We start from the raw sequence: 72,089 nt of genomic DNA on the forward strand, positions 1-72,089 counted from the left end.
TTTTTTTCTCTCTCTCTCTGTGGAAAAAGGACAGGAAATACCCTGGAGATAGTTCTTTCTGGAATGTTAACGAATGCGCTGGTGTATCGGCAAAGCCTGTCTTCCCGAAAAAAAAATTGGTATGGGTTTTGGGGTGAGAAGCCGAAAGGAGTCGAAGAGATGAAGGAAAATGATGATAGATTGGTGGTTAAAAAATGTTCCCTTTCCCGAGGCTCGAAAGATGGAAAGCGACTCTTATAGATGTCGGGGGAGTATGAATTTAACCTCCATATTGTTCTCGGTGAGAGCCACGAAAATTTTCACTTTTATTAGCCTATCACGGGTTAAAAAAAATTATATGGAAGAACTATCTGTGTTTATTCGTGAGCTATATTTCAGACTACTAAATTTCTGAATAACTCCCATCTACATAGCAGTTTAGAGAGACAATGGAATTTTGTATTTTATTTAAGGATGTTTTCTTTGTTTTATGAATCTATTCGGCAAAATTGTAAATAATTCTCTCAGATTCCATAAATATTAGGTATTCCTAAGATAATTGCGTTACAAAAATGTGACCTCCATGTAGGTATTTATGTGTTTTACCTGTAATACAACTCCCATTTTAATTAGATTGCATTACTCATATAGATCATCTGCCTAAGCATATGGTACTTATTATGAACTCAACTATATACTAGTGTCTCAAGTTTGCAGAGTGATTTTACAGCTTAAGTTTATATGCCTTTACTTCAGTCTCCGTAAGCGAAGTTATGCCATGGATTTTCTGCATATGCGTTAAATTTAGTTCGAGCTCGGTTTACAAAGCGCTGGGTTGAGAAAATTCATTGCTAGTACCATTGGTATTTAATTTTACCGATATTTCAATTTTTTTTACCGATTGTTTTTTTTTAAAATATGATTATTTTTTTGGGAGGCGGATTAATTCATAGATTTTAGATAGGCCGGTTGCAGTGAAAACCAAGTGCATTGTTGTCGTTTTACCCGATTCTTACTTCGCATTCAGTATTAGCAGTTTATAGAAGTCGCTGAGTCAGGAAATCAACTCCTAATATTTTATTTCTGATTTCCGTGGTCAGTAGGCCGGCCCTTATTTTTCAGATTTGCGAAAAGTTATGTTTTCCTGGTCTCAAAATGATCCAAATGATGTTCATATTCACGTGTTAAAATTTGGTTACTTTAAAATAACGGCAACCCGTGCCCCAAGGGCCCTAAGTACTAAGGACCCTCAATTGAGTTTTTTGGGGCCGAAAAAGCACTATTTTTATGTAAAACGTAAAAGTAAAGCCCTTTAGGGCCGATTTTCTGTTTGTTTTAACCTATCTCTAAGCGTTTAGGAGATATCGCCCGTCGTAATGCAATCTCCCCCCTAGGGCGCCACCCCGCACCGCGGCACCGCTGAGGTATGTCCCGCACCACTTACTAGAGACTTCCCCTCAACCCCCTCCCCTCCCTCGGCAAAGACTTTGCTCCTGATGACAAGATTTACATGCTAGTGGTACAGTATTGAATAGGTTGTTCCTCTTGTGTCATGATTAATGTTGTTAAAGCCTATAATGTCAATTTTAACCCTTCAACGCCGTCCTATGTATTGGGTACCGACCTCTTAAACCTTGATTTTTTGCCACCAAACGGCCGCGAACCATTCCAGCAGGCTTTGTTCCAAAGTGCTTTTTATGTACAAAATATTATAAGCATGTGATAGAAATGTGTCTATGAATAATAAAGGAATGAAGGGAATGAGCAGGTCTTCCAGGGCTCCAACAGTAGAAAGAAATATTCAAGGAGAAGAAAGGAGGTAGTAGGTAAGTTCACGGATGTAGATCACTGTGGATAGATAGAGATAGTTCTTGTGTATAGTGTGCAAAGGATAGGAAGAGCTAAGTTTTTTAGGATGTAAGGAGAAAAGTGGTGAAATAAATACTTTATCATGAACGTGACGTTCATTTTAAGAATAGACCAACAAGGAAAGGCATGTAATAAAGACTAAATCCAGGTATTGAACTGGTTGGAACAGAAAGTGAAGAAATACTCGGCTCAAATTTACCGACAGTGAGAGAAGTACTATGTGTTTTCTCTATCTCCTAATGGGTTCGAAATTTGTAAGACCTAGTGCGAGAAAAACCGTGAGAAATGCGTCTCATCCATAGTATAAAACTAGAATTCCTGTTTTTACGGAAAATAAGGCGATTGAAAAGTTAGAAAAATGACGCAAAGAATGGATGAACGTGCAACGGCATAAAGAGAACGCGAACTACGGTGGATATGAAGAGAAGTGAATCTTTCGTAACAAATCTTGATGATTTGCTTGACATTACAAGGAGCGGTACCATTGAATTTTTGACGCGCGAGGAGGAAAGTGCAGTTAATCTCTCGGATAAATGTGCTTGGGCTGAAGAAATAAAGTTCTTACGCAAATAAAGAGGAGAACGAAATGCAGTTATTGGTGGAATAGATTTCAATATATTCAAGAAGAAATGAAAAGATGTGGTTCTCCGCTCCTTTTGTTGCATTAGCTCCCATCAGTGACCCGTAGTTCCTACAAAGACTTGTTAATTACGAAAGTGTTAACCTAGACATAGCGAAAGCAGCACAAAAGAGGTTTTCAAACTACTTGTGGTACATGAGTGAGGAGTTGGTAGGCCTGTCCTTCTTTGACGGATCCATTTCTAGGTGTGAAAAAAAACGTGATACGCCGTATGTGGTCTTGTGTAGGAAAATATGATCCACCGAAGAAGGCATTATATAAACGTAAAGACATGACTAAGGTATCTATACCAAATTTTGTCACCACTAATTCAAGAAAGCTATTTAATGTATTGCAAATATGCATTTCATTCTTTGATGTGAACATACGAGAATGGGATGAACACAGAAGAACGATTTGCAAATTATTCGGGGTCATCAAGTGGGAAATGATTGTGCAGCGAGAGGAGTGAAACTAATTCAAGATTTTTGGGGAGTCACGTTGAAGGAAGAGAGCTTTCAAAATTTATTAGTAAGAGTGACTTTTCATCGCAATACAATCCTTACGTGCGGAAAGGCACTTTCATTGCCAAATGTAGGATGTCAGTGAAAAATTAGAAATACAATGAAAATCTATTTTATTTTGGTTAATGTACCGAAATTCATGGACAGAGTGAAAATAAATTGATCTCTTGGATTGGAAGTATTGTTATGGCAATTAAATTCTTTCCAAGGTAAGCACATTTCTTCAGAGGCTAGATCTTGACATCAGGAGCAAAGTCTTTGCCGAGGGAGGGGAGGGGGTTGAGGGGAAGTCTCTAGTAAGTGGTGCGGGACATACCTCAGCGGTGCCGCGGTGCGGGGTGGCGCCCTAGAGGGGAGATTGCATTACGACGGGCGATATCTCCTAAACGCTTAGAGATAGGTTAAAACAAACAGAAAATCGGCCCTAAAGGGCTTTACTTTTACGTTTTACATAAAAATAGTGCTTTTTCGGCCCCAAAAAACTCAATTGAGGGTCCTTAGTACTTAGGGCCCTTGGGGCACGGGTTGCCGTTATTTTAAAGTAACCAAATTTTAACACGTGAATATGAACATCATTTGGATCATTTTGAGACCAGGAAAACATAACTTTTCGCAAATCTGAAAAATAAGGGCCGGCCTAGTGGTCAGGAATGAACTCATAATAGAAGCCAAAGCTATCGCATTATCAAGGAGCCACTCACTCAGAAATATCATGGAATTAGGATTTCAAAGGTGAGCGCGAACGTGCTTCCCTGGTTCCCATGTGATTTTCCCAAAGCAGTTTGTCACTACACGCCTAACTTTGAGCAAAAATATTTTTTGCTATAATCATTCATAATTTTTTAAAGTGAAATTACTGGAGTAAGTGATTAGAAAAACCTCAGGGAAAATATACATGTTTTAGTTAGGGAAGATTCATTAATATTTTTATGTTCTACATTGCTTTCCAGTCGCGTTCGATATTCGAAGTAATCGTTTTCAGAGGTATGATTTTCAATAAAAAATTTTTCTCTTAAAAGTTTAATGTATTATTGAGTCACAGGTCTCTAGGGGACCTACTAGTGATTAATTATGCATTTAGGTTTCTTCGTCGGTGTGATTTTTTCAGTTTCCCTCTTACAAGGGACACCTATTAAACAACTGGCGAAGTGCCCCAACACAGATTCCCAGACCAAGAACACCTAACTCCAAAACCACTCATTTATTTGTTTAGAATGATTATATTCATAAACTTTAGTATTCTATATGATCATAAATTATGTTGTAAATGATAATTAACTGAAAAGGTACTGAATAATTGACCTGTACTAATCAATGATTTTTGATTAGCACCGAATTCTACTATGGCTGATTGAATAATAACAGTGGTAAGATGCAGTGTAACACATAGCTATGATGAATAAGTTCAGTACAGTTAAGATTTTATCAATTGTTTCGGCTCCAGAAGCATGTCCAAATATTATACTCGTGGGTCAAAGACCCACCACCACGGCCGTATTGAAAATTTTGTGCATTTAAAATTGATAAGTCAAACGTGATTTTGTTTACGAAGTATTTCCGTAACGTGAAAGCAGAAAAAATGATAACTTTTTATCAAACACGATGGAATTATAATCAATCGGCTAATTTATGCTGTAAGGTTAAAAATAATTAATAACTGTACCTATTTTCTTCAACTCATTTGCTTAGTATAGAACGATTATTGGAAGACCAAATATACCAATATCACGATTGTTGTAGGTGATTTAAAAATTGTGCTTACTTAATGCAATCACACTAAAATAGTTTCATGTGCGTGAATACCTCAGATAATTAATTGCAAATTAATATTTAGGAAGTATTCCTTTAAACTACATATTTTTCAGCCTCTAAATCAACTGATCAAAGTACTAATTTTTGCAACTACAGTTCCGCAGAATTAATTATGGCAATGGCTGATATTCCAAGATTTTTCTACTATTTACAGTATGGCAGTACAGAAGAAATGAGACGAAAGACATTAATTCCACATATCTCTAATTAATGCAAAAACCTTGTGACTAGTTCACGTTCGCTCGCCTATCAAAAGCAAGGCCCTACTGTCAGGCAGGTGTGGCTGTGCCAGATGTCTCGCCGTCTCGGTTTTCATTCTGTTTTAAGTATTGCTAAACTTTGCTCCTGCTTATTGGAAGACATGTCCTGCCACTCACTGGGAAAACGGACGTCGGAGGAACAACTTCTAATTAAGGAGAGAACCGCTAATGAGATTTCTTTTCTTCTTAATTTGATATAGATCGTTCGATTTAAATTCGATAAGAGAAGAAAATTCCGCTCCTTTTCTTTGACTTATTCTCTCCCGCTTCTCTTGGACACCTGTCACGACAACATGCCGGCGTGAGAATACGTTGGAAGACCATTAGATGAACTGTGATGGTTGTAGTTGTGCGCGGATTAATTCCTTGAAATGTGAAACGAAAAAGAAAGGCTACAAGAAAAGAATTATGATCGATAGTAGATAATGGGAATTTTAATCGTCATTTATGAAAATGAATTCTCAGGTTTTCGCTCGTCAGAAAATAAATTCGAATATTATCCTCTCATCTAGCTTGGATCTCAAGAAATTTGAATTTTGAGACCCTCTAGCGTGAACTTGACACATTTATGGGCTATTTGAACGAAATTACGACCCGGGTTAAAGCCTTAGAACTTCTTTCATCGAGGATGGATTCCATATGGTGAGAAACTGACCACACAATGTAAAGATGACTCGTTCATGAAGCTTTTGATACTCGAAAGAGCGCGTGGAAACTGCACTTGGCTTTATTTGCTCCATCATCTTTTCAATTTAATGGAGTAATCGATTAAAAGTTTATGATCATGAGTAATTAACTTTAAGATTAACCAAATTTCTCGTTCAATTACTCCTTTGAAACGTATGTCTAACTTACTGAAATACACTTTTGGTGATGTCTCTGATATGGTGTTTGCGATCACAAAACTACTTGTGACCCGATGACAGGCAGACGCCGTTCTCCCAGATCGTGCCGGGAAATGCGTGGCACATATGTCGTATTTAGAGCGAATGTGGTTCATTTTGTACCGTTTTATCTGTAAGACTTCGTATGCCGGTTTTTAAACAAACTAATTACTGATGTATCGTGAAATCTCTTATTGATCAATTTCAAGTCGGAAATGATTTATTTTCATGATTTCACTCACAGAATATGCATAATATTCAACTCATTGTGATTAAAGTAAAGATTCCAGGATTCATCAAGCTTTTAACGTAGTAATACACCGTTGATTGATTTTCCGGTATTCACCCAAGGCCACCATGGTTCAGAAATTTACAAATTAGTGACAATAGTAAATGAAAGTCCTATTTTACACTATATTTAAACAATTTCTGTTAAAATTTGTAAGCTTATTATTTGAAATGAAACTGATTATATGGATAGAAAACTTGTGAATACAAACATGGGTAATTATAATGATAAATTTGTGAGTTAATGAATATTTTTTTCTGTTTGTAAAATTACGAATTAATTTCCTAAGAAGTATTACATATTTTTTATTATATTTTTTTCCAGGTAAACCTACAGCTCACTTCGTTCTCACGCTTGCCATGTTCGAGGTGAACACCGCTGACTACCTCAACGAGCCCCTGTAATGGGTGGATATCCTTTTCAATGGGATTTCAGTTATGTGGAAAATATTTGGCATGGCTCGCATTAGGGCTGAAGAAGGAGATGGAATGTATGATAGCAATGTGTTAGTGCTTTGCCGTAGCGTTTTGGGTCAGCGTTTTGTGCCAGTCCTTGCATTTTCGAAAGTGAGTGAAGATTCCGGATCAAACAAGACGCATCCTGCTGCTGATTACGAATGTTCTGTAGATTATGCGAACCGCTGCGCCCATTCTGAAGGTAGGATAGTATTTCCTCTGTATTAGTGTCATTACCCAATACACCCCATGTCTTAATTCAATTGCATGAACTAGTTTATGCTTCAGTGCTGGAATGCTCGAACAAGGATCTGGTAAACTTCCGTAGTTAGGCTTTACTTTCCACCATTGACCATCAGATAATGGTGGCTTCCTTATTCGTATGTGGGGCTTCTATTTCGACTTGCGTTGGAAATTTTGGACATTTTATCCATAGAACAGGTCTTCAGTTTTCAAAGATATCAGTTTTACTAAAAATCGTGAAACCATAGCTAGTCGTCATACAATTCCCTATAGAGTATTTTGTGGTGCAAGTTTGGTTATTTTGAACTTTCATTTGCCAGTTTGTGTATTTGTAGTCAACTAAATTCAAAAAACTAAAATTAAGTCCACGGATAACTTATTTACGGGTGATAGTCACATTAACAGAATTCAGTTACATTTTTTGCTTTATCCCAATGCATACCCTTACCCAGTGATGCAACTGTAGACTTAATGGGCTTCATTGTTCTTAAAACACGCGTTCCACTTTCTCGCAGTTGAGGAATCAACCACCGTTGGACTGTGCGCGACGCCAGGTGACGCCAAAGGAGACGCAGCCGCAGCAAAGGTAGGAAGGCGACGAACCCAGTGGCGTACCCCCTCCCTACAGCAAATTTATCCGCTCACTCTTCCTGTAGGCATGATTTTGCCGTAACATCGGAATTTATATAACATCTTTGTGGCAAAGCATCTTTTTGGCCTCAATCGTTTCTTAGTTTCTAGACTTTCTTCGTAGATGACCCTTTGGATGGTTTAGAAAATTAGGTTCGCTTGTCTCCATTCAGGTCCTACGTTTGGTCTTTCATTTTACCACTATGCGCATACGATGGTGAAGAGAGCTTATGCGGTAGGGCCGATACAAGTGCCACGCTTATCGCGAACCTGATTTTTTGGTCCGTAGTGTTCTGCCAATTCGGCGTTAAAGTGAGCCTTTTTATATTTTTTGGAGCTTTTCTCTACAGGGAAACTTACAATGTTAGATGAAAAATGTCCTCGACTTTTTGTTTAAGGGCATTGAAAACCGTTGTAAACGATCCCAAACCAACCCCTCCCTAGAAAATTAATAAGTAGAGCCTAAGCCATACAATTAGACATATTTAATTGAGGTGCGTTGTGAGGGATGGCGTTATGTGTGTCAATCCGCGACCACCAGTGTGAGCCGTCAGCGTTGTCAGATAATTTACAGGTACCCCAAGTCTTGAGACATGAGTCTTTTAACTTTACTTTGGCACCTCTGCAGAGCAATTCAGAATCACTGAGAACTGCGATGCATGATATCATTCATATTTTCACGTAAGAACAGCAGAGCTCTTGGGAGAACACCCAATTTAGATTCCTACTGCTAAGTTGCCCTGTTCCCGTGAACGTATGCTGTCATGGCGCAAAATTAATCACTGACTTTAATTTATGATTGAATGAATTCGTGAGATTTTGCCGTTGATATCCTAAGCTATAATAGCTTTCCGTTGCTTTCCCTATCTCAAAGGTTAGTATTAATAATTGTTTTTTCCCTGTTTTCGGTAATAAAACCAAGACGCTTTAAATTAATACGTCACTCTTTCTGTTGCGGATCAGCTTTAGTATGACTGAGTGATTTTTTTTACGGCATTAAAACTAATTTGGGTATCATCTCTTCCTAACAGAGCAAGAGATAAGAGAGATGCTAGAGCACTGAATAGATAAGTTGTCTCTGTGGCATTAAAAATATATTTTAGCTTGTGGAGACTATTTGAATGCGAGTATATGTTATATGTTACGATTACCAGAATAAGAAGAGCATAAGGGGCACTATAACTTGCTGAGCGGGGGAAGAAATTTACCATTAGAAGTATTCTGTGAAAGAAAATGATTAAAAAAATAGAAATGAAAAATGAACTATTCTTGTGTGAGAGAATTTTTTTGCAGTTGAAAATATGGTTTCACAGAGATAGTGAGAAAATTAGCATTTATTGTTGGACAAGGCAAACATGCAGGAGACCCACATCATATGCAGTACTAATTATTTGAATCGAGAACTTCAATAAAACTCCTCTGAAGAAGTTACTAACTTTTCAGGAAAGAAATTTGTATGGCTACCCACCGGAAAAAAGGAAGACATTCGCAGCTGACTAAAAGAACAGAAAATACCTCGAAGCATCACACCGATTTCCCACTCTTAAGATAATTTCGATTTCCATCTCCTCGCCGTTTACCAGGGCTCTACAAACGCTTTTGAACGATTTCTCCATTGGGCCAAGTTTTCATTTTCTCAGAAACACCGTCATCTTTCGAGAGACCGTTGCAGCGGAGCGCATGTCCATCCCCTGCTGCCACCTACACGCCTGCCGGTGCAAGCTCTCGCCGTACGCCATCGAAGGGGTGACGCAAAATGAAAGGGTAGGGGGATGACGGAAGGGGGAGTTGCACGGCGGAAGGAAGTGGACGGGGGTGGTAGGGGGACGGCTGCTCGACGATGGGAGGAGGTGGGGGAGGGAGTGTTAAAGGGCGCAAGAGTGGAAGGGGAGGATGGAAGTTCGCTGGAGGGCGTATAGAATATAGTGGGGGGGGACACTGCCCCTCAGAGGTGTGGGGGAGGGTTGGGCCCGAAAGATATAGCGGGATAAGGGATGGGGAGGGTTGGGGCGATTGGCGGGTTGCGTTCGCATGAGAAGACAGGGGGAGTTATATGTTGCCCGCGGGGGAAGGTGATGGTGGGAAGGGGTTAAGATCGTGGACTGGGGGAAGGCTGTGGAAGGGTTCGTTGCTTGTTAAGGAATAAGGGTGGGGGTGGGGGGCTGGGCAGAGGAAGCCATGGCAACCGTCGGTGGTGTGTGCTCCCGAACCCCATGCATTCGTTCCCTACACCTCTTTGGCGCCGGCCCCCATCGATATGTTTTTATTTTATTTTTACCCCTTTTCCGCCCTTCCTAATCTGACCTGCCCATTCAATTTCGCCCGCTGGACAACCCACCAACCAACGACCACCGCCGTCCGGCCGCTTTCATGTCGTGAAACAACGCAGGCGCGAAACTCTTCGTTTGCCGCTCCCCCTCCCGCGAGTATCCTGTGGACTTATGCATTGAAGACTTCCATTTAAAGCCTTGGCTCGTGGCACACTTCTTAGGTCGCTCGTCCGCTCGCAATTACCTACTAGTCCCTGAGAACAAGCCGTTATGATCTTTTGGGAAGGGGTCACGCAGATGAGAGCATGAAGAATGATCACAATCTTTCCCACCGTATTGTATCGTGGAAGGTTATTCGGGATTTCCACCGGGTCGTGTTCTTCATCACTGCCGACGTTTCGATAAATGAGTCGTCTACTGTCATCAGGGCATGCCATTGAAACGGTCGAAATGCCCTGATGACGATAAACATCGGCCATGATGTAGAACATGACCCTGTGAAAATCCCGAAAAACCTTCCAAGATGAGTGCATTTTTGCTGGGGAAAGAAGGGGAGGGAGGCTTGAGAGAAACTTGGCGTCGGCGCTGGTCTACCTACCTCTTTATGATAAATCGCTCTGGTCAGCGGCTGAACGTCCCATCCTACGAACGGAGGGGGTATAGTCTAAGTCCACAAACGCAGTACCACGCAGCAGACAAAGAAGCAAGCGAGCCTCTGCACCTATATGGTCCCGGAAACAACGTTAAATGCTAAGACTTCACTCTTACAGATCCTTTAAATCTCATATTTGAATTCTTATTTTGGAGTATTGTATTAGTGGATTTTTGCAAGGAATCGGAAGTCAGTTAAAAACTGATTGAATAAATATTCGCATAAATTTTTCTCACCATCTCTTTACCGACTACTGCCGTTAAAATCTATATTGACCAGAAACATGTTTTTTTAAGATATGAAGATAACAGAGAAGTAAGGACCACCTAAGTATCCGGAGTCAGCTTAGAAGACGAAGCTCCCTCTTCGATGGTTTATATTTTTTGTAAAGACACTGTAATTTCCACGAAATGCCCAGCTTTGTAGCGATTATTAATGACAAAGAAATGTATAGTTAATAATGTAATCCAATATATAATTAATTCTTAGATTCTTAACGCAAAGTTGTAGAAGAAATTGGTCTGGTGTAAGTGAAAAATATGACTTCAACTCAAGACACTTCATTTAATTAACATCAGATCATAAGAGCAGTGTTTCACAGAGTAGACAAAAATATTTGGTCGTCAACCAGTGAACATCTAAAAATTAGAAATAACAACACCCCCCGTAATGTGTTACAGATGATTAGCAATGAATTACGTATGTAACCTTTATATCAACGACACTGAGTAAATTGAACATAGTATGAATTCAGTCAAAAAACATGTAATCAATTGAAGTACTCCTGCGCACTGAACGCTCAGTCGCTGTAACAGTGGTGGAATGCATAGCTCAATCGCCTTTTACATCTAGATTATAGGTTTTCTGAAATTCAGTCATTGCATCCGGATATTGCCATCTAGTTTTTCCCTGTGGTCCCAAAGTTAGTTGCTGGCGTGGTAGTTGCAAACACATATCCGGTCTTGATTGATACGACTGCGCACCGCAGAAGAATGCGACCTATGCAATTAGAACACACAGGGGGAACATGAACGGAACGAAGTAAGAAATTAATAATTGCCTCATGGGAAAGACAAAACAGGTATTATGTGAGGTAATACCGTGGTTCGTTCTTTGCGATTTTACTTTTACAGACAACGCGCGGAAATATCTCTTTTTTCTCTTTTCTGCTTGGAAAAGACGCTTGATAATATTTGCTTGGTTTTCATTTTTCTATCAGGTCTAAAGTTTTTGTGATTGTTTTAATTTTTCTCCTTGTTGATCACTGAAAATCGCTTTATTCCAAGTATTTATTAGGGTATAGCTTGTAACACCTGGTATTTATAAATTTGGACACATCACCATAAGTAATTTTCCGGGCGACTTCATTTCTCTCGGGTTTGACCGAAGTAACCTTACACAATTACAATATTGCTCCCTTGACATTTATCAAGGCTCATAAAATTACTATCTTATTTAGCATTTATAAGTGACCATCATACTGTAATACTGATATACGTAGTGACCCCTTAATAATCATGATCCTATTACTATTAATTGTAAAAAAATCAGCGGTGTATGTATGAATTAGCAACCAATAGATATGATTAGTTGCGGATCGCATTGTGGGGCATGCGAAGTGTACTTTCGGTTATAATGCCATGTGGAATTTGTATTAGCTAGTTTTTCAAAACTTTGTGTACCTATTCCTTGTGCGTTTCCTCAAAAACTTTCGTTTTCGGAGTTCGTTGGATATCACGCTTATCTCTATATCTGAATTTTTAAGGGAAAGAACTAAAATAAAACATCATTAAAATTTTTTAATAGCTCACTCGGGTTTTTACCGTTGAACAGAATTCCAGAAGCCAAGGAAATTAAAAATTATCTGTGGAATTGTGTAAAGCTTATGTATAAAGTATATCTCTGAGTCAGATCGTACAATTTCAAAACATGTAACTCAAGTATTTACAGTATCAATGCGCTATAATTTTAAATGGGGATATTGCATAAATGTACTTCGTGTCTCCTACGTTCTATGATTCAGTGCCTGAGCCTACCTCTCTCTCTCTCTTTGGGGGTATGAAGGAACTTTCCTCACGCACTTATCTCGAGTGCATTCTTGTAACCCTTTGTCTTCTTATCCCACCGATGCAATCTACATAAATCAAGTCCATTGGCCGAGAAGGAACGGGTCTGTTCGCTCTTATCCCTCTCAGCCATCCTGCGTCATGCTTTGACATCATCTCATATTTCTTGGTTCGCACGACTTAAATGCTTGCGGACAGGATGCAGAAGAGCGTGCCTTGCATTTCAGATTCCTTATGAGGACAACCCGAGAAGTGAAAGAAAGTCACCACGTTGGTCCTTCTGCTCCTTGTTCTTCGAAATGCGGGTGGATACACACCTTGAATGTCTCACAAATTTTTGATTGTTTATCATATAGTATTCGAAAGAGTGAGTCTTCATATTTGTAGCAGTTGAGTTAATGTAGTCTTTTTAGTATATTGTAGTGCCTTGCAACTTTTTTTTGTCTTAACACAGCTTGCTTACATATGAATGTATGCAATTCAAACTCATTGGTATGATGCAAAAAAAGTATCCTTTTGAATATTCTTAAGTTCAATTGTTTAGGCAGACAGAAGCACTTTGAAGCATCGAATGTGTTGATGTAAAAAAATACCCTTTTGAGCTTCTGTCGAAAACATTCAGATATGGAGAGTAATTGATGTAAATAAGTATCTATTAGTGGTATATCTAGTATAAGTATAGTAAGTAATATCTCTAATACCATAAAGTCAGTGATGATTATGTAAGTTTTTGTTTATTTTTAGCACCTTGTGTGAGTGATGAATATCGAAGATAATATAATAAGAATACAAATATGTATCCAGAATTCTGCCTTACTTGCATGATGGATTCCTTGTTTTGGCCATTCTGGATCGAGAAGTTCAATTTGTTTTCACCCATGGGAGTGAATATTTAGGACGGTATACTTGAATTTTCAATTTTAATATTGCAATAATCTAATGTATTAAGCTAATTTTGAGGAAATAGCTGTTTCTAATGCAATTAAAATACTTTTTCATAAGTAAATACTGTATTCAAGATGGCTTATCTTACTTTCCAACCAGTTCGTAGTTTTTTCTATGCATGCAAAAATATTAAATCTGCCGTGATGAAGTGCGTTTCCATAAATTACGTCGAAAAACTGGCCCCAATAAAATGATGGAGGTGAGTTTAGATCTTGAAACCCCATTTTTTGAGAGTATCATTTTGGAAAACTAATTATTTATTTATCGAAGCCTGAGTGATTGAAAATTTTCTATTTATTAGTGGTGTGATTCATCTGCTGAAATTGACATCTCAGTAATAATCGTACGAGAGCGGAATGGATTTCTCGGGGGTATACGTTTTGGGATGCATATAAATATTCTTGTCGGAGAATATTTATTTTTGCCATTGAATACGGTGAAATGATTGCGCAAACTGTTTGGTGAATGGCTGTAAAGAGCCGTCGCTGAGTAATGATGATGAAAAATTCCGTATACATAATCGGTTTTGGAGATGATATTTACTCTTCAGTTTAACTAGAGAAACACATTCGATGGTTCTAAGTGCTTCTGTCTGCCTGAACAATTGAACTTAAGACGGAACTCTGTTCTATACCTAATTGCGAAATATTGTTGGACAAGTGGAAAGTCATTATTATCTTACGAGTGACGGGTGTGAGCTGGTGCTACGGTTTCGAAATCGGTGACTAGTTCTTATTGGGTACGGTAACGATGATACGTAGTATTTAATTATTGATGGGGAAGAGACCTTGTTAAGTAAATGATATATTGAAATATTTCCACTGAATTTATTTGAGCACTACGTGTTTCGTTGTTACAGCAACATTTTCAACTTCCACCATATCGTGACACATATAAAAAAAGATAAGAGACCTTGTGTTTGAAATTTGAAAGCGAGGACTTAGTCGGTAGGGATGGGTCATGCCTTGAGTTTTTATCTCTTTTTCGTGCAAAATTCTTTTCCGATCGTTTAAAATTCATGGTTGTACCTATAATAATCTTCGATTAAAAATACATATTAATCGAAATCAGAGACAAAAATTAAGATTAAATCATTTCATAGTAAAGTGTTTCACTCCAATGGAAACGACGGGCTTTTGGATGAGGGGTAATATGTACTATACGTATGGGTATGAATTCAACATTTTCATATCGGGTCAAAGGACGCTACTTAATTTTTTGGCCTTAGTTAAGTAGCCTGAAATGCACGATTGTTACTCTTGGCTCGTTTTGCAATGTAGAGGTTTACCCTATTGCATGGTATGTTTTTTCGAAGTACGAGTCCGAAATTTATCTTTATTTTTGAATATAAATTGATGTTAGTTGAATGTTAATCCATGAAGTCCAACCTGGATGCATTAAACGTTGTTAGTATTATTGGTTGGCTTTGGTTTTACATTTAGAAATGCGCTGATAGGATTGATTATGCCAAATTGTTTCCTCTTTGCAGGAACCGCTCTATGAGGCCTTCATTATCATACTGGTGGATAAAAACAATCATCATGTGTTAATGAGCGTATAAATGCACAGCTAACGTTAAACATAGGCTTACTGCCGTATTTTTTCTGTTGCATGAGAACTTTCGATGGTGTATAGGATTTGTGGATTTCTATGTTTAACAAAAATCGTATCAAATGACCCTAAATTCTCAATTAGGCCATCTTTATAATGTGGCCAATCTTAGTTAGCATCAGGCCGTTTCCTGATCTGTTTTCGCTCTTCCTCGCTCGCTCCCCTATGGAAGCTCCGGGGATGCGTGTGAGAGCTTTATGCGGGAGGTTGGCCCTCACTCCTCTACGCTAACCGTCTCGTTAAAACTTGCCCAGCACATGTAGCTTAAATACCCATTGACCATGAAACTCGAGCTAATGCTAATGCGACTCTCGCCCATGGTTCCGCGGGAGTGGAGGTAATCGGCGGGCTGCCGTTTTGGCCTCGCTCGCCTCGCTCCTTCCGAAAGCTGTTAGCGGGTCCCTCCTTAACGTGCCCGCCCACTTCTCCATCCCAAAACGCACTCAATCCACCCGTTCCTCCCAACCGTCACTCCGGCAATGGACCGCCAAACATCCGTATGATACGGTCCGCCACACTCAGCACCGCAACACCCCATTCACCCGAGCGGAAATACCTACGCTCGCTTTTCCCGAACCATTGCCCCTTCCCGGATCGCGTTTTCCCTGCGACTTTTAACGCGCGCGGCACAGAAGAGGGAGGGGGTTTGGGAAAGATTAGGCGAGCAAGAAAAGGGCAAGAGAAATGTTAATGTTCCCTTTACTACGAGTGACAATCATTGTTGCGAGCCGCGGTGGGGATATGGGAAGGCGTAACGACGACAACAGCTAGCGAAGGTGTTGGTAACGCCCACTCGCATTGCTTCATATTTTTTTGGTACCTTTTACAACCCTTTATTATTCCTCACAGCGGGCCTATCGTTTTTTTACTCAGCAATGCTTTGTTTGCTTACGCTTTCTTTGACGTTTGGGGTTGTCTAAGCGATTAAATTAACGATTTCATTCTCCTCGTGCAATGGCAGTGGGCTGTTGGTAGCAAGGGCCGATGGATATCCTATGGTAAACCATTCCCATCTCTAGCGAATGAATTTTTAATGGGTCATTCCATTGAAATGGTCACGATAAATCATTTCAGGCGTATACGTATTCAGGCTGATACGTATTCAAACGCTCCTCACTCACCTGAGCGGATCTGAGTGGTTACATAAGCTTTTCAATGGGAGAACACTGCCGAGTTTTATGGTAGAAATTACTCGATCTTGAGTTACTCATGTCATTTTTCTCCCAGAATACTCTGCGTTCCATGATTATGATTGGGAAAAATTCAATGTTGGATCTAATTTGAAATGCTGTTAAACTATCGTAGAGTATGAATCAGTTAGCGATACCATTATGGAGTTCGCTTAATAGTATGGGAGCCGTGAGATTTTATCCCTGCCTCCGTTCATTCATTTAAGATGTATACTTGAGGGAATATTTACTTATTGTATGGATGTTGAATACTTCCGGAGGCTTACACTATAAGAAAGGATAATTTCGCATGATCTCTGATTATTTTCAACTATCCATTATATTTGAATGGCCTGTATTTATTCAGCAGAAAGCATGTATCTAAGATTTTAATGTCATACGAATGACATTAATTCATGAGATCTATACTAATGATAAAAAAAATCAACTATTCATTATTCTAATTTTGAGAGTTTCGTTCACTATATTTTTTAGGTATTGCCAAGTGTTTTCTTCGATGAAAATTAATATTGAAACTACTGAATAATTTGGCTATTTTAGGGCAATAAAGGGGGAATATAATATCTAAGCTCCCTTTAATATATCTCATAATTTTGGACCATTGAAAGGTTACAATTCATTTTTCTATATCTAACTTGAACTTGCGTTTCTATTTTCTTGTTTCTGATATATCGTATACTGTGAGCTATTTAGAGCGTTAAGTTATGTATATTGATGGTAGAGCTTGCAAGCGAAACTATGAATTTATTTATGGCGGATGGTAGTAAAATAACACATAAAATATTTATTTTGTCTTTGCTCCAATTCGTTTGACATTTTATGAATAATTGTAACCTAAATATTAGAAGTAGACAAGTGAGGACTGAGAATGTATTTTGAAATCCTCACTAATTTTCTATGACCATAGAGTGTTAATTAATACATATCTCTTTATCTTACCTGCCAGAAATTAATTTATAGGATAAAATTTATAAGCCAGGTTATAATTTTTTAACAATAGAGTTCTAGCAAATACAGTTCTTTAATTAGATAAAAATATAATAATTAAATGAACTTAAAAATTAAATATAAAGTCGAGTTTTTGCTTATTTATTCCCTTTTCAAAATGAATTGGTAGTGAGGATAAGTAGATTTTATAGATATAACAAATAAAACAAGGGTGCAATTCGTTGAGCACTGATTCCGTCAGGGTTGTTTATTCAATTGCCCAATGAAATTTATCTTAGCTATAAAAAAGTGGAGCTCAAGTATATTATGTTCTGTATGTGCATCCGTTATGCATGAGGGATAAACTTGTCCTTGACGGCTTAGAGCGATCGCTGCCACTGTGGTTTTATGGGTACACGCCGTAACTGTTGGACAGGAGGTCTATTTCATTTCCTCATATTGTTACCTCGTCTGGAGACGAGTCAACCCTTCTTGGCGGTGCAACGTTTTGGGCTTCCTATCTGCTTCTGTCTTGAGCTATTTTTCATTGGTGGGTCGCTGTCGTTATGTCTCTCTCGCCCCTCGAGCTCCTGCTAGATAAAAAAAATCACTTTTGTACCTTCGATGTCCGCCATAATTTTTTAAGGGACGACAATGAAGCTGTCAAGGTAGCACTTACGCGGTGAATGGCGTGGGCGCGGCTGTTTCTCCGATGTATTTTTGGGATCCGCTCCTGGCCGCGAGGCATCGCATCCGAAATGATCCCTTTATCCCTTTCTCCCCGAGATGGTTTCATCCGCTTCGTTCACGAATCCCCTTTAACGGTCCCGCGTTACAGTCACGCCCACTTTTTCTTTTCAACCCCCAGCAAAGAAAAACAGCCTTGACTTCTCGTCCCGCGAGTATCTGCCATCCTTTCCACGTCGTTTTTGTAGTCGACGGACCCCCTAATTATGAAATATGATGTGACCCGAAGCTAACCCTTCCGCCTTCTCTATGCAAGTCTATTTTGTTTGTTGCTGACGATCATGTCCTACACGAGAAGCTTCTCCTATTCCATACCGATACCGAGGTATTTCGCCGAACGGATGGGTATAAGAGGGGTTTTCTTCGAACATCAAACGACTTTAATAAATACCAGATCGAACTGAATTCAAGCAGTCAAATCACTCACAGCGCGTACCTATTTAATTTCCTCTTCTTTAAAAGATTCTCCGGTGGTAAACTGCTACGGCTGGTGACCTTACACCTCCCGTCATAAGTCTATTGAGGCGACCTGCGGGGTGTATGCTGAGTAATATTAAGGTATCTTCCTTTTGTTGGTCATCTCGTTAAGAGTTTTCTCGTCCGATTCTCGGCTCAATACGTCTTTAGAATTCCAAATACTCGGTTTCCATTCGCACCCATCGCCCCTGCGTGAAGGCTACTCTTTCCTCTCATCTCAATTCGGAGGCGGGACCACTTGTCTTACTTTGGTCTGGACGGGGAGAGCGCGGGGCTCTCAGCTATAGAAGTCCCCGGGCTTTTAAGCCACGTGCTCCGACGTGACCTCTTCGGGGGTTGGCGCTATTTCAGCCGTTGAGGGAGTTGGATGAGGGGGATGGTGTGTAAGGAAATTGGAGGTTGGGTCATCGGGTTTGATAGTAGACGGGGGAGGGATGGAAAGGGCAGATGGGTCTGTTGCCGCAGGAATGAGATCTGAGGGGTGTATAACACATATGTGTGGGTATATATATATATATTCACCTTAAAGGAGTAAGTGGGGTAAAACGTGTCTTGATGGAGCGGGAGTAACACAGGGGGTTGCTGTTTGGAGCTGTCTGCTTTCCACCAATTTCCTCTGTAGGCCAGCCCATTTTCGAAGGACGTACATGTGTTCCAATTTGTCTCCGGGCGACTTAGACTGAGTGTAGGAGAGTGCTTTGGACCCTAACCCCTTCCCAGTGGGCCCTTCGCCACCTCCCTCCGATAGCTCGCACAACTTTTCCCATCAAACACCTTTAAAGTCTACCCTACCGCCTGCCCTTGTCACATTTTAGTTCCCTATCACACTTTGTTTACGTTAACCTCTGCTTGATGCCTTCCCACCTATCTCTCCTCCCTTAGGTACGTGAGAGTTTCGCAGTGTTCTGCGAGACGCACTATTTCCTTTCAAAAGCACTGAAATTTTTCTCATAAATCCCCTGGCAGTGCTAGCGTGTGCACCTATAAATACAGAGTTTTTTTTACCAGGACTCGGAAAGTGCTTTACTAGGGTGAAGAAGGTATTTGTCGATTGCAGAAATGTACGATAAAATATTTAACAAGGCCAATTAATTTGAGCTTTAAATATCCTATGGCCCTTTCACATAAATCCATTACTCTGAGGTGATTCATCAATGGTGATAGCACCATTTAATATGGAACTGTTTACTTATGAAACAAAAAGATTTAAAAAGCATGTTATGTTAGCCCAGGAAATACCAGTTAATGAACCAGAAGTCAAATTATCCATTGCACCAATCACATTTACCTGTATAGCGCCCATCCTAATTATGCTGGTTCACAAGAGAGTAATGGTCAAATAGATTTATATTCATATCCACAGATATCTTAACGAATATTTTGAATTCAAGGATACTATAAGAGATTTTTGATAGCTGTGTAAAAGATAGACGTTTTAAATATTGCTCTTGACCATTTTACTTTGAAAACTATGTTTTTCGGCATTGGTACACTGTATTAATTATATATTTGCTTTTTACTCCGGTAATTGCTGCAATTCATTGCTTACTTATATGATGTTGATTGTTTTAGCCACATTGAAATGTATAAAATTACTTTTAAAAATTATCTTAAAGCGAATAAGGTATTTATTGTAATTGAAAATTATACATGCATGGATCTATTTTTATGAATAAGAAAAGAATTAAAATCCTTCCGAGCACCTACTTTGAAATACTGGCAGCATTCCCTACAACATTTACTCCTTGATATTTGACATTTGAAGGTAATATCTTACATTAGTCATGATTTAAATCTAATAATTATTTAATGCCAAATTTTCTTTAATCTTATTACGATAATTGAGAAAATCATGAGGTGCGTTAATTATCTTTCGCTGAGGTTAGCCGCCTGCCTCGGGCCTTGATTCGCGGCTACGGTCTGCCTTTCTTGCGGAGGATATTAGTCCCGCCGGTGAAGGAAAGCCGTGGTAAGCCTTCATGCTAAAGAAATATTCCTGTCGAGGTTATGATATGGTGCTGGAAACTGTGATTGACGACCTCGACAGGAAGTCATTCCTCAAATTAATTAGAATGTATTACGACGTATATGAGAAAGCGATAAAAATCTTAAAAATGGAAATCACACCAAGTGTTTCTATGAGAGTTGATCGAACTCAAACTTTATGACCGTGGTTTGTGAAAAAAATTGAATAATTGGGGCATTTTAATTTTTATGAACTGGTGTTCAGTTGGAATAACTCATTGATAGAGAATTTTTTAGCCTTCGGGTCATTCGGATCATCCCGTTTGACTCATACTTGAATGAAGTTGACAATTTCAACTATGATGAAAAATAAGATACCTTAATTGTTTATTTTTCTGGTATGGGAAAATGAAAATTTGCAAATTTAAATATTTTTTTACTAGCAGATGCAGCCCATTATCAATTTCAATAAATTTTATCAATTCCAGAATCAGTTTAGTTTTATCTGGTAGTAGTTAAAGAATTTTTTTATCTTGCAAAGTAACTGAAAACTTATTGTAAAAAATGCTGTCTTTAAAAAAAAAAGCAATCATTCTTACCGCAAAGTAGTCCACTTCTTCTTTGTGATCGATTGGCTCTCATTAGTCACTCTGGTGCAAATCAGTTTATTAATTATACGTTGCTAGAAGGTACGAAACCGGCGAAAATGTAGCTTATTTAGTAAGCGTTCTTTTATATGTGCTTCTTTACTGTAATATGTTCAAAGTGGGTGATGTGAATATTCCCGTTAAAATGAAACCTGCAAATGAAACCTATTTCGCACATTAGAAAAAATGCTTATCTTAATGCAATAATGATTCTTTTTATTATTTTCTGCCTATAAGTTGGCTCATAATTCATATTACTAGCGGAAAAAGATTGATTTATAGTCATATTGAGAAATAGTGGTACATTTTCACTGTATTTAAGATTCAATTTTGTATGCTATGGGTCTATATATAATTTAACCGATGACGGTCAATGGCTACAAAGGCACAAATATTTTTACCTCAGTTTAGTCTTGATGCGAATCTTCTTTATCTTAAAACTTCTGTGACTATTGATCAATTGATTTTAATGGGTTTCTGAAGGAGATGGACCAATAAAATGTTGAGAACTGCATTATTGGCTTTCTGATTGGTTGTTTTTACAAGAGGCGAACCGTTTTAATATATATGTTCTTTGTCCCGTGTAAAATATGTGAGCCAAGTAGGCGTGTTGGTTGAATTGATTTTGGTCTGTTACCAATATTGGTCTGTCAGTGATCTAGCTAGTGCACATTCTCTTTTTTCAAAGGTGATACCTACTTTATATGCCTGTAGAAATGAGTCCAACCTTGTAGGGTGGCATTCAGTGGAAGTTAGACCTAACACAATAAAAAAATCTATAACCGTCTAAGAAATTAAGAATAGCCTCAACTTCCCAAAAGATCGCCCTTATTCCCTCAGGGACTTGTATCAATCAGCTTTTCGTTAATAGCCCCCGCCGGACTCCCTGCCTGGGTTTCATTTCGATTATCAATGTGGCAATAAAAAAATAACTCCCTTTGGGTGAAATCCAATAAAGTTATCTTTGTCACTCATGTCTCCAGCATACATATTCTTCGGTCGCCCACATTATCTCTCCCCACTTGGCCCCTTTACCCTCACCCGGTCCTTATGTGCAACGCAGTCACCCTGCGATTGAAAAAGACGACGTGGGGATGGAGGACGTTGTTAGAAAATGGGCACGCTGGGGAATTTCGCTTCGATTTCCGACGGCGGGAGAATGCTCGATCGAGGGTCGGATCCGAGAGCAGTCTCGATCCACACTCACAAAAACTCTGTTTAGTATTTTTCGTGTCGGGTTGCGGACCCTTTGCGGGGCGCTTGGACTCCGAGAGATAAACCTTCCCAGATCTAAATTGAACTCTTTTGAGGCCGGGGGAGGTGGCCTTTCAGGCGGTTTGATTAACACTCCGTTGTGTGCGGCGTTCGGGAAGTGGCTGAGGGGGTTGATGGCGAGAGCGAGGCTCATTTGTTCGACAAGGAAGTCAACAAATCCAATACAAGGGTTTAGAGGCTTTGTTATGCCTTGCCAACCCCCCCCCCTCTCCTGGACTCCACACCTTACCTCTCGACCTAGCCTTCCACCGCTCTTATTTCCTTCAAAACCGTTCTCAAGACATCCCTTCTTGTAAATGCGTTGTTGCTCTTTTCCTCTTTTTTTTCTGCCGATCGAAGAGTGGGGTGAAGTAGTAAGTCTCGGATCGGGGGTGCACATGGGTTGTCTGGGGTGATCGCGCCGAAAAGGGGGTGGGAGGTATAGGGGGTCGCTTTTGCCTCGTGACCCCCTTTTCCCCGCCTGCTCTTTCATCTCAAACCCCACTTCTGAAATACCAAATCGCTTGTGCTCTTTGCCTCAGCAGAGGATTTGGGAACCTCTTTGCTTCACAGTGCACTTATTTTTTACACTCTTCCCGCAACGTCTTACCCTGCCTTGCGTACTTGATGGAATGGGCATGCATTGCTGTGAACCATGTCACAGATAGGAGGAAAATAATGTCGAAATTCGAGGCGAAATACTCTTACTGATTGTCTTTGAAATTCGATTGCATCACTCTGATAAAAAAGCATCGGAAGTAGGACTTAAATTATGATTGAACGCGCTGTCATTTAGTCTATTGGGTACTTTTATTCCATTGCCATCGGGAAAAATTCGACTTATCGTTTTTGTTTTTTTTTTGTCTGAAGACCGTAATAGATAAAGTAACTTGATGAATGTGATAAGTATTGAATAATTATGGAAATATTTTTTTTTAACTTGTAGAAAATAATACTCATAAAATTAACTATTTGACCCTTTTTACATAAATTGATCTAAAAATACGTGTCATTCAAATGTTTAAAATTTGGTTTAATCGGCGTAATATTTCACGTGATGATTATTTTTGAACCCATCCTGTGAAAAATATAATTAAAATGAATTTAATTTGATATGGTTCGCGGTTAAAGCTACTGACACAGTTGTCCTCTCTGTGCGGTCTATTAAAGGTATTACTCTGAAGTTCTATTAAGTGTGGAATTCATAAAAAGTGCAACGTCATGGGGGAAAAATCGTCGGTCTTTCGCATTGAGTGGCATTTAATTTGGAGGGCTGAAGCGCTGGCGAATTGTCTCGATGCAGATCCGATTTTGTACTGTATCAAATATTTTAAGAAAATTGGACTTCACGAAACATTTAATCTTTTAAAAGAATTTCTATGAAATTGGTTGCTAGATTTGCTAAATATAGGATACTAAATGAATATTATTTCTCTCTCTATTTCAATGAAAAATAGAAATAGTCGCGAAACTCGCCATAATTGAAACGATTGATATTGAATTGACTTTTAACGTGTTAGGAATCGAATTCAAGAGTGCTTAATAAGTATGTACTATAATTGAATAATTTTCCAAGGTCACTGGCCATTCGTGTGAAACGCCTATAAATGCCGATCTATATCATTATTTTATTTTACCACTTCTAAAACTCTCAATCAGTTGAAATGAAAAACTGATGACTTTAGTTTTGATAGGTTCCACCTTATTATATTTATAATCATGTTTATGATACGGGCATGATTTTCACATACATTTAATATAACATAATTTATCATCAAATATATTTTAAATTATTTGTATCTCCGTCTAAACGAAGTCGTTATTTTGTTTTACGCTGTGCAAAGCTAATAGTTAAAAAAGAGATTGCTAGTCGATTGTAATGATCGGTTTCCATCGTTGAATGTTGAAGGTATTTGGAGCACCAGTTTTGTTCACTTCTTTTAATGTTTTTTCGGAAATTTAATTGACTTTAAAAAGTAGTATTCGGTGGGAAACAAGACGATTTTTAGGCGGGCTTGCTGAGTTGCGCCGATTAAGGAATTACACCCAGCTGTACTGCACACGGCTCAAAAATACCCTGATTTTGCGAAAATGCAAGGAAGGGTGTAGTATTATTGCCACATTTCAAAATCCATGTTCTGTAGTTAAAATAATGGTAGGAAAACATGGATTTCTTGAGGTTTGTTTGAGTCAGGCAATTGATAGCCAACTTTGTTATCACCAGCATATATGCCTGATATCATAAAACGTACTTTCTGACAGAGGGATTTTGCAGTATATCACTTAAAATGAGAGAATCTGTTAATATGAAATTGCATAATGACTACCTGTATGATTCGATTAATATTTATTTTCGACGTATGCTTCGTGAAGTGGGTATTGGAATTGAGAGGAACCGGAAAAATTCTGTATATAATGCGCTATGTGCAAATAATTATTTGTTTTTTCCCAAGTGTACCGGAAATGGTCTTCTTTTGAAATTGAATTGTTAGTTATAAGGAGTGAAGTACTTACAGTGATGTAGTAGAAATTATTCTCACCTAGCTTAATATTTTCAAGAAATTTGTAATTATGTTCTACTTGATACTACGCATAGACATTTATAACGACTGAAAATGGATCTCAATGAAAACGCCTTACCTTAGTTCATGGTTACTGAACTTGTCTGTGCCTCATGGGAATTTAGTACATAGATCCTCATTATTGAATGTGACAAATTCTACTTTGCAAGACTACGTTCATTGGTTGAATTTTAAATATATTTTCCCCCTAAATTTTACCACTAGGTTGTAGGTACTTAAGGATTTGGACGCGTAAATGTGAAAATCAGGGTGAATGTATATCGTTTGCCACAATCATAGTTTTAGTTGGCACTAACTAAATCTACCAGTTAAATAAAGAAATATGTATCATGCGAATAGTGAGCAAATGTAAAGGTTGCAGCATGTGACGTGTTGTTTCAAGTGGCATGTATTGAAGAATTGTTTTTGGTTATTTTTGTTAGATTGAGTGAATTGTAAAGTTTCCAAACATGTGGAGTTTCTGCTCTTGTATTGTTCAGAGCTTTTCAAATGTATCGTCTGGGTAACCGAAATAGATCATAGCGCCTTTTCTCAAATTTATGTTGATTTCATTGTATTTATTTTCAACTTCTCCGTAAACAGCACTCAGAGGCCTTTACCACGGAGGAATTAACAAAGCACGACACAAAAATCCATGCCCTGAATAGGGACCACCTACCCAGGCGGGGTTCGATCCCGTGACCTGTGGTTTGGCAGGCGAGGACTTTACCCCACCGCCATCGAGGCCTTATTTAATTGATACACCCCTTATGCCATTGGGATTACGTTTGGAGCAACTATTTGAAGAAAACCAAGGCTTTTTTCTTTTTTTAGTTATAATTATTCGAATATATAGATAATCTATAAAATTCCCGGTGTTTATCAAATGTCTAAACGGCGCTGATTGGCATGTTCTGATTTTGGAAGTAGTAAGAAAGTAATTTCTTAAGTTAATATTAGACGTCTGAATATCGGATTCTAAAGGTTGAACGGGCGTCGTGGTAAGCGGAACAGAATGCCTTTTTAAGTAAATGAAACGACGAACTTATACTTAAACACACCCTTCATTCCTTTGAATACATACCTGAACTTTTAAAGAATAAACTTACAGTGAGAACATTTTGAATTGTTTTATTGATTTTATTTCGATTTTTATAACGAAGGATATTCGTTATTTTGATGCATGTTTGGTAATGACATAAACAAATCATAACTACTTTGAATTTACAGTGTTAACTTTAAATTTTTTATTCTGGATTCGACCATATTAACTATTTTCACATTTAGATTACATAGTACAGTTGATTTGTATTAGAAATGAGCATGTGCTATTTACATGGGTAAATTACGGTTTGACGTATACCAACTCGTGCTATTCAGCCGCATTAGGGAGCCTGCGAGTAAACAATCCTTGAATGAAATTTTCGCCCTGTTTTCCGGAAAACCTTGCGAGGATGAGTGTACATGCATACATCGTGACAAGCTTGGATGTAAGCTTATAATCACTGCTGGTGGCCGTCCTCGTCCGCGGGCATTTTTACCAAAACGGGGGAAAGACTGTCGTACACGAGCAAACAAGCGTAGAGAACATCGGCGAGGAAAGTGCTAGTCCTATACGACGGGCCTCACTATCGTGCTCGTGCCCACCCCATGTTGTTTAATCCTTCAATTTGATTTAGCCGAATACGTACGCGGGCGTAATCGAATATTCCTGTTTTCCAGGAATGCGCAGGGAAAACAGAACTCCCACGGAGTTGGTACGAAGAGGTTGACACCATCTCCTTCCTTTCGCCCGCCTTTTAACTTCTTCCATGCGGCGGACTTCGCCGCTGTCTTCGCGCCCCATCCCCCACCGAAGGGGTTATCTCTCTCCACCCCCCTCCCTCCCCTCAGCCTCCACCCGACCTGCGCTCTTTCTCCACCTGTCCAGCGGCCAGATGGACCCGGCTGCAAGACGCACCACTCGCTCCGTGCGAGCCACACTCCTCTTGTGCACTCGATAAAAAAAGATCTCCGTGTTTCCAACCGCAGGCTTTCTTGCACAGGTTCCTTCGGCGACTGTCTGGATAGGCACTAATGAGCGATTTTTAACCTGTCCTTCATTCATTTGATAGATAATGCTCTCTCTCCGATCTCAAGGCTAAGATATCTAAAAGAGGGGGACACTTCTTGAATTAAACGTGTTCAATTTATGTAAGATTACCTGGAGTTATGTACTGTAGAGGTGCGCATTTGGAAGAGAATACGTGGCTTTGTCTCTGCAATTGCATTAGGAACTTCTTATGAAGCATAGGGATAATGTATTTTACGTATATTTCCACTTATTAATGACGTAATTATGAATGAATCGAAAATTTTCATTTATTTGCCAAAAGTCAAAAATGTCGTTCATTTTCTGAAACAGGTACTTGTTTAAGTATCCCATAATTTCTTTGAAAAAACTCATTGATCAGTTTAAATGCTGTGGTGGACCTAAATTGTTTTTTTCTTCTAGTCTTTGGCTATTCGTAGTTAATTACGCATAAAAACGTTTTCAATGTGATTCGGTTTGTGAGCATTTTCGGCATTATGTTATAAATTTATTTGATTAAAGGCAGAATATACTATCAGACCGCAGCGATAAGCCATTTTGAATGCACAGTTGCAGCAATCATAGACAAATTAGCGATTTTAGAGTTAAAAACATATTTATCTAAGGCGAAGTAATAAAATTAGGAAAATGAATTTTATAACAATAAATGTTTCATTTTCATTAAATAAAAGTGTTGCGGACACTCCGAAAGCAGCTAAAAGTAATTTATAAAGGCTTGTTTGCATGGTACATTAACCCGTACGAGTTAATGTCTAAATGTACGAACGCGAGAATGAGCACTAACATGTACCCTGTAACCAACCAACTTGTGAGAATGCATGAACGGAAAATAGAACCTGTTCTAATTTAAGTCATGCATTCCAACATGTTCCGTTCCGGTCCACAAAAATCATTCACGCAAACAGGCATTAACTCGTACGTGTTAATGTATCGCGTAAACAGACCTTAAGAGAGGATAAATATGCTAATGCATAGAATATCAGAATGATTTGGCATTTGCCGCATAAGATATTTCTGTTTCTCCTAAAGGCTCTGTCATGATTTCTCTCCCTTAAATTACTTTCATGATTGAAAAAATGTAGGAATCGCGCATTTTTCGACTTAATCCCGTTGTGACGATAAATTAATTCTTAATTTAGCCTTTTGTCGCAAATATATAACGTTTTCGTATTATAAATGAATGACACGTAAGTGATACAATTTTTGAAGTAATTATTAGCTTTTCATATAAATTTGACAGTAATTTAAAATGTTACATTTCAATTTCCCATGCTCAGTAATTCGAAAATTTACCATTTTAAAAAGTGTTTGGAATTTCAGAGTTTTCTCGTTTAGGTGATTTAAAATGAACACAGCCATAAAAATTACTTTATATCAATATTTATGCCAAATTTTGCAATTGGGCCTCCAAATATTCAAGGATCGTCGATTTTTTCCTTTCTAAGGGCACACTTGCATTATAGTGAAGTTAGTAAATTACGATATTTATATAAAAGCCAAGTAAAGCAAAGATGTTCTCTCAAGACGTGCTGCTGTCCAGTTTTTCAAATTTCGAATAATCAGAAACGAGTTACATGCAGAAAATAATGTGAGCAACAAGAGTAATGGCCACAAAATACACTTGCAATCAAGAAGTTGCTGAAATGTTCAATGATGATTGAAAGCATGAAAGATTTTAAGCTTTCTTAGAAATTTCAAGAATGAAATATTCCACCATTGAAACTCCTGTCTTTTATCCATGCAAGATATGGCATTGAGAGAGGCTAATCAGCTGTCATAACAACATGCATTAGATTTGTACAGAAATCAATTGATCAGGAAGGATCAGTTTACTGTTATATTTGGAATTTTTTAGGGAAAAATTTGGTACCTCATTTCTACGCCACTAGAGTATAGTTGATCTTTGTTCAAAATTTTAGGCAAATTTCATCTTTGGCCGCATTATCAAAAATATTTCACATCGCGAAAAATTTATGTTCTGTCTAAGATTTCGTTTTCCTAATTTTTAAAGACGGTTGATAGATTTTACTCCAAATTTTTTATTTCTTCCTTCGAGTAAAAGTAACAAGATACAGGCTATTATTACACAGCAGCTTTAACACTGTTTGCTATTATACTATGAGCTATCCTGAATCACGTCTTTGAAAACGTGTTGATTCATTAACGCGCCTGACTAAAATTATCAGCATAGATAAAAATCATGTGATGAATTGCATTACCAATAAGTATTTGTTTCATTTAAAGAGAGAGATTTTGATTAAACCACTCCGTGTGCCATGCAAACTTTAAGAGTTATTGGTTATTGCAAATTATGAAAGCTTTATTGACTGAACGACAACCGTATTTGCAAAATAAAATGTGACGGCGACCGGAATGGAATTATTAACCACTCTCCATGATTTTTTTTGGAAGGGTCATTCGAGATCGGAAATTACCCCAGATTATTTGGCCTATCACTTTTCACGAGGAAGCGGATAAATTTTTCAACACAAGCTCCATGCCAATGGAATGGCTATGAAGGAATCGCCCGAGCACCGTCTTGAAGACCTTGCTGTTCTTTGAGGAAACCTATGAAATACACTGAGGAAGAAGTGGGATGGGGTGTAGGAGGTAGGCTTGTGGGGGGGAGAGAGGGTAATGAATGCGACGGAGTGGGGGGGGGGAGTGAAAAAGGAGGGGTGGGGGGAGAGGAAGTGTGGAAAGGGATGGCGGCGCTGGGCGTGGCCATGACACGCGTGGAGGGACGAGAGGAGGGGAGGAGTGGGGGTAGGCAAAGACATGGCGTGATGCAAGGCGTCTCAATGTATACGAGGCGTGCCCAATGTGTAATGATTGCCTTGCGTCGCGGTCGTAGGGCTGTTAATAGGGTCTGTCTGGCGATCCATCTCCCCCTCCCCCACTTCGACCTCACAGGTTTGCCAGGATTTGTTGTTGTCGTCGCCGTCCTCCTCCTCTAGGTGGTAATTTTATAATTTGTTCCGATAATTTATCTGGAGGGAGGTCTATGTTTTGTCCTTGCTGGTTTCGATCGAGGTACACAACCATCGCCACTGGTAACCACTGTTGGTATTCTGTTAAATGGGATTCGCACACTGGTATTCTGTCGCACAAGGTAAATAAAAATGCTGAAGATATGTGGCCGTTATTTTATAGTTTGATAGGGCTGAAGTTCTATATTTGAAAGGTTTTATTTTTATCGCAAGTTTAAGTTTCCTTTTAGAAAATAATGATTCATCCTACTCAAGAAAAAGCATGTAGTGTGATTCCAGCGATTTGCATATTATTCGTTTTGTCCCTCAATGTAGAGATCTCATTTGATAAGGTTGCGTAGTGGAGCTAAAGGCATCCAATGAAAGAATAAGCTTCGATAACTGTTGAAAGTTGTTTTTGTCTCCATGAAAGTTATTTATGCTGTCACTCGTTGGCAATAACTTTATAGCATTATCAAGTAATATGCCAGCAGTAATAATTCATTATGTTGGAGGTTTTTCTTCATACGAGAATGGAAAAATCAATGAGCCATTTATGGTGAAATATATATTTTAAGGCTGGGTGCAACAATATTTCGCGTATGCACCTACCTACAACGGGTGAAAGGTATTTTAGCTGTGATGACTTTTTATGGGGAAAGAGACCTTTTTAACACTCTCCCCGGCGAATACTTTACTGTGAAGATAAGATCTTGTGAAATTTAATGTGAAAAAAAGCCCAGTCGTCTTCTTGAATTTCGTTCGCTGTGTCAACACATTAATAAATGTTGCTCTTTTCTGTCAGTGCAAATGGCGATTGCTTTTATGGGTGTTGACAATTGTGTAACTTTAGGAGAGCCACAAAAATATAAAAGAGGATGAAAAATCTGTTCAACTTCCGAGGATTAGAATGTCTAACTCCTGTTTTTATTACAAGATTTTGAATAATGAAATAGCTTGGGTCGACTGTATTGGTACTTATTCTGAGTAGAATGGGTTAATTAAATCCTGAATTATACTCATATTTTTACAATTGGGAACAGTTCACGTCTATTAGCTACCTACCTTTTTTTTACAACTTTCAAATACGTTGTAAATTGTTTTGGCTGTTATTTGAGCTAATATATTTTTGAACACGAAATATATTTTTTGTTTAGTTATTCAATAGAAGTTAAAACATGGAACATAATATGAATTTTTTGATTTGTACATTCTTACTATTTCCGAATATTCCATATTTTCAGTTGATTGAAGTGAGCTCTTGGGGTATCTAGGAAATATGACCTCGAATCACATTTATAAGTAGGTATTTATGTAGTGAAATTGTTCCGCCTGAATTGGCAGAACAGTCAGTGACAATCACAATTTGATAAATAATGAGTTTAAAAGGTACGGATGCAAAGTGTCAATGAGAGTAATCCCCAATGAAATGAAAAGTCATCTAATATTTAAAGCATCGTACTTAACTAAGTACGCACGTGGTAAATTAAGTGAAGGTGTATCTAAACGACGTTTATTGTGTTTCTCTTGGCATTAAACTTTGAAATTTCTCCATAATCTGAAAGTTAGTTTAGATATGTAAAAACATGAGTTTTAATTCGTAGAATTTAGTATCCATCATCTCACATCTGTGCTATGAAAAAGTGTTAAGAGCAATTGTTTTGACAATATTTTTTTCATTTCAATAAGGTTCATTGTTTACGGCAATATTTATTATTAGATTCATTATCATTGTCCTGCATAGGGCATGGTAGAGGAAGATAATGGTCACATTGGCTGTGAACTAGGTCTTACGGGCACATACGAGCAGATAAAGAGCCAAGTAAATACATTTAAGATGACAATAATGGCCGATGAAAATTAAACCTTGCGGAATTTATCAGCGTAAGCTCAACTTGATGGTTTTTCATCTTTAAATTACCTACCCATATATTTCAGAGAATATATAGCTCGGTGAACGTGAGTTTGGAATGCTTTTGGTCGAAGGGTATTACATAGCATTGTTGATTACATAGCATTTATTTTGTAGGAGGAAAGTTGATCTAATAGCATGTGAAGCAATTACAAATTAAAGGCAATAGGAGTGAAAATGCAATGAAATCCGGATAGAGCGTCCCCACGTCCCTGCAATTCCCTTGTTTGATGGAAATGAATCTCGCTGGGAAAGAAATGCCCGGTATGATACCGATATTTCTAACTAATGGGCGCATGGGCGTCGATATTTATGAGCGTCCAATACTAAAATATTTCTTGATTTCAAATCTCTCTTATTCTACTTGCCTCTTGGAAAGCCATGAAATAATTAATTATATTTATAAGTTATCACAGCAAAAAAATCATCCTTTCATCATCGAAAATTTAATCGCTCACATTATAGTCCAGTATACATCATAATATTGGTATCGCCTATGTGAATTTCTTCATGTTTACGCCTGAAACTAAAAGCTTAGTGTGCGGTGACATCATTGTATTCTTTCGTTAATGATCGCCTTCAGGGGTTTACATGTCAGTAAATGAGAGCTATAAATAAATAAATAAATAAACAAACATAGTTACGAAGTATAAACCTTTGCATGTTAATATTGACTTGAATCACAGTCACTTGAAATTCCCTTCCCGCGGAGAATAATGGAGCTAATTGATGCCTGACGGTAAGAAAGGAACGGCAGATATTGCGTCGAAGGCTTCACTAATTGTAAGATATTCCATCGCCCGTCTCGTTACAAAGCAAATTTTCGTGTTTAAGCTTCGGAAAAGTGTTTCCTCAATGGCTGGCTCGATTCTTCAGCGACAGAGGTGTAGCGTCCGCCTACGGGGCACAGAAGGCCTGGAGGAAAGAGCAGGAGGAAGGCTAGCCGGAGGTCTCCTGGGAATGGGCTTAAACACGAATGACGGTCGTCTTCTGTAGGCAGGGAGAGAGAGAGAGGAAGAGATTGACGTCCTCTGGGAGATGACTCGGGATTTATCTCTGCATAGATTAATTATTAGAGGAGCGAGGCGTCAACCACGGAAGGCGCCTTCATCGTGCTTCTATTTATTCGTCTTGAGAGCGAAAAGGAGTCCGCCAGAGGGGCAGAAAAAATTGAACCTCGCCACCGAAAAATAAAACTTGACGGGTTAGGCGAGACGCACGGCAGTCGAGGAGAAAGAACTTAACGAAAGAGTGACGAAGCTAGCCCGTGCACGTCTCAGAAATCTCAAAACTTTCCTTTCAAAAGGGCACAAGGGATATTAGTATAAAAATTTTCTCTCTCACGAAGTCGTCCCCTCACGAATAACGCACATGATCACGAATGATTAATGGCGTGGCCCGTAAAGTGTGATCAACCTCCATTGGAGTCCCATGAGTAAACATCGCTCTCTCACAAAAAAATAAAAGTATTCCTTGCTGCTACCACCATACTGTCTCTTTTATCATACTTCTCGGGCTGGAAGGTTTTATATCACCGTGAGAACGTGAATGACCGATGAAAAGATGAGGACACGGGGATGAGGATGTACACGAGTGTATGGACAAGATATTGTGATGAAAAGAAGAGCCGTGCTAACGAGGTTTTACCATCACTTAACTTGGGGAAGGCGAGTCCAATTGTGATGTATCAAAGACTGACTCGGGGTTTGTTCATCGAGCTCCACGAAATTCAAACTATTGTGTAAGGTACTGCAGAATTCATGCTGACATTCAAGGTTATCGTGGGAAACTTCTGACCCGTATCCTTCGGCGTAATTGTTCTTTATGATAAATTGTAATTAATTCATATCCATCTATGTACCAAATGAGTACCTAAAATTTTAGTGTCCTCTCACTCCCTACGTGAAATACTACTCATACTTACGGGTGTCAAAACAAGGTAATAAGGTATGTTCTTCAGCTATAGTGCGTAGTGTTAGGTAAATGTAAGTGTACGGCACAGCCTTATGCAGCCTCTGTATTACTCAACGCGAATTATTTATCATACCTTATCGAATTGTAAAAGAATCATTGCAACAACTGCTTGCAAAAATTTATTTCTTGTTAAAAGTTAGCTAATGCTTCTAGAAATTATTTAGCTAAATTCTGGCTGATGAAAGAGTTCAAAATTTACGCCACAGATTAACTTCAGAAGTTACAACTATATTTTCATGTAAGCAGAAAGGTCATAATTTTTATGTAACTTCACTTAGATACTAATTTTATTAATACTCGAAGGCTGTAAAACTTTTTTGCGGTTATAGAAATATTGAAACGCGCCAAAATTTTTGGTGATTGAGCAGATTGAATATCTGAAGAGTTTTTGCCGTCAGATTAAATGTTACAAATTGCACTTCCAGTATGTTAAAATTATCAAATGTGCGTAGGAATGTACAGCGTTTGCCAGTTGGTGTGAAGCCAGTGCTTGAGCTATGCAAGCTAGCCTGGATCAAATTCGCAAGAGAAAACAATCTTATACGTTTTCCCACCGGAATAATGGTGACTCAATGGCAGGCGATTGATGCTAAATGCGAATCACGAGCCTGATGGTACCAGATAAGATAAAGGGCATATTGATAAAGTGTGGATCACATTCGTTAAGGGGAATGGCGAAATGAAGTAGTTCATGATAGCAATGTAGGAAATAGTTGACTAGCTTCATTATTATGATACTTTTGCAGTTGAAAATTCAAACCTAAGAATTATACAGTAAAAAATGTTCATTATGAAGCAAGTTGATTGTTATTTCATATATTTTCCCAGATTTAATATAGTATGGAATACATTTTACCCAAATAACTTATGTTGCTTGCCCTGGAGGTAAGATATTCAAACTTCTTGCCAAAAATCAATGGCGTGAACACGACAATTTTCCTTTTATGTAATATTGTAGGATATTTTTTGGAATTTGTAACCTAATAATAAATAATGCTACAACATGACACATGAGAACAATAGCAGGATGCATTAGGAAGTAAAGATACCATTATCCAACTTCCTCTTGACAACTTGATATAAGTTGGTTAATTTGAAGTATTGCGATTCGTTATTTGGATATAATATAGATATGCTGTCGTGGTTGTAAACATGTTGGTTGCCTAAGACGTCGGTGTGTCTCTTATTTCAATAGTGTGGGATTTATCTTGCATCGATTCTTTGACTGCTTCTTTTACCACACTTGAATTAAGAAAGGCAAAGTATGACTATAATGCAATAAATGTGAAAGTAATTCATGAAAGATAATACTCGGATATATAGGTATATACTTTATGAAATGAACGTGTTGTAACAATATAATGAAATTATTAAGTACTATTTTTGATATTTTTAATTGAGATTCTTCCGCACTTCTGTAATTAGAGCCAATTTTAACCTTGAGCGTACGATTATACGCGCTTTCTATCATCAAGATATAAAATGAGGAGCGCTTCAATGGATAATCTTTGGCATCGTGCAATTACGTCATCATTTTTTCATTAGTGTTTAAGAATGTTGGGATTTTTTAAACTCATGGGGTTGAGTCTTTTGATTCTTAGTTAAGTATTGAAGTTGTGTCACATTTGTAATAACTTGTTTTTGAAATAGCAAAATTACAATTCGTGGTACATTTACCATTGTAACTGAAAATGCTGCAATGCGATTAAAACGACAGTTGTACACAACTTAACATTTTGTATGATACCACAATTATCAACACGGGTATTAAAATTTTTACGAAATGGCGCATATTGTGGTAGAATATAAAAGGCACTCGTTATACTGTGGGAACTACTTTCAATGGAAAGGGATTTCGTAGAAAACCTGTTTTGAGTTCTTGTTTCTAGTATTGTTTACCCTATGGTATGGATTAATTTGCTCCGTGACATAATTGGTGGTGATTCCGTATTAATTCATGTTCAAACAATTACATGACATTAACATAAAAACCTTTGGTATTACCGAGATATAATTTGGATGTTTGTTCGTGAACAAACCTGAACGGACGTTGTCCGCACTCCGAATGAAGGCTCCAATGCTCGTCTTAATTACTCATAGCCTTCATCTGTGAGTGGAATAGATGGTTGTAAAATATAATAGAGCAATAAATAATGTACGTGCATTAACGATAGTGGAGGCTTTGAGGATAACTGTGTAGTGCTCAATCTGCTGATTCATTTATACTGGATTCAGCTCCTCTTCTTCCTTTCTCTCGCTGTCTTATAACTACTGCCATTATAATCCCCTTTCTTGTTTTAATTATCTGCTTATCCGGATGTGCAAGCGTCCGGTACATGCCAGCGGCTTACGGTGGGAAACGCACGTGATATAAGTCGAGGGAAGAAGGAAAAGATACGGGAGCGAAGTGAGGCCGAAGTGTTCCGATCTTATCCCGTGGATTTGGGGAAAGAATTTCCAGAATCTAATTTCTCAGTTTTGATTATATCTAAGGCTGAGTTTTTATTTTGGCCATCAATCCAAAGTTGGATTAACATAAATGTATTCTTAACAGACTTGTTGGTATAATCTGTCAGACACTTCACCTCAGTTCTTTTTTATGTTTCCTCGTGTCTTTCAACTGCTGTTAAAGGAAGGTAAAATGGCCGTTTGCATTTTACGTTGGGAATTGAGGCAAGAAACTCGAAGCTAGAAGCAATTTGACCGAGTATCAGCTTCATTAAAGCGATCTATTTTCTCAAGGACGGCTCTGAAGCGGATTATTTTCACCGCAGAAAGGCTTATTTCACACAAGGCCATGCGTTATGTAACGACCAAATAGAATTCGCGACGGCGGCGTTATCGTCGAGGATGGTTCGCGCGTTGTAATTTATAGCCGCGGTGTGCTTTTTTCCCCCCCAAGCATTTTCTTCTGTCGGAAGAGAGTAAAACAACCGAGCTTCTCCTCGGGAATAGGCGACTGAAGAGAATATTGTATGGCCGCTTGAGAAGTCGCCATATTTAGGGAGTGCTCAGCATCAAAACCATGTCGGGCAATTAGCGGAAATGTTATACGTTTTACTTCTTGAAGCACTAAGCAGGGAGTCGACGAAAGAGTGGAAAGTGTGAGTCGGATAGATTAGGCGGAGTAAATGAGAGACGCGGGGAAATAGTAGTTGTCTCGAGAAGAGGAAGAGAGTTGTGGTAGGCAGGATAAGGGGAGTAATGGGACGGGAGAAGCAGCAGAATGTTTTAAAGAGGGTTGAGAGTGGGAGATGGGGGTCGGGGTTGGTATCTGGTGGAGGAATGGAATAAGACGGCTGCAGGAAAAGGCTTGACTGACTTGTACGGGAGCGGTGGTGTGGGGAATAGACAGAGGCGGCGCGGCGTTGAGCGCGAGGAGAAGAAGACAGAGAGAGAGAGAGCGTCTTGGTAATTACCTCGGCTCGGTGTGGCTAATGAGAGGGTTGTTACAAGGGCGCACCCCACCCCACCCGATCCCGCCCCCGCTACATACGGCCCAACCCATTTTCCCACATCTCCACTATCTCCCGCTGGGTGCCGCTGTCTTTTGTTTCCTTCCTCCACCGCCACCGTCTTATGGAGAGCCCTCTTCCTCATTCTCTCGTTTCTACTTCCTTCCTTCCTTTCCCTCAATTCCGTTCACCTCTACTCCTCTCTCCTCCTCACTTCCCAGCAATGCCTCCTTCCTCATTTTATCTTCCTCCTCCTACTCTTTATTTCTCCCCGCGCAAGGCTTGAGCTTCGATCTTACACCGAGAGCAACCCTACTCTTCTTATGGCTCTGTACGACATGCTACTTGCTCAATTGAAGCGGCGGCAGCGGCACAGAATTGGCTGTAAACGCCTTCCCACTCTCAGACTCATGAAGCCGCCATTTTCAACGCCAGCCGCTCTAATTTAGTCCTCACCTGATGGTTTAACGATTCACGACGGTGTTGCTCTTGGTCCCTTCTCAAACGTCTTCATCTCGGAAGAATTTCGGGCCATCCACTTGAGTGAGGCTGTGGTTAGGCGTTGATTTTCATCGCTTCGCACCATTTTGTAATCACTAGGTCGAAATAAATTTTTTGCGAAGTTTTTGAACGTCAATTTTTAACAAGGAGGCTTTAAAACTTTACTAATATCAAAGTGGTAATTAAACCAAGGTTGAACCTGTTAAATATACTGTTTTCCTCCTTACCAGTGACTTTGAAGAGCTAGTTGGCTGAGAAGCACATAATGGCAGAGGAAATGAAGCAAAAGAGAAAAATGAAATTATTGCACTGGCTAATGCGATTGATTAAAATTGAACATTGTCAACCCATCGGGCAATCGGATTTCTTTATATTCCATTTCGGCTTATTCAAGACCAGATACGGGAACCTGTTGCATTTTTAAGTTGGACGATAATCATATTTTGCCGATGAAAAAAATTCATTGCGTTCACGCCACATACATTTTTCGGAAGTTTTCCATTTTTATAATTTTTGCAACAATATAATTTGGAACTTTTCGAACGACAACCTTATGTTACACCGTCAGCATTGGCATCATGGAGTGCAGAATGAAATGATGCCAACATAAAAAATACCTTTACTTAGTATTGGTAAACTGCTCTTAACCATTCCTTTTAATCTCCTCATTTTTGTGTTCAGTACAATTTTAAACCTACTGTTGAAAGAAGCATTTCGATTTGCATGATAATTGCTGATTTCGTGCGCACGGATAAAAGTGATTGTCCATCCTTTCAGTCATAAGAGGACAATCGGGAATCAGAATTTTCCACGGTGCCGCGCGCAGAATGCGAAAGGAGTCGAAAAACCGGCTGTTTTTCTCCTTTTCAACGCCGTGGAAGTGGAAGGAGGAAGGGCAGAAGAGAAAATATTCCACTCTCGTTATTCCTACCTACCTCTCCAAATCTCTTCCAACCATGAAATTCCTGTCTCGTCATTCATGCTCCTCCTTTCACGTCTCACGGGTACTCTTGAAGACTGCCATTGTCCACCCCATACAAGAGCAAACCCCCATCCTACTCCTCCTCCTCAGTCCACCCCCTGTGCCCCTCCGCCACGCTTTGCCTCGTCCTACTCATTCTCCACAATCCCTCTCACGTCACCACTCCTCCTACTTTTACAGTTCCATCCGATTCTATTTCCTGTGGCTCCGAGAACAAACTTTTAAAAACTTTCCTTTTCTTACGTGCCATCCCTCCCCTTGTCCCGTGCCCTCACGACGCTACTACTCCCTATCCACCACGGCTTCTCCTATCAACCCGCATTAGTCCCTCCCTATCCAGAAGGCAACACAACTCCTGCCTCCCCCCCCTCAAGCTGCCCAGCATCTCTCCTGTCCGTCAATGCTGACTGATGAAAGAAATAACACCTTTTGTGCCAGCCAGTTTGTATGTGTGTCTTTCTCTCTCTCTGCCTCTTTTTTTCCTCAGTTGGATTCCCCACTCTGCAAAGGGGTCTGTGCACGCCTGTGTTGGGCACTACCCATTCCCTCCTACTTCGGTGATAACCTGTCGCTCTTTTTTCAACACCCCGCAACAACTCGAGATATACCTACCCGGAATTTTCCCGGCGAATAGAGGTCCCTCATGTTTAAGTGGGAAAAAATAAGCTCGCGCACATGGTGTCTACAACAAAAACGATGGTGGACAATAATATTTCGAATTGGAAGCCGAATGGTGGCGGAAAAAAAAGTTGTCACCTTTTTTTGCAGCGCTTATTTTTTTTCTATGAGAAATTCTTCCTTTATTCTGGAACTCTCTCATTCAATTTCCAGATTTGGAGTTGGGCAAGGGAATAATTGGGCGTGCTCGGGAATGACACTTTTCCCATGTCCGAAAGGAGAAAGACAGCGGGAGAAAGGGAATCGACAGAGAAGGGACGCAGAGGTGGGCGTGGTCGTTGTCAGGGAGCGATAGTGTGTGTGTGTGTAGGAAGTCGTCGTCAACATCCCCGAGGGCAGAGCTCCCTCCTTGGGGGTCCCTTTTATACGAATGCACTGGTGTGCACCACTTGAGCATCCGGCTCGCCGTGCTCCGATGATTTGGTCCGGCACCTTCTCATGTGACCACCGGTCCCTTTTAGTTGGTGCTATCAGAAAATCGTCTCCATTGTCGCGGTCCTTGTGTGTCCGTGTTACCTCTTGTGTGTGGAAACTGAGCTGAGGGCATTCTGTATTCAAGGTGAATGCAAGAAAAATTTGTTCGGAAAGTAAGAGCATATACAATTTCATTTCCCAAAATGGGATAGCTCCTCTCCTTCAGTTTTCGGACGCCAACACTTAACGATCAGGGCGAGAGAAACTGGCTTCAGTTACTCCAGGTCGTGTGTTTGCATTGCACTGTCTGGTCAATTGCTTTCTATCTTAGGCAAACAGCAGATTCGTGCTGTGTGTGTATTCCGAACCAATTACCTTCATGTTGGTATATCCCATCATTAATATTCTCTCGCTATTAAAACTCAAAGTAATCTTCTCCTATATCTCCAATTATCCCCATCTTTGAAACATGCTTCCGCACTGATTGGGATGGCGAAGATTTACTGATTCATTATTTACAATATTCAACGAATTTACTTGATGATAAGTTTACATAACATTACGTTTTCCTGGATATCACACAATTACTTATACCACTTATTTTTTTACAGAGCGCGACCCGAGTTTCAATGAATTATCATCATCTTCAGGCGGAAATTAAGATGATGATAATTCATTAAACCCGGGTCGCACTCTGTAAAAAAGAAGTGGTATAAGTAATTGTGTGATATCCGGGAAAACTTATAATGGAATACCACAGTGTTAATCAAGAGTTAGCGAATTTTGTTACATAGCAGTAGCACAATGAGAAGGCATTACCTATGGTTGACATTTTATTATGAATGATTCTAAGATAGCCATATCGAGCATGCTTTGAATTATATATATATATGCATTGCTTGCTTAGCTTGCCTATTAGTATCCTATACAATCAAATTCTTCTGCCTGAATCATCATTTGGAGGTGACTCAGGAGTTGATCGCTTCTATCGATCGATTCTAATTTTGAGTATATACTTAGGAATAAGAGGTTGTAAATAAAAAATGAAATATTGCTAGAAAAGAGTAAGATCATTACATTCTTTGAGGAATGCTGGCGCTCTAATTATGATTCAGGGGCCAGAGTCCGGACCGCAGTGCAATAAAAAGATCACCCAAAACCTACTGAAGCTTTCAATCGAGAATAAATATCTTCAATGGATTAATGTTTGTTTTCCGGTTTTAGAAGAATTTGAAATTTCAGAAGAGAAACATGCAAACACTGTCTCTTTGTAGGTGGCTGGATTCATGGAATGAAAGTATCCTCACAAAGCATACAAAGACAAAACCTACCTTAGAAAACAGAATTAACTAAAATATAATTCCCTATAATAATTAGATAGGACTGCTGAAATGAGTATCCTTCATTAATAAGCCGTTGCAGACTTATATGAAGTTGTTTTTATCCTTCTAGAATGACTTTTATTTTCCCACAGCAGAATTTTATTTCATAACGTGCTTTCTTCAGCAAACCCCTCACATTTTAACTTGGGAAATTTACAGGACTGTGTGCGTTCTTCGAATATATCGCAAATAGAAGCCGATTTTTGCAACCACTCGTCGTCGATGAACTATGTTATTTGCATTAGCTTTGTAAGAGTGCAAATTTATATTTTTCGATACATCAAAATTTAATTTTTACAATAGTACTCCTATGCTCAACTAGCATTTAGAGATGAGAAATTTTGTGGAATAGTTAAGCCCAATTTGATAGTTATATCAGCATTAGCAATACTGGTGCCAATGGAATTCAAAGTTTCACTCCATGTGAGTAGTAGGCATGTCTAAAAAAAGCAACATGGCGGTGACTGGCACCGCAGTCGACTCTAATGAGCTAGCAGCTGAATTTTAGTGCGTGAGAAGAGACATGGGAAATGAAACCGAGAAAATTAGCCGTTATTGTCTCCTCTCCTACGCTTACATACCTCATTGATTTCTTTTTTTTTAAATCACCAGATTTACCTCCTCCCCGTCTCTTCCACCTCATTCTCCTCCTCCTTTCTCGCCCAATTCCGTAATCAACCCACACCACGAAAATCCCCCTGGCGGGAAGATATGTAATCCGAGTGGAAACAGCAGAAGAGAGGAAGCGCTGCGGTGCAAAGCACGAGGCGCAATGAGCCAATGACGGAGTTGAGCACTGCCTGGGACGGACGGTCGTCGTTGGCGGGAACACACCTTCAGCTGTTTCGCTGGACCGCTCCTCCATCGGCGCCGACCTGGCCAGCATCCTAACTGTTGCTTCCTATCCCAGCTTTCCTTCACTCGCCTCAAAGTCGGTGGGAGACCACAGACGTTTTAAGACCTTCTTGCGAGCACCACACATTTGACTTCCGGTTCTAGATCATCACCAACGAACGGAAACAAAACTCGCCATGGTAACTCGAGTCGTCGAACAAATAAGAACTCGCGCACACAATGGAGGTCTTCAAAAGGACGTATTCTCTTCATCAGGCGTTGTTTGTCGATCCCTCTACACCAGGTCCTAACTCGGAGTGAGTGAGTGCACCAATTTCGGGCTGGTTCCTTCATTCCGGCCACCACAAACTCCTCCCGGTAGATCCCCCTCCTTCTCCCTCCTCTGCCTCCCACTCCAATCCCTCCTCCAACCCTTCCAAACCTCCATCAGCGATCCAATGCTTCTCCCTCCTCACCTCCCGATCCCACCCTCCCACACCTAACCCATTTTCATTTCACCCCACCCATTCCTTATTCTCAAAATCTCACTATCTTTTTCCCCGCTTTATATATACACACACACCTCTTATAACCGCCACTCTCTTCTCCGTCTCTCCCTCTTTTTGCTTTTTTTTCTCTCTCCCTCTCTCTCATCTGACCACATCATCTTCTTTCTTTTTAGGGCAGCGACGCCTCCCTCCTCGACCTGCTTCATTCGGATAGTCCTTTCAACATATTATTCACCTCCTTCTCGCCTTTTTTATTCTTCTCTCTCGCTCTCCCCTCTTCGGAGGTCCGAGAGACGCCCTGCCATTATTCCAATCCTTTAGAGGTACCATTAAGGAGGACCCACGCGATACCTTCGCTATCTTACCTCTCAGTTCCCAAAAACCACTTCCCAATATTCCTCCCCATCCTCCAAACAGCATCTCGGACCCTCCGCCTCACCCTCCTCTCCATCCTTAGCCTCCTCCTGCGTATTCCCATGGGCTCCTGCCTCTCTGCTCATCGGCTTTGCCCCCTCACCCCACCTCTCACTTTATCTCGTCCCATGCTTCGGTAACATTCAAGTGTGGTAACCCATTCCTTCCTCCCGTCCTTATACTCTTTGAGGCCTATACAAAATGTCCCGCCAAAGATAAGCGCTTCCTCTTTCTCTCCCTCACCCCCTTCCACCTCCCTCCCTCCCGCCGCACGCCCCATTATTTCTTTCACCTTTCAACCCCTTCGTCCACCACCTTACCTCCTCCCCCCCCCCACTCGCCTTCAAACAACTACCCTCTCATCGGACTTTTTTGCGTTAATTCTTTCTCCTTCTTGCCCCATTGGTCATCCTCGTCCTCCGTTATCCACACGTTTCTCTTCCCTTCGGAGCATGCTTCCTTCCCTTACTTTTCGCGTCTTTCTGCAGAAAGAAAGGGAAAGGACAATCCTCTTCTCTTTTTTCCTATTATTTACACTACTCCCCAAACTCCCATTCCCTCCCTCTCTCTCTCTCGCCGTATCTAACTCTTCCTTGATCTTACGAGGAATTTTAATGACGGCAGAAAAGGAAAAGTATCTTGCGGGGAAGAGGGTGGTGGGGACAGGGTTGGCGGGGGGAGGCAGTGTTTGGGGGTAGAGTGAGCGAGGGAGGAATTTGGAGGAAAAGGGTTGGTGGTTGTTCTCCGGAGGCCGTGTGACTCTCTCTTGTGTGCGACCGCGTTTGTGCGCCACCGCCACGTGGTTTGTTGTAGTTTGCGTAGTGAGAGAGACTTGACTTGACTTTGCTGTTTATTTTACCAGGCTCAGGTGAGGCCACAATCCGGCCCCCCCTTCCCCAGGGCCTGGGCTCTTTTACAACGTATTTGTTTTGGCATTGGACTTAAATACAGGAATTGGTACTAATACATTCTTTCGTCTAGTTGTCCATCGAGATTTTATAGAATTTCTCCTTCCTGGCATCTTGTTGAGAAGGGCAAGTCTTTGAGTGGCCTCCTATAGCTGTCACCGCTCAGGAGTTCATGATACATGGTGGGAATAAAATATAGATTGAATTTAAGCCTTTAGAAGTTAACACAAACCAGGCTAAAAGGCATGATAAAAACAATGAATAAAAGAGAGAGAGGGATGGAGACGGTGCGGGAGTCAAAACAGGTAACCCGACTCGGCAAGTTTTTAAAACCTGATGTCGAGTCGGTGCGCGCGGTACCAAGTTCGTATCTTGCTTCTCTGTTTCTTTTCCTTTTCTTCCGCTCTTTCTCCTCGGCTTTTTTTTCCGTCTTCTTCTGCAGTTTCGTAGATGTACTAAGAAAAGGAGTGAATCATACTACGAAACGCATATCCCGGTAGCCTCTTATCTCGCCACTTCTATGTTTTCCGGTGTTCTGCAGCGTTCATAGTTTCGTCAGCAGTTTCGCTCGTATGCCAACGGATTTTTCCGTTAATAGCTAACAGTACCTAGATTCATTATCCGGCGGAAGAAGTTGAAAAAGAAAATAGACCCCACTTAAAACCCGGAAATGGTGACTTGTTCAGTGGGGGTAAATTAGTATAGCTAACTCAATTAATCAATTCGACTTTTGGGTGGGAAATAGATTTTTAGTGAAACAATTCTTTTTATCGTCATTCAATAACTCCAAAACGAAAGAATACATGGCCCAAGCTGTCGTGACATTAAAATTTCTTGTAACCTTCATACATCCTTGTGAAATTGAAAGAGGGGAATAATTTCGATTGTGTGTAGACGAGAGCAGCAAGTCTCCAGAACAATTTTTCGCATCCCGTTGGTTGAGCAGGTTTACGATTTCGGTGCATTCAAACAGTTAAGCGAAGAGTTATGGACTCATGAAAAATTTAAATCCTCGTTTTTTATCTTATGCGACAAATTCAGATTCATCAGTTCAGGAATTAGGCTAAACAAGCCCATTCAGCACTCAGATAATCAACCCTGGATTTCGTTCCCTCCGTCAACCTTTTGAGGTAACATGTTAATGTAGTTGTTTGTAATCATAAGCTCCTAATTCCTGGCTAAGGTCCAAATCCCGGTATTGGCGGAGACATTTCGGGAGTAATCTCATCCCTTTTTGGGCTATAGAAGACGCTGCAAATAGGGAAATCATTCTATGAGATGGAACATTGAACCTCGGTGCCCTTGCCACCTCTCATTTGGAACAGGATGGTACTAACAACGGTTCCTTTCCACTTTCTCTTCCCTGCCTCTCCTGCATAGTTCAAATCTGTGTTGCTTGTGCATAATGTGTTAAGTCACTCAATCATAGTTTTGAGATAATTGCATTTGAAAATTCACTCGCCCATCATAAATCCAAGCGTATGAATTATTGTGAGATAAATAGCTCATAAGCGACCTCCTTATGTGCTGTTACTATTACCACACTATGATCAAACGATTCTATATGAATCATTTGATGGTTAGGTGAGATAGTCCCATTTTTGGGGTTTTTGGACTTAACTCATTATGCACAAGCAACACAGAAATGTTCTTAACCGTTGACCTCCGAATACGAACGGCGTAGGCAGGAGACGTCTCGGATGCTAAACCCAGCTCAGATATCTGTTCTTTTAGTCGAGATATGATGAAATTGAGTTTCGATTCAGGTAAATGTCCAGGTTCCTTTGAAAAACTGTCACAATAAATAACGCTTTGCCTAGTTAGGAAATTGATATTATTCATTGTATCACATTAACTATAGAAATAAGCTTAATGTGAACCGTAGTACTCTTATATAATACCCATTTAAAACTTCTCCACAACGTAGCCTTTCTGGCTGCGCCACTACCCGCAGCGTCCTTGCACGCTTCTACCTCGTGCAACCTTAGAGACAATCGATCCAAGGATATATGTGCGCGTTTTTCCACACTACCGTCGATTCCTGCCCTTTTTGTAACCTCTACCCCATACCCTTTCAGCTGACCACTGTGATATTTCGCCTCGTCTTCGGTGTCTTTTTACTTCCTTGGAGGGATCGGTGCGGTGACTGGGCGGGAAGATCGATAGTGAAGGGAGAGATTGAGTAGTCTTTTTGGAGGAAATGACGACGACGCGGGCACCACGGATAGGGTGAGACACGAAAGGTCCGTCCGCATGTGCACGCATGTGAGGGGAGAGAGAGAGAAGGAGTACACTCGAGACGCCAAAAGGGAAGTTGCGTGGGAGGAGAGGAGGATGAAAAATCGGGACTTGGGATTTTGGGTGTTTAGCGTTTAAGGGGAGGTGGGGACATGGCAGCGGCTGGCCGGCCCTTTGGGTTTGACTCTCTCTTTGTCTCTCGCTCGGCGGGCGTGGGAGAAAAGAGGAGGAGGCGGTGGAGTCAGGAGCAGATGAATGGAGTCCGGGAAGAGAGGAGAGAGGTGAAGCGGTAATGAAATAAAACAAATGGGCAAGTAGTCGACCAGACAGAGATGAAGAAGTGGCGAAGAGTAGGAGGAAGAAGAGGAGGAGAAGGAGGAGGTGGTCAAACGAAGGAGGAGAGTGGTAGGAAGGAGTTGGGAGGGTGGACTTTTTGTCCCATAGGCCTGGGCGACACATCCCCACACCACTGTCCACCCTGATGGGCCGTTTATCAATCTCCCCCTTTTCCGATAACCTCTCTCCTCCGATCTATTCCACCTTATCCTCTCCTCCCTCCCCTCTTCTTCCTCCTCCTCCCTTCCCACCTCCCCCCTCCCGGCCCAACTCTTCCCGCCGTGCCGGCCCACAGTTTTTTCGCCGTCAGCCGGTCTCCACTAATTAGGTATACCTTTTCCGAACTCACGCAGCCCAAGGACCCGATCAGAGGAAGGAGCCTATGGTATAGGTCGGGCCGGGACGGCTTTATGCTTTCGGGAGTGGAGAGGGCAGACTGGAGGAAACCCAATGTCGAAGGATTTTGCAAGGAGGCCGGGAGAGCAAAGGAGAGGGGAGGAGGAAAGAGGAGAAGAGACGTCGGAAAGAGAAAGGGAAGAAAGTATTAAGAGAAATGAAAGGAAAGGAGAGTTGGAGGAGAGATTTTTTTAGCGAAAAGACTGTGTTCTTTTACGTATTTGTTCCTTTTATTCGAGCCTACCAGTTCAAGAATTTCTGCTTTGGGGACATTGAAGTACGGGAGCGTTTTAAACATTAAAAAAATATATATTTCCAAAAGCCATCCACCCAACGCTCGAGTCAGAAAAGGACGTCATCTGTGCGTATCCTCTTCCCGCTTGAAATTAATTGCTTCTTAATTCCCCCTTGACGCAGTGTCTTTGAGAGATAAATTATGCTTGTCCCTTCGAAGGCATATATTTTTTCGCATTTTGTAACGTTTCCTTTTCTCCACGCCAGTCAGTCGCACTCCCTTAATTTTTCACGATCCCTTTTCAGTTTTAAATCGCCCTCTTTTTCTTCTTCGATTTCTCCGTCTCCCATGGCTGTTGCCCGGCCACCTACCCATCTGCCCTTGTGCCTCATCCCATATTTTCCTAATTGAGCTCCGTGGATGAGGTCTGAGCCGGAGAAGATGGCGCGACATTTCTCCTTTTTACATGTCCTTCCCTTTCGCTCATGGCGTTCTCTCATTCCTCTGCTGCTCAACAGGCTCGGAAAGGTTAACTGTCGTCGGATGACAGTGAAGTTGGGCCGTTGGCGCCTTGGATGAAAGTGGTGGGGTTTTTGCTTTTGAAGTAAAGAATTAAGGAGTAAATATATAAATATATATGTATGTATAGAGTTTGGAATCGTATGGGTGGTGTGGGGAGGTCGGAGAGGTGTAGAAGCGGGGGATGGGCAGTCGGTTGTAGCAGCTGTGGTTGAGCCGTGCACCGAAATATGGGGGGCAGGCGGCGATGGGGGCTCTCCTCTCCATCCATCTCACGCTTCTAACCCGCCCTTGTTTTTCTGTAACATCCAAAACTTCCCTCCCTTTCTCACCTTTCTTAGGAATATCGTTAAAAATCAATACGTTTTTCCGTTATAGTGACTAAACCGCCGTTTATATTCGAGTTCGTCTATATTCACGAGCCACTCATGCCCGCGTTGTGGGAGTAGAACTTGGTAGAAACCTTCCGATTCCAGTGAAGATTGTTTGGAATCAATATTTTGTTCTATTTTCCATCTTCAAAATTGTCTTAGGTACGGTCGTTATTACCTGCACTTAAAATGTATTTACCAGACCGATTCTTAGTAACAATACATAGGGATGCCCGATGGGCATACTGATTTTCACAGGTGGACCGCATCTCTTTCCTCTTACAGGGTAAATTCGAATCAAATTTTGACTGTCTATGACATATTCTAGGATCATCTATACTTAGCAGGGACGCCGACTTACAAAAAATATTGGGGGGGGGGGGGCCCAAACCGGGGATCTTTCCCCGGGAAATTTTATAAGTAATGAGTTTTAAGTTTTTTAAGCATTTTAGAAGAGTCGTATGATCAACATTAGAACCCTTATAACTACAATCTCGATATCTGGACACTCAGGGGAAAATCGACAAGCCTGACACATTTTTTCCTCACACCCATAACGAATTTTTGAGGGTGCTCGAGCCCCCTCAAGCCCCATGGAGTCGGCGCCACTGATACTTAGTTCACGTGCTCTAAATTCTTATCTCTGCTGCAGTATCCAAACCAGTGTTCCGAGGCTGTAACTATTACAGTGGTTAGGTAAACATTTTATAATTCCTGAATCAAAGTTCTCTCGTCCAACGGTTTAGTTAATCGAAAACTCAGTCGGTTCAGAACAGAGTCCGTTTGGGTGAAGTTTGACATGAAAGAAGACTGACGTGAATCAGAAAGGATTATCATCTTAGCAAGTCCAATTTCCATCTGCCCACTGAGAAAATTTCCTTGATTACATTCACCGTTCTGGTGCTGTCTATTTTATTCCTTTCAAAATTCTGCTCGACATATTGTAGACGAAGCATAGTTGCGATAATGAAGTAAACTGTACTGTTTTTCTGCCAAGTTTAAACGCAAGGTATTTCATCGCCCTAGCATCTACTTTTACTGAGGTTAATGTTCCTGTTGCGTGCTTTGCTCAGCTATGAATTGGTAGTTATTTAAAAAAAGAGAGAATATTTTCCAACGTCACGACATACTTTCCTCGATCAAAAATGTCTCATTTACTTCCATCCTCATTTGTGTTGACATAGATTTGTGGAATGCTGAAGGAGTAAAACCCTAATATTTCTACATTCATTGCTGGATTCTCTACCTATAATTCAGTTTAAATTCGTTGATCGAATAAAGATATTATTGATCTGAAATTATGACGTGAAAGTCTGATTTATTTTCCAAAACGTGAGCTTTTCCTTTCTTCTAGGGTTAAATGAACACACATGCAACGGATATCCTGTTTACTAAAATTGCGGACATTGGAAGTAGGAACTATTGAGCTATTGTATGTATATGCATAGGAGAGATTGAAGCATTTTGCGAATTGATTTGTTAGATTGAGTTCATTAATAGGGTAGTTTCCTTCATCAAAGAAAACGAAAGGCATTGATTGCGATTCGTTACCCACCATTAGTGTATTCATAATACACAAATTATTTGGTTTTTGAAATACCGGTTTAGACGAATGGCAAGGGTCAAATTTTATCCTCATTTGAAAAAGGCCAGATTGGCGCCCATGCGATTCCACTCCACGTGACGTCACAGGGACCTAGTTTCTATACGAGTAGATAGGAGTTTTACATCGTTTGAGATTACCAATGCATGCATAAGGCACAGAGCTCAGGGAATCATGTCTTAATAATCACCTATTAAAACTGCCTAAGGTCGGAAAGTTTCCTTCGTTTGATAGGGTATTAATAATCCTTATTTAGGTCAAGCGCTACCTGCTAGCATGGTACTCTGCTACATGTTAGCAGCCTGCATCGCAGCGCAGCACATACCCTCACCCCAGGGTCACCTCACACGGTGACAGTAGGAACCAGAATGACGTCTCATGGGGTTTCCCCAGCATTCATAGTTCGTCGCGTTTTCGCGCGCTTGAAATTTTCACTTTTCATTTAAAAATCGAAAAGCGTGAAATACGTACTCCAGGAGTAATAATCTTTCGATTTAGGCAATAAAAAAATAATAGGAAACCACCCTATTCCTTGCAAGGCTCGATGTTAGGGCTAGATTTTTATTGTGAAGTGAATGTCTTTCGAATATGGAAGGTGTATTTCACTGTAGATAATAATCAACATTGCAGCCACTAAGTTAATGAATGTGTGAATCAGTTTTAATATTATATTTTTTGTGTTAACCTTTTCATTAAAGTTAATGCATCGTTGGTTTTTATTGAACTCAAATGCTGCCCAAAAAAAACTAATTTATTTCCTCACGTGATAAAATCTAAAAGGGATTCAAATAATCGTACTCAACGAATGGGTGCAAATAAACTAATGCCACTAACTCACAAAACTTCTAAGATGAGCATTTTCAGCATTTTTTGATTGCTGTAGATCATTTTGATAGCGAAATGCGCTTCAGCGATCAACCAACCGTATTTGAAATGCAACGTTTTCGTAATCTAAATTAAGTAAACTATTCATGGGGTCTCATTGCTTATGCATGGCCCTGAAATTATTTGTAATTTGTTTTTTCATCACGGAAAATTTTGTCTCGGCTACATGTCGTGAAATTCACTTTAGCCGTTACTGCAGTGAATTTAAAGCTTATCGGGCCATCATCTGTGCATCGTTTTATACAATTTCCCTTGAAATCTGACCCTTCCCATCTGCTCTTTCATTTCTGCTGTTTGTTTGTCATCCCAATGATGCGGCTCGTATCACCTCACTTAAGCCTTATTTCCTCGCAACGGAAGAGAGCTCAATTTATGCGTTCACGCGCCATCATCTATCCTTAATAGGCCTTTTATATCACGCTTCAATCCACTTCCTCACATGCTTGGGTCTTCTATTTCTCTACCTCCATCGCCCCCTCCCTCCTATCGCTGCCTCTATTTTCCCCCTCCCGTAAATGGAAATGAAGCGTTTCACTCTCTTTGGACAGGTGATCGTGTCTGTGTTGTTAAAAGAGAGCTGAGTTTCCATTCCGGATGTATATTATAATGCTTCAAATTGCCTTAGTTTTCTCACACGGGAATCCTCACGTCCTCAAATATCCTCGGGGCATCTTCTAGCCAAGACTTTTTTTTTCTACCCGGTCCCCCCCCCCCCAATCCCCCGAGGCGGGCACGCTGTCCACGTCTACGTTAGAGCCCAAGGTTTCATCTTTCCCTGCCATTGAATAGTATAAGCGCTCTCCTCAAGTTTCTTCTCCCGGTGTTTTTTTTTATTATGGATATTTAGGGTAGTAATGAAAAGTTGAACGCACGAAAGAAAATAAAAGAAATCGCTACAGGTAATCATCGGTTACTTCTTGGAAGTGGTCGAACCGTTTATCCACCAACACAACACAAAAACATTTTGGATCTGTCTGCGCGCGGTGTTTTTATCTCAATCGTCGTTTCGTCATCCTATAATGGCAAGGTACGGACCCTATGATCGGATAACTGCGGGACAATGATGGTGTTTTAGTCCCTCCCTTTTTTCTTGCGCTCGTCGGCTATTAGGTCCTCTCATGTTTCAACGTGATGTTTCGGTGCAGTGCGTTATGTCCGGTACCGGAAGCGTTAAATTAAGCTTTCCAGTTGTGTGTACGGCCCTGCGTGCATTGTAATTTTGTCCTCTTTTATTTCGTCTGTGTGTCGAACGTCAGTAATATGGTCTGCATCCATCAATTTCACCTGTTAAAGGGACTGATTGAACAATTTGATTGAAGGTATTTGAACCCTTTCCTGTGAAAGAGAGGTGAATATCATTAGACATAAAGCTTCTGTGTGACGGAGTTAATGGGAAAATTATTTGTTATACATTTTTAGTGTTTTCAAATGACTTTGCCAGTGGCTTAGCGAATGGGTCCGGACCCCCCCCCCCGAAATATAAAAACTCAGTTATTTTCCTTCATGAAAGAAAACGAATAATTGAAAAATCATGAACTTAAAAAGATATTTTTTTGACAAATGAAGTTTTTTCGAGTATTAAAAGTGTTAAAATTAGTTTAAAAGCCATTACTTTCTACCCTGTTTTTAAAATAATTTCCCCCATGGTCTTGGAACCCTCCCTCCCCCCCGAACTAAATTCCTGGCTATGCCACTAGACTTAGCTATCCGTTGTAGAGCATTAACTATTTTTAAATTAGGTTAAATTGCCGTATATCGTTAACTCTTGACATCACTCATCTACTGTGTCTGCGATTTACGACGTAGGCTTTAGTGGGAACTCTTCTTTGAATATACCAAGACAGATTATTGCGTTTGAAAGGAGTCGGTTAGAGTTTAAATATAGTACTGAAATGTATTCATCTCTTTAAAGCAGTAGAAGAGTGAGGTTTATTTACGGCAATTTTAAATTGGCTTATGATTGATTTATATGCAACGCAATCATATAATACAGCTGGTACTTGGAGCGTAACATGCGATTATGGTTCATTTTTGCCTTACCTGGTATGTACACAATGATAGTTCCACAATGAGGAGTCAAGCAAAAAATAAAAATTCATTACAACGGAATTTTCATATCACCTTATTATACAGTTCAGGACACATATCTAGGTTTTCCATTGAGCTATATTCATTTTTCTAATAAGGAAGTAGGCACTGCAAGAGGTCAAGTCCTGGATTTTTAGTCTTCACGGGGATCCAAGCTCGCTGGAAAATCTAAATAGCAAAGCAAAGCAAAAAATAGCCTGGAATACTTTGGGAAAAAGCAAAGCTTTTTCCCAAAGTATTCCAGGAAAGGCTCCAATCAAACATTTTAAAATTCTTCCACTCGTATCATCACTTTTCCAATATTTTAACGAGTATGCTTAGAGTACATTAGCCAGGATTTCGTTGACAATTTTGGTGATAAACTTGGCGACTGTACCTGAAAAAATATAATGTATGTCATTCTAACCTTGCTTGGTATAGCAATTGGCATCAATAATGGCCATCAGCATAGATGATTTGGCTCTATTCGGTGTGAAATGAGTTGGCATATTTCTCTCCCCGGTGTTTCATGTTTGTTTTTTCCGAATATATGATTTTTAAGTAAATTATAACTGAAGTATGTTGAGTCCAAGTTTTTAAAGATAATCCTAGCCTAACCGGAGGCTAAAAACATTTCAACTAGGTAAAAAATTTTACTCAGCGAATGTTGCCGAGCTGTGAAACACTCATAATAATAACATTGATAATATTTCCAAAACTATTGGAAATTCCTCAATCTTCTTCACTTTTCTATTATATTCTATGATGGAATATTATTTATCCATTCAACGTTCGATTAGGATTTAAAAAAAAAATCCTTATTAATGAAAAGTAATTTGCCATAGCTCTTTGTGTAAGGGGATTAAATCATCATATTCCCTCTCCTTCGCAGTATATGCCGAAGAAAAGATAATGTGAATTGGGTCATAGAATAAGTTTATTAAATAACCTCCGATCAACTGCTGAAAATCCTTGAATGTAACCAAAATATGATTGTGTAGTTTGCCATGCTCTCTATTCGTATTCATTGCGTTTTGTACACATGCTCTACATTCTCGACAGCCTTAGATTATATTGATTTCAAGAATGGAAGCAGGTTTGAGCTCCTTTCTGTATAGTGTTGACTTTGAGTGACTCGAGGGAGAAAGCAACAGAGAATACTTTTGAGAAAAAAAGAGGCAAAATAGAAAGGTTTAACTAGTTGCATGATAATTTTATGCTCAATTATAAGCTAACAAAGAAACGAACCCCTAACTTTCCCAATATGCACTTTCGTTGATTAGCTTTCATTGATCGACATGCTTAATAGTGCTGCGAGAATGAAGTTCAGTTTCAATATGAATTCCAGTAATTAATGCAAATACCTACGCGGAGTTAGAGACATAACACTTTTAGTAAAATTAAATTAATAGATCTCTCAGGGAACGAAAATATTGTGGAATGATTTGTGTGGACAAATTAGTTTCAAGGTTAAAAGTATGAATTTGACGTTTTGAAAAGTGCTCCAGGAGATTCGGGAGTTTCGCCTCACTGGTAAATCGAACCGGACCATGCTTAATTCTATCTGGTTACATAATTAAATATCGCACAGCCGTAATACTATGTAATAGTAATACTAAGCTACTGATTCTCACATCATCTCAAAATAATCTTGCCCGTGGCATCTACAGTATCCACAGGACATTTACTTGCGGTGCACTATCCCTTTTCTCTGCGTATGAACCATATAAAGCTCGTAATTTGTGTTTTCCTGGATGGAAAAAGAGCCAATATCATCCCGGAGTAGCAACCTTGCGTCTCTCGGCCTTAGCTTATCGCCTAAGCGGATCGCCTTTCCCACCCCGGCTCTCGCCCATTGAAAATTCTGCGGCGACGGAGAGTTCGGTTGGCGGGCGGACGGCCGCCCTCCGGCCGCGGCCCCGCTCCGCCCGCGCTCCCCTTTCCTCTCCCTCAATCCTCGCCCCGCGTAACAAACAACCCGGAGAATTCCGATCTCTTCGGATTCTGCAGTCCCTTATTAGTAGACGGCCGAGGGCATCCCCGATTCTTATCTCCCCGCTCTCCTTCCCGCCGCAGATGGCAGAATTCTCCCAGTCCGGGCACATCTTTAGATGCTCGTGCATTCTCATTACAATGCAAAACGGCCATCCGAGATACCTATCCCAATAGAGAGGAGTAGCAATCGCTCCCGTCTTCCCGTCGTAGCACGGTACGCATACAAGCGGTTGCGCTCCTTCTCCGGGAGAAAAGAGCAAGGTGAATCTCCGGCTATTTCTCAAGGTATTTTTCCAATTTGTTATCTGTGTCCCCGACTTCTTTTCCCACGCGTCTCAGACCTCCCGCATACATCTATAACAGGCTGGCCACCATTATGTAACTCCCACTCCTTCACTCCCCCTCCCTCCCCCGAGTCTTCCAATGTGATGCATGGACTTACCACCAGAGGGGATGACGGCGAACGTCGACTTCTTTTCCGGCACAGTGTGCGGCGAGGTCCTTAAGTGGCGAGAACAAGCATTTTGCATTAGGAGAAAAATTCGAAACATGCGTTAGATCACTTTCGGTAAGAATACGCTGGATATTTCTCGTTATGCTCCCTTGTACTTTTTGCGGTGTTTTTCCCTTGTATTTATGTTCCCTCCCGTGAGGAAGGTGGTGTGGGGAGAGGGTGGAGAAGAGGAGGTTGGGATGAGGAGGGAGAAGGGGGGAGAGAGGTTAGTTTACGATCAAGGTTTTGCCTAAATGAAGTGAATCAGGACCTTGGAGAGTGGCTACGTTGTTCACTGTCCTGTAGGCAGATATATTTCCCTCCTCTCGCTCCTCCCAAAGTGCCCAAAAATAATTGGTCGATCTCGAGGAGCCGGGCCCGAGGTGGTGTTTATCAAATTTCTCTCCTCTTGTTGCTCGGTAATTAATTTGTGAAATCTTGTTCTTGAAAGTGGATTTGTGAATTAAACGCTAGATCGGCGTTGAGGATTGGAAAACAGCAACTTGATTAGTTTCGAGTTGGTTTTCTCGTCTAGTCAGGCCACAGCAAGCAATATATTCGCGGTTACGGCCTTGGACACAAGAAACAATTCTATTTTTCTATAAATATATTGAATTTGGCGTGAGGGTGATCTAAATTTTGTCGTTATATTATAACTATTTGATTTGATATTTAACGAAATTTTGCTGGAAAAATGAAGTAAAACATTCCTTCTCAGCCAATTAATGTATCCAAATGAGTGGCATACCAATGGTACGCCGAGAATCTTAAGTTCACGAATGGCGTGAACAATCTTGGAGGTTCTCATTTGAGTTAGATTGTGTTGCATTTCACCTTGAGGAATTTCTCTTATCTGAGTCAGCCTCATCGAACAAGATGCTGACCTAATTGAATATCCGAGTGCTTGATCTAGTTAGATTAAATGACGACGGGTTCCGCCGTATGCTCTGGTTTCTTGGTGAAATTATGTGTCAGTGTGAGGTTAGAGTGATTGAATACCCTTGATCTAAATTAATACTTAACACAAAAACCTCACCGTTTACCTGTGCACCGATTTTGAACTAAAAGGAAGTACTTTTCATCGAATTATCTCAGCTTTCAAATGAGTACCTGCAGGGGAGGAAATAACTTAGTGATGAATACGTAACAAGTTTTTCTAATAGAAGTTATGGTATCTGGGATACTAGAGAGGACTGGGACACATTTTGGAATACAATTTTTTTAATGAGAATGTTTGCGGCTTAAATCAATTTTTTTCCTATCCTTAGTTTTAGTATCCTTTTTCTTGACCCCTCTAAATTCCATAGAAAAGTTACTCGATAAATTAGAATTGGTGAGCGTTGTGGAACTAAGCATTTTCTGTGCATACGAAATTTGTCCCAGTCCTCCCTTATTCCGGAAGGAATGTTACAATTAAGAGGGAGGAATGGGACACTAATGTAATTGCAAAGAAATGTCTATAACAAATAAATGATTGATTCAAAATGCATAAGTATTAGATATTGTAGTTATTACTGATCATATTTATACGATTTATGGTCGCAGTAGTAAATGTAAACAAAGATTTCATTCTTTCAGTACCTTTAAATATAATTGGAGAAATCAGTTTCAGAACAATATCTTTTTTCTCAATGAAACTTACGTCTTCTTGTTGTGGGAGGAATAATTTTAAATTGGCTAAATAAAAAAAAACTTTCTTGCCATTACGAAAGATAACTGCAACAATTTAAAATTTAAATCAGAAAATCCATCATACTATTTGATGTATTTAAATTCCGGTGAATGTATTTAAGTATAAAGTATAATAATTTAGCCAGAAAAATTAATCTTAGGCAGAATGACCTAGCCGTCGACGCAGCCTAACGATCAAAATTAATCTTTCAGTGGTTGTGAATCAAAATCTACTTCAAATCAAAAGTATGCTGTCATATTTAACTTCTCACTAGGTAAATATAACATTTTCTGGAGTGATTAGTGTTTCTTAAGCTTAATATTGTGGAATATATATTTTCTAGAAAGTGTCATTCGGCATATGTGATTATGTACTACTCATAGCCTCAAAATGAATGATTTTCTAATTTTCTCAGAGATAATCATTTGGAGTGTGAAGTGCTAGTGCTGGCTGCATATAACTTTTGTATACTCTTCGGTAATCTTGGTAGTCTTCAACGTTTATTTTCTGAATGCGATTTTCCTATACAGTGATCTGGAGTGGAAGTTTATTTTCACCGTACCTCAAGCTGAGGACGTTATAGAAAAAACTTTGGATGTAGTGCAAATATAAACCCGGTTAAAAAAAAACGATTAAAATTCACCTCCTGCCATAGAATGTCAATGAATTAAAAATACAAGTCACCTTATTTTTCTCACTGGTGGTTAGAAAATTAGAGTAAACGCTGGTCTTTGATATATTTGTTTCTAAATGATTTATTGGTGTTTGCCAGTGGCAAATTGCCACAGTGTTGCAGTACCGTCACCATTCGCTTAAATGCATAATATTTTTACCTTACCCACTGGTTGTGTAATCTATATAGATAGTAATCACTGAAGGCTTGAACGTGTCTTAAAACTTCCAGCTGGACAGTGGAATAAGACGTAAATTGATATCACCTAGAATTAAGGTCAAATTAAAAGAAAATTTGCCTGATTAATCATGATTGTTGTTCAGAAATACTGTATGTGCACGAAAAGTTTATTCCTTCTGTGATGACAATAACCAGGACCTTGACCACGCTGTATTCTTATATTCCTATCTAAAATGCTATTCATAGTGGCTGACGTTTTTCAAATTTATTCTTGGCATATTATACAACTACTATGGCACGTAGGGATCGGGTTGGTGTGGTGGCTAGATTGTTGGCTTTCCATCCAGTGGACTTGAGTTCAAATCTTGGCGGGGCAGAGAATTTTCAGAGACTGACCGATCCTCGCTTGAGTGTTATGGGGAGAACAAGTCAAGCTCAACACTCCGTCCGCCGGATTGGACGTTAATCCGTGGTCCCGTTGGCGCCTTTCGTTAAGAGCGCAATTCCGACGCCGGGTTTCTCTCCATCCTTCTTCCATAGCCTTCCCTCGTGGCGTAAATGACCTCTGCTCTCGGTCGCAAACCACATTTTGGCAATACTTACCGAGAATATTGTAGACAATATGGATTCCAGGATTTATCTCGGATATTCCTTTTCCTATTGTTCGTGTAAATTACTTCCCAAATTTATCACATTTTTGCTTCGGTCTTCTACCTTGTTCACTTCTCAGACATCAACGCAGGCAAAAGCAGCGCGAGGCATACGTAAAAACTTGAAAATTATTTTTGGGTTTCACGCGCCGACTTTATGACGCCATCGTGGGCGGTGGTTCTTCCGCCCGTTTACCTCGCGAAGGTACTCCCTCCGTGTCCTTTTGCCCTTTCTCTGAACTTTTACTGCATCCTTTGAGACTTATCCATTCGGTACTAACCCCACCCGCCCACCTCTTTTCCACCATTTCCACCCTTTTCGCCCCTCCTATCGCCATGAAAATCACTAACCCTATTTGGGTAGAGGTTCACTTGGACACAAGTCTTTTCGGTTCAACTCCGCTTTATCCTTCGCTCATGCACCTCACGTACGGGTTGGATGGATGTGCTCTGGATGACGGTGTTGAAATCCCCCCCGGGGAGGGCTTGGGGAGGGTGGGGTTGAGGGGGTCGTACTTCGACTGTGTCCCGGAATAAGGAAACAGAATGGGGAGGCTACTTTTACGATGGGAGTGGTTTTGGATTTGTGGAAAGTGTGTGGGGTTCCCGGCTACAAGCGCCATTGGTCCGTCGCGGCGCTCTAAGTGGCAAGTTTAAGCCTCAGTGGGTGTCAAGAGTTCTCCCCCATTCCCTCCTTGTGCCCGAGTGAAACGGCCGTGGCGGGGATGAGGGAGAGTATATTTCCCTATTGTCGCAAGTCGTGGGCATATGCTTGGCTTGTTGGACCTCGATTGCCCCGGTTTTGAGTTTCCTTGTTCTCCTGGGCATAAATGTAATCGTTTTCCGCCCAGAGTAACGTTAACGTCTCTTTGATGGCGTCTCTCATTTCACTGGTATCGGCCGTGATAGTCGGACACTATCTAACGAGGAGAGTTCATGGTGAAATAATGCCTCGTGAATAGCTCTCAAATATTTATTCCTCGGCTATTAAAATTTCTTTGCTTTTGTCTTTTTTTTCTGCGGATTTCGATATAGGTTAGAAAATTATATAGAAGTTTACCAAATTTTCCGTTTTTATTCTTTCGCTATGCTTTAAATCAATGGTGGCAAAGCAATGAATATTTCGGCAGGGTAATTACTAGTCTTTACTAGTTGTTTACGTTTAATTACCTTTTTTATTGAATAGAATTCTTCGCTTTATGGCGAACAAATGAGTCAGTGAACCGGCTCTTTGATGACCTCACACACTTTTGTATTGAGCGGCAACTTTTGCAATAGTCAGTTTTTAAGTTAACACCACCGAGCTAAATTTAGGATATATTCCTTCCCATTTAAAATATTTATTCCCTTCCCTCTACCCAATCCATGAATGAAATCGCATTTTGGCTCAGAGTCAACTACCAAATTCGAAAGTAAGTCTTGAAGATAAGAAATTATGCTCTAGCACATAGAATTTTTTTAAAAAGATCCAGAATAAGTTTTCCGAGGTACCATGGTCGCGTATCGATCAACACAAGTAAGAATGGATATTATATGCGGCCTTCGTCTCAAGGTTTGACCAAACATATGCCTTACAGAATGTGTGTACCTACTGTTATTGGCACGACTGTACGTTTCAACCATTCAAAATGTATGGTACAGAAAACGAGGAGTGTTATTACTACTTCGCCCTGTAAGTGTTAACCTTTGCATTTGATACGCCATGTAGAGGGCGATGTTCCCTTTTTACCTTCACGTGATCCCGTCCATCTGGATTTTTTAGCCTTGCACGACCTCAAGTCGGAGAAAAAACAGATAATGGGGTAATGGCCCTTCAAACCCACGGGGCTGCTCTGTAAAGAGTTTCCTAATGGTGGTAATTGGTGTTCTTTGGTTGGATCGAGAGGGCGTATATCTAAACTATTACGGGTGCTGCGAGGTTTTTTTGAGGGAGTCGAGAATGTGGGGGAGAATAGAGTTGGAGGGAATTGAGTGAGTGGGTGGGGATATGAATGGTATGAGGTGGTTTGAAGGGAAGGAGCAATGCCAGAGGGGTGGCAGGGGGTGGTATGAGAGGAATGGAGTGTTTGGGGGTGGCCCCATAATGCGGCGTGCGGTTACGCTGGGCGGGCAATGACAGAATGGGCCAGACTGTTAAGTGGGAGCCCTGGGGGCAGTGGCGATGCTCTTTTTGTCGGGAAGGTTTGAAAGGACTCATGGTGGGCCCATGAGAGAGTTGCGGGGAAGAAGTGGGTGTCATGAGAAAAGGGTGGCTGCGATTTGGTAGGAAGGTGGATGAGAAATTTTGCCGTCCTCAGCCGACGGAGGGGTTTATAGCATCTTTGGAGTGCCTCAAGGATGCAAGTGTACTTGGTTGGACGAATGCTCGTGTTCTTCCGGTTTCTAGGGGGTGTATTCTGCATAAACTCATCAAAAAAATCATTCCCCTAGACCAGGATCCTGGCCATCCTGGTTAAGGCGAATGATTTTTTTCTGTGGATTTTCTGCTTAATTTGTGCATTACGGGCGACTCCCATAAAAGTTATCACCGTGGCTAGTCCCAGTATACTTAAAATTCGTGGCGAGATTTTTGTATTCCCACCGTGTAGGCTCGGGTTCGAATCCCGGCGGCGACGGAGAATTTTCAGATACTGCCCGGTCCCTGCTTGATTGTCATATGGAGGACATGTCTAGTGCAAAACTCCGTCCGTCGGATGGGGCGTTAAGCCGTGGTCTCCTTGACACCTTTCGTTATGAGCATGCTAATGCCGTCGCCGAGTTTCTCTCCAAACTTCCTACCATACCCTTCTCTAATTACACAAATGGCCGCAGATGTCGGTCACCTCCTCCAAATACCATTCCATACCGCATGCATTGAAATATCCTTTCTTCATTGCAAAATAAATCTTCTGCGACAGTGTATGATATGACTTTAGGTATTTTCTCACCCTGACGACCTGGGTTGAAATTCCGGCGGGCTGATGACTGCTCTAAAATATCCCGGTGGTTTTACTTTGAATTTTATCGGGGGAGGGAGGAAGAAATTCGGAATTTTCCTCAGAATCTATTCTAGTCGGACAGTGCCATGCAAAATTTCATTTCTTTTTTCATGTGGCCAGGAATTCGTATCCATCACTTATTTAGACCGTGAGTACCCTGATTTATGTATTCATGAGTTGGGCAATCAAGAGGAGTTATTTATTAATAGACTTGATATTTATTGGCTTGAATTACAGATGCCTTGCACAATTCAATTGATTTAATCCCCGCTAGATAATTAGTCTATCGATCTAACGTGTTCCTGTTGGAAAACCTCGAGGAGAAATATTGGTGAATAATGTTGTGTAGGAACGATGCCTTGGAAAGTTTTTTTTTCTATACTCCCGTGCCAAAAATCGGCATAATATAGCAATGGAAAAACTTTTAAAAAGTCAGAGTTGCTTGACGCAAAGTAATAAATTATGAATTGTCACTTTTACGTTCGTCATTCGTTTTCTTGCTGTTTTGAATGTTAACATTCGTCGAGAAAATGTTAAAGAATGAATATCAAGGATTACCTCGAGAGCCTCTGTTCTAGTTATAAAGTCTATTATGTTTTTGTGGGAAATGCACTGAAATGAAATGCGAAATAATCTCGCCAGTAGTAAAAGCTTTCCATACGTAATGCTCTTTGACCATACAGGTTATGCACTTGGAGCTGACCCTTCATCTAATGAAACATTGCTGTTTATTTCCGCCAATCAATTTCGACCCTCTTCCTAGTGTGCACGTCATAAGTTGATGCTTGATTTATAGCTCAGTTGGAAATTGATTCGCTGGGACGTCGTCGTGACGAACGGCCAAGGGTGGAAGGGGATCGGGGGTGGAGGAAGGGGTGGTCCATATGCCCCCTGCATATCTTCCGCCGGAATCGGAGCACCGAAGATGAAAAGGGGAGGCATTCGAGGGCCGAATATTATTGGGATGAAAGATGGTGAGTGGCGGGGGGTGTGGAGGCGGATGCCGCGATAGAGCTGGGAGGAGGGTGCGAACTATGGGATCAGAGCTTAAGTGAAATCCATTTGAGAAACATCATTACCTACTTCTCCTTCATATCCGATGTCAGAAGTTTTGGGGACTTGTTCTACACTTCGATGTAATTGTAATGTGTTCCTCATTTTATTTCCCATTATTGGATGAAATAGTAAGTTAAATTATATTTTTCTTAGGTTTTCTCATTAATTTCAGCGAAAATAATCGCCAGGAGCAAGTCAAACACTGCAAAGGGTAGGATATTAGGTCTATTATTAGCATAAACTGTCAATATATTTGCCATTAATTGATGGCAATCAGGGTTCCTAATGGTTTTCCAAATATTATAATGTGATGCAAGTTTAAGGTAGTGAAAAGTCAGTCATGGCAGGCAGCGTGGAAAGTATTTCCAATTTTACCCATTTTTTTCTCTTCCTTATATTTTGTAGTGAGGCAAGTTTTTTGTTGGTGGGTGTCGTTTCTGTGCAACCAATGATTTAGTGTATTGAATTTGGATTCAAAATAATCACGAGTGGTGCTCTGTTTTTTTTTACCATTCCACTTAACTTTAACCCCATGACCTCAGGAATAAATACTTCGTTTAATCTCTTATATTTTGGATACGATTTCCATGCCTTATTCCGTCATGAAGAGCTCAGTTGTTTTTTTGTGTTTTTTCTTGAATCTACATAGTTCACGGCGAAAGTGATGTAAAATTTAACTAGTATTCAATTGATATGTCAATGCGGGAGAGAAAATCAAGTAAAATGTTCGACGAGAGATTAAATTAGAAAATATATCTAATAGTAAACACAGTGATAAATAAACGTAATTATTTATGCCATAAACACGAGCTGGTAATCAAACAGTTGGAAAGAATAAATAAGCTAGTGCTTGCGGTAATTCGGAAAGGTAAAGCTAAAGTTTCTGAGAACTGGGCCATTTTGTCTCTTCCGTCATACCACTCTCATTATTATTTCTTTAAAGTGAAGAGCTGTACAATCTCTTGTGAACTTTAAAAAATATTTTTCCGCTTATTATTTTATTTGTTAAATCGTAACATAAATATCTTTGGAATTCAGAGCTCATTTTTCGCGGTCCCTTTTGTACTATACAAATATAGGATTAAATTTCAAAGTGAACTTATCAATACAGCTTCAAACCTGTGCAGTCTAATTGACCATGGCACATCAAGCAACGATTTATTTCCTAGCAGCATTTGTACCCCCGTTCTATCCATAACTATCCATAACTATCCATCCATAACTATCCATACCAAGCTCGGATTATAACCTTAGGCAAGATTCTAAATTTTAATGTTTGGAATCTCCTTCCAGCACACGAACCTTTTGATCAGGCAGTTGAGTCTTCACCATCGTAATCCTTATTCCGATCGGCTTTCCTTCGCATCGAGATGACAATGGGAGTGAAGCCCTCCCTTGTAACTGGCGCTGTCGGACTCAGGGGACTCAAAGGAGTTTAAGTGACCTATGCTATGCTCGGAGTTCTCGGAGTGGTTTTGAGTGATTCCGAGACTCGAGTGTGAAGCGGAGGTGATTCGCGGGATATGCGGTTGATATTCGGAATAATGTTAGTGGAGTGCATGTGTTGTTCATGAAACGCTGATGCGGGGTGGCATTACTGTTATGTTACCATGGAGTGATCCTTTGGGCTTCCTCGTCCGTGACAGGTGCGCGCTTTGGCGTGCCTGCATTGTAAAGACGGGGGCCGCCGCGGCGCTTGGTTGGAGTCGCCAGGGCATATCATTCAGTCACCCCTGACGAACGCTTATTTATATCTGCCTTAATAGATCTTCGATTCTTGCGCCTTGCAATTCAAATCCTTAACAGAGTCATCTCCATACGGTGGCCTGTGAACCGTATGGCAATCTTCGGAATTCGCTAATCCGCTACCTAAATTATTCTAATGTCCTAATCCTAATATCCTAATCTTAAGTGTATCATATTTATGCTCAAAAATCTTTAGGAAAGAAATTTTTTATGTCTAAGTAGGAATTAATTATAACAATAAATTTTATTTTTATGGAATTAGAATTTGTTTTTATTAATTTTTTTGAATTAAGAATTGTTTTGATGCGGGTGTTCTTATGTCAAGCATGTGATATCCTCGGTCACAAATTTCGGGAAGACTTTTGGAATGGACATGCGCGTATTTAGCGAAATCGTGAGATGACAAAGCTTTTTGATCGTATCAATCAACTAATTAATATTTCATTTATTTATCTGGTCCTTAATGTTTCACTTTTTACGCCTTGTACGAAGGAAATACTTCGGTGTAACAGTCGTCAGGGGAACTGTGTTACGGCGTTCGTATCTATATATCTTTTAGAGTATGACCTTTGCATAGCCTATAATAGTTGTCTCTGGTTGTCTTTATGCATCGATAACGTATTTTTAAAAACGCTAATGAATTATTTTATTCCCTTTGTACATCTTCCTATTTATGTTACATATCTTGCAGCGATACTTCATGCGTGTCTTAGTAATTTTATCGTTCGTAAATGTCGACTAAGGGCGACTAATATTATTAGGACTTATAATTAGTGTTGTCGTAGCGATTGTGATAGATTGGGAATAAGATGGAAAATCACTTCTTTTGCAATATTGATTAAGCTTTCAACATTAATGAGTGTCATTTTAATCCGTCCCAAGCATTTTAATGAGGGTGACCGCTGCCTCGTGACGCTTGAGATAGAATTACTAATATATAAGACTCTTGAGATTGGGTAATTAAATTTCATGGCTTTGAGGATTAATGTGGAAAAGTTGCGTGCAGATTTGCCCGGTTAATGGAGTGTTGGAAGCCTGATCCTTTTTGAACCATTTTCACTCAGGTTTTAATTGGTCACGGTTGTCACCATCGAGTGAACTAAATTTCCTTTTCCTTTCAAGGTGTAGAGGTTCGATTTGGTCATGCATTCCTTTCATCTGCTTAATTGTATATCCCATTTCTTTCAACGTGATGTTTTCATTTACATTAGCTGAGTTGTTTATTTTGGGCCGTGTGTATCCCTAGGAAATCATTTATTACTATCCGAGCTCCGTGGTTTTGCTCGGGATGCGCTGTTTTTAATTTGGTTGTATCATTAAATTTGATATAAAATAAAATTCTCAGGAGTCGTATTTCGATCACCATCGTCGACGGTCGGAGTGAAAACGAAAAATGTCTGCACAAGCATTTAATTTTACTCATTTTATGAGAATGGCGTTTATTTTACTCATGTAAAGTCATTACAAAAACTATAAAGCTATGCGAGGAAATACCGAACAAATCCTTTGGTGAGAAGCGGAAATATTATGTCAAATATCAATATTTTCTGATGAAACATAACTCAGGTCACTCATTCCATTATTTTTCCTTGAAATTTTTAGTAAAGAATAATAGATATCCTCATATCTCATAATTTTGGGTAAAAAACAACAACACTTTTTTATGAAGTTAACACTGCAACTTTTTAAGGGAAAGGACTACGAGAACGACTTTAAAAAATTGATTTTAAATATTCCCCTTTTTGATATTTGTTCTTAAAAGTAAAAAAAATGTAAAATATTTTACGTGATATACGTATGCTTCTTGTATGTGTATAAGTTGTTAAAATGAAAATTTCACTAGCCTATTATTGCCTAGAAAAGTATTTAATATATGATATTCCCTAAAGTTCACGTTTAAGAGTTTATCTTGACATTTTCATAGTTGGTAAGTCAAAATGTCAAGGAAGTGTAATAAGAGTAAATAAGAGAAGAGAATATTATACCTGACGAAGTTGTTTTTGCAACATATATATCTATTAACTACGCACGTCCTATTTTTTATCTGTTTATTACTACCTTGGCATTTTGACTGCCATGAAATAAATATCAACGCATAAAGACATCATTTAATCATTTTTATTGAGAACCCCTTTACAATCAGATTTTTTAAAGAACTCGCTCAAAAACTCATTTTGGCTCTGAGTGCGGGGGATGTAAAACCAAAGAACCTCCCTCGTCACGCGTCGAAGGGACAGCTCCACGTACGTTGTAGGATTATGCAGCAGCGCTGTCGGATAAGTTCAGATACTGGAAGACGGCGTGAGAAAGGGGGCTGCTTGGATTTGGTTCGCGCGCGCGCGTGTGTTTTCCTTGCCTCTTTGCATCGCCCGGCGAGTCGCTTTATCTTGCTACGCAGTGTGTACGTGCATCCGTGGGGACGGACGGCGCGCACTTTTGGTAGCAAAGGGTTGGAACGTGGCCGCGATGATGAGCGCAATCGGGTTTTTTTCGGGCGGCAGGCATTCTGTAGCTGTCGCTTTATTACCGAAGGGGGGAGAGAGGCAGTTTTGCAGAGCTACAGAGTAGGCGATGGTATAGGCGGAGGCGATAAAAGTGGGAGGGATTGGCCGTGATGGTGAGGGAATATGTATAGAGGGTCGAGGGGATGACGGTTGGGTTGCTGGGATGGGTAAGTGGGGTGATGGTGAGAAAAGGCTTGAGCACGGTATGTTCGGATGGGGATAGTAACGTAAGGGGAGTTGTTTTGATTGGTTTATGCCCGTAAGGAGAGATTTTCGTGGATGGAATTTGGCATCAAAAGGAGGAAAAAGGTTTTCGTAGTCTCAGACAACGTAAGGCTAAGGTTTTTTTTCCCGTCCTCCTCCTCTTCTGCTCGGGGAGAATTATCGGCAGTTTTTAGTCGAGAGAAAAAGGGTGGGTGAGCTAGGGTGGGTTGTGAAAACGGAGCTGGGGGTGTGGGACATAGAGAGAGAGGAGGCTTATAGGATTAGGAAAGAGCCCTGGAGAAGATAAGGATGGAGCACATGGGAGATAATCTCTTTACACTCGTTTGAAGCATCAAAGAGGAAGGTGGGAAAGGGTGTCAGGACAGAATACTCTGTAACTGAAGAGTCGCCGTCAATCTGTAAAAGGATTTTAGCCTAGTAAAATATTGGGATGAAGCCCACTCGGGAGTCGAAATAGTCTGGGCTGGTATACAATCGTCCCCACCGTTCTTATTTTGCATTTAATGTGGCTCTTTCTTGGACTGAAAAAAACTAATTCAGGTGATATTATTTTAAAAGTAGGGATTCTAAATGAAGTCCCAGCGTTAAGGGTGTTTGGATTTAATTTAGCTGAATTTTTTTGAAAGTTGTTTTTGATTTTTTAAAATGTTGTTTTACATTCTTTTTCCTATGAAATATCTTGTTTAATTATATTGACTCAGTGTGTTTTTTGCGCTGGATTTGAATCTTGTGTTTACTTATTGAAGGAGGCCTGAGTGTATATTCTTATCCACTTCTTGGTTCTACTAGATCGCTCTATCATTGTATCTCATTAGGCTGAACTCAAATCAGTCAATTAAACTGTGTCATTAACGCCATAATGCATCTGTTTTGCATACTGAATTCCATCCTTGGTTATTTTCGTTGCCTCTCATTTAAATGTTCTCGCATTATTTAGAGGCAAATATCTCCTATTATCTTCCTATTCAGCATTGTGTAATAAAAATTAATAAAATACATAATATATTTCGTGATCATTCAACGTTGAATCGTAGTTTGTTTGTAATGACTGTAATTAATGATATGTGTTTTTTATGATAAGTTCTTATTTACATTTCTCGTTGTGGTTTCAAAATGCGAGATATTTATCGACACTGCTGTCCGTATTTACCGTTGAGGCGCTCCCAGCTTGGGTATTATATCCCTCCGGGGCTTTTGAAAATCTTAAAAATTCGTTCATTCCCCTCCCGGGTGAACTTTTTCCTTGAATTGGGAGACGGATGTTGAGCGACAAATAAAGTCGAAATCCTCAATATAACACGCGGAAGACTTTTTGGCCGTCAGCTGTGACTGCATGGAAAGGATTTAACACTCGGTGTCCGACGTGCTCAAGGGAATATCTGACAGGCGGGAGCAGCCGTCTAAGAAGGCAAGAGAGGAGAGAATTGGGGCGTTTGAGAGGGAAAAGCTCCGGAAAAGTGAAATGAAGGGAAGCAACAGGGGAGTGAGTGAGCAGAGTGGGAATGATGGCAAAAAGAATGGTGGAAAAAGGCCCGATATTTCTCTCTGAATTATTTATTCGTTCGAGAGAAAATACCACATAGTGTTGCATGTGCAATTTAAATTTATAGAATTTTAATTACGAACGGTCACTAACTAAGACTAATTTGTTCTTCAAAATTACATTGGTCAAAAATACAATCAATAATGATGCAAAGATCAATGAGAATTTAATATCAGCCTTATCACTATAGTAGAAAATACCTTAAAGTGAATTGCGGTTGAATCAATATTTGATATCTTACTATAACAGACATTTATATGTTTGTAACTTCGTTCTTAATTAATCGGTCAATCAAATGGTTGCATCAACAGAAAATAAGGGGAGATCTTGAAACGATAATGGGGCTTTTCATAAACTGCAGAAATTAGGCATTGTTTTATGAGGTCATTAATATACAGACTTCCTAAGTCAATCTTCTGAATAACTCAAAGATGTATTGACGCCGTTTTGTTGAAGGGGAAAAGAAAAAATGGCTTGGTTTGGAAGAGAGTAATGATGCTATTTCACGTATTACTTTAGCCGGAATAGTAACGTACAGTTTGTCCTGGTCCATACCCACAATATAATGAATCACATGCGGACATAGTTTCAAGAGGAAGTTAATAGGTAATTCCAAAGCTTTATTATCGAATTGTTGACTTTTTTGATTAAAAAAATTCGTTGCATTGAGCACATATCAGCAGTGTGATCGGCAGTTGAACAGAAAAAATGAACCTCCAGAATGCCTATTACTTATAATGCTCTGCGTTAGAATCCATGAAAAAGCACTGCTGTATTAATTCCGTAATTAGTAAGCCCTGCCTATTTTGGACTGTCATGTTACTTAGATTCTTATTTCTTGTAAAAAGGTTTTTTTTAGTCCACCATTTAGTTATTTTAGTTTGGGCTTTTAAATAGAATTGTGGACTAATTTATACTTGGTTACGTTTAGAGTGAGCTTATGTTTTATTTAATGGTTATACTTGTTTTAGACTGTGAGTTTTTGCTGTGACGATTTTCATAGTACTGCTATATCTCCAGTTATTTGCTATTCCAAAAGATACTTAGCTATATTATCATACGACAGTTCTAAAAATATTAAGCACGAAGAAAAAGAGAGAAAGAATTTCTTCTGCATAAAATCTAGCATGATTTGTAGGGCAATGCACGCCTGAATAAAAAAATTGTCCAGTTGACGTCATTTCAATTTTGGAGAGCTAAGCGAAGTTGATATATGTGAAGCGTCAAAATGAAGGGTGCCTATTAGGCGAAAAAAGCTAGGGATGCATTATCATTTGAAGTTGAAATAAACCCAGTAGCGTCTCGGAAGGAGTTGGGGCAGAGTCGGAGGGAAATGAGAAACTTGACGGGGAGGGGGAGGAGGGTTCTCCGCAGGCGGCGACGGCAGTGGCGTCGGTCTTTGGGTGGGGAGGGAGGTTACGGGCGGATGTTGGAGACATCAACTCTTTATTGGACAGGCGTTGACAGCTCCCAGCAATTGTCTGGACCCGTCTGTGATGGGCGTGTTTTTCTTACGCCTCATTTGCCTTTTGCTGCAGGATTTTGTCGTATTTTCTCGGGAGGAGCGCTGCCCGGCTGCTTTATTTTTGCCCTTCCATTTGTCCGTTATTTCCATCCTCGCGCGTGATAGCATCTTTCGCTCCCTCCCGTGTCTAATGTAATGAATTTATATTGCGCTTCATCTTTACAATGTCGGTGTTCGGGAGCACAATATTTTTTTAGGGGTACTTCCCACGAGTGTGGAATTTTTTTTTTCGAGGGTAAAATTTCTGGCCGAATACAGTTGTGAGTAATCTTTCGAGTTTTATGTCTTTTTTAAGGCAATTCCTCTCAAAATGCAATTTGATGGCTCTATTTAATTGAAAATATTATGATTCCAAGCCACAGTTCTTAAAAATTATGATCGGCATATTATAAATTATTTTTCCGTGATAAACGGTATGCATGGAGTGCTATTTACAATCAGCAATTGAAAAATATACAAAAAACTTCGACAGCTATGAACTGATAGAGCTTTAAATGCGATGTGTTGAGAAATTTGTGAATATAAGGCAAAATGGTAAGCGTGAAATCTTTGAAGAATTAGCTAATGTCAGTCTAAATTTTGTTTAAAATCCCATCAAGAATAAAATAAGCTCTTCCATATTTCGTTGCATGCATCCTACTAGTTTTCCAAACTTGGGTGTAGTAAATGCGGTATTCAAATGATCGGTTTTATAATATTCTCACCATAAGATAACAATTGCTCTAATGCTTTACATATACCACTACCGTTGAAAACTGAGGCCACTGAAAATGAAAAATCTATTAAATTCAATACTCTTTGAAATTGCCAAAGCTAATGATATTTTTACCATTTTGTCTTTATTCGTGTTTCATACGAGTAAATTCATACCCAGCGTCTATTATACTCTATGGCATATGCTATTGCATGTTTGTTTACCCACTTATTTATGCACTTATATTACTGATATTTTTTCAAATCCTCTTTTCTCCGCTGGGTCTTAGAAATATTTCTCGATGCTCACTTTCCTGTTCCAAAAGAGTGCGAACACGCAGCAGAGGGGGCGACTCGATTTAGTTTCCCCTTGCCCCTAATTCCAATCCATATTGTTTTAGAAAATGAGCCCGTTTCCCCGGCTGAACAACCTTCCCACTTCTATGCGAGATTTCTTAGCCACAAGAGTGGAGATATAAAATACTCTCCCAACTTCCCCATTATGGTCGACCCGTCGTATTTCCCCATTGCTGTCGGATTGAAATTAATTCTGAATAAGCGCCTCCATTCCGATACACATTGTCTCTCCCGACGAAATTCGTTCCTACCCTCTCTTGTCTCTCTCCCCCTCCGTATTTTTCAGTCCCCAGCATCCCTCACTCCCCCTACCCCTTTCCACATCCCTGTTTTCTCCCTTTAAACTACGTCATCACTCCCACCGCACCTCCTTCACCTCCTCCAAAGGAAACGGACCTTTATCATGGAAAATGTTCATCCTGAGAAGTGAAAGGGATTTCTGATTAACACTTTTCCTCCGCTCTTTCCGAGCGAAAGGTTTTCGGGGGGGGGGGGGGGGCGAGGAAGGAGCAGTGTGGACTGTGTTGCGAGGAGATAGGCCCGGAGCGTAAGCCTGGGACGACTCGACGGCTCACTTGTGTTTCGGAAAGACGAGTTCCCCGCTCTGCCTCAACGGAGTTATGCGACGTAAATTCATCCGGGGTTTTTCCTAATTTTGGTAAACTTTTCTCCTCTCGGATGGGGGATATAAGCAGCGTTTGGGTGTTTTTCCGAGGAGGGGAGCAGAGATGGAAGGATGGAGGAGTAGAAAAGAAAAGGAATTGAGTCGAGAGCGGGATTTTGGAGGGAAGAGTTGAGCGGATTCCATTGGAAGTGCAAAAAATGTGTGAAGACAATGGGAAGGAATTGCGACAGGATTGAAATGGGAAAATGTATATATGATGGACGGAGGGTGGAGGAAAGGTTTTATTCAGGACGGATATCGGTCGGTCTGAGGGGATGAAACGGAAGAAGAAGATTGAAAGGTTTACAGTGAGGATGAGGTTTGAGAAAGCTAGGTAAGGTTGATAAAAGCGTCGAAAGGGATGAAGAAGGTTGGAGTGAGAGGGGAGTTAAAAGTGGTTATGAAAATGATGGGATGACTTATTTTGGGAGTTGAATAGCTCGCGAACACGTCAGGAAGAGAGCTCTCATTAACGGAATTATTTTAAAGTAGAATTTGTGAATCAAGTGCCAATTTATAACCCTATGTAACTCTCATTTAAACTAGAATCTGATTGGACCGGAGACTATAGAAAATAAGCGAACT

This window comes from Ischnura elegans, chromosome 1 (assembly GCF_921293095.1).
Source record: "Ischnura elegans chromosome 1, ioIscEleg1.1, whole genome shotgun sequence".
Classification (NCBI taxonomy): domain Eukaryota; kingdom Metazoa; phylum Arthropoda; class Insecta; order Odonata; family Coenagrionidae; genus Ischnura; species Ischnura elegans.